Consider the following 62,851-nt stretch of genomic DNA (forward strand, 5'->3'; position numbering starts at 1 on the left):
TTTTCTCCACCCCTGAGAAGAGTGGAGCATTGAGACGCTCCTTTCCATGCTCACTTTACAAACTATTTACATGAAAAGTTTCTTTGACCCCACACCTGTCTTGTAGAAACCACTGTAACAGTGTTGACGGGTGAGGAAGATACTTGAGCTGACGATGCAGTTTCCACAAGATTTGTCATTTTATCAGGCCTTCGCTGATTTAGTCCCCACCTCAATTCCCAAGAATGTCGCTCCTCCAGAAATGAGCCACTCACAGCCACACAAAACTGGACGTTGCAAATGGAACCATTCCCACTCCTAGGTTCCCCTTCACCCCAGGCCCACGCCGGTCAACACCAAAGTGGTCCTTTCTCCGGGGGCTGGAGTTCTGTATGGGATGATGCTGGAGACGGGACCAGGGACTCTGGGAGTTTGACCCGTCTATAGATTTAAGGGCCCCGGATCTTCTCGGTCCCACGGTCGAGTCCACGGTATCAATTCCCGGCAGAGTACTCTGATCCCCGGAACGAGAGCCGACCTTGGTGCTGAGAGTGCTGAGGCCTCCTCTACTGAATTCATGCCCCAAAAGCCATACCCATAATGCACACCACACACACAGACTTTTTGGAGAAAACACCAGACAGCCTCTGGCAAAACAATCAATCGTATTTATTGAGCGCTTACTGTGTGCAGAGCACTGTACTAAGCACTTGGGAAGTACAAGATGGCAACATATAGAGACAGTCCCTACCCAACAGCGGGCTCACAGTCTAGAAGGGGGAGACAGAGAACAAAACCAAACATATTAACAAAATAAAATAGAATAGATATGTACAAGTAAAATAAATAGAGCAATAAATATGTACAAACATATATACATATATACAGGTGCTGTGGGGAAGGGAAGGAGGTAAGTCGGTGGGGATGGAGAGGTTAACAGTATTTAACCTTAAGGAAACTGCATTGCTAATTTTGGAGGATGCACATGGTTCTTAACTCTGTCTCTAGGGACACCTAGAGAACGATCTGGTTTTTATCCCAGCTGCACGGTGATGATCCTTACCGCCATGGATACTCCCAAACAGTCCGTGTCCGACACGAAGGTCGACGAGAGGTCGGTCGTCACCCGGTCCGTTCTTTTGGCATCTTTCCCCTGTTGACACGAGTGATGGCTGGTGGAGAAAGAGGACCAAAGCTCTTCAACCTGTTGGGCCTCAAACGTGGCTCAGTTTTCAAAACCTAAGGGTAGAGTCACATTAAGGGGAAAGTGATGAAGCCAAACCCATCTTCACTCTCCCCTAAGCCCTGTTCAAGAAGACCCAATTGTGAGAATCAAGTCCCAAGGTTCATGGCATGAAGCCAGGCCTTATGTTTGCCAGCACCCCTGTTCTTATTGTTATTCTGGGTGCCTGGGCCATGAAGACTCAAAGCAGCAGAGTCAAATGCAAGATTTGTGGCATGAAGCTAGTCCCACCCCTTTGGCGGCAGCCATATTTTAATTTTTCTTGCCAGCACTTTGGCAGTGAATGCCCATCTGGGAAGACTTCAATATGGGGTTTGATGGTTGAGACCTGCCCCACTTTTGTCAGAAACCATATTTTTATTATTCTTTCCCTAATACTGAGCCATGCAAACCCAAATACAAAGACTCAAATCTGGGGTCAAGGTGTGAAATCAGCCCAACATGTTGCTGGCATACTTATTTTTACCACTCTCCTGGCACCTGGACCATGAAGACCCTAAAGGGGAGTCTAATTTGGTGTTAATGGCTTGAGGCAGTCACCCATTTGCCAATACCCATATTTTTAGTCTTCTTTCTAGTGACTGGGCCATGAGGATCCCAAAATAATAATTATGGAATTTGTTAAATGCTTACTATGTTCTAGGCACTGTACTAAGTGCTGGGGTGGAAACAAGCAAATTGAGTTGGACACAGTACCTGTCCCACATGGGGCTCACAGTCTCAATCCTCCTTTTACAGACGAGGGAACTGAGGCCCAGAGAAGCAAAGCAACTTGCCTAAGGTCACCCAGAAGACAAATGGCAATGACGGGATTAGAACCCATGACCTTCTAACTGCCAGGCCCATGCTCTATCCGCTAAGCCATGCCATTTCTCTGAAGGGGAAGGGGCAAAACTCCTCAAAACTCTCAAACTCCCAAAAGGGAGTTTAATCTGGGGTTAAAGTCACATAGCAGGTAAGGAACAGCTGGGATTAAAACGCAGGTCCTCGGACTCCCAGGGTTAGGGTTAGGATTACGATATACGTACATCATAAATGTTGGGGTGAGGAGGGGGTGAATAAAGCATCCAAAACCAAGTGCAAAGGTTAGGGTTGGAGTTAGTTCACACAGCAGACAAGTGACAGACCTGGGATTCAGGTCCTCTGATTTCCAGGCCTGGACTCTTCCCACTTGGTCATACTGCCAAAACCAAAGTTTTAGGAAAAGAGCAAATGTGCTCTGCCCCTAGATTATGCTCCTTATGACGTGTTCCAGAAGCCCAGGGTCTGAGGACCTTGGTCCAGCTCTTTTGAATACCTGTTTAGCCAATTGTGCATTGAGCAGTTTAGCTCCATAACTTGTAAATATTTTTATGCCAGTCTCCCCCATCAGCATGGAAGCTCTTTTGATCCTAGGAACGTGTCACTTCTTTGTTTTTACTTCAGATGCTCAGTTCCGTACATCGCACCCCATGGGTGCACAGCAAAATACTCTTGCAGATTTATGTGTGGTGCACGCACCTGAAGGCCATTTAAGTTATATAAACATTTAAAAGAGCATAAAAGTATTTCCGCCTAATCTAGACCCCCTTTTGCTGGCACCCAAATTTTCAAATTATTCTCCCCAGTGCGCAGGCCATGAAGACCCAAATGGGAAGGCTCAAATCTGGGGTTCATGGCATGAAGCCACTACCCCCTTTTGCCGGCACTCAAAATTTTTAAATTATTTTCTCTGGTGCCCAGGCCACGAAGATCCAAACGAGAAGACTCAAATCTGGGATTTGTAGCCTGAGGCCAGTCCCCGCTTTCTTTATTGTTGTTCCCAGTGCCTGGGCCATGAAGACCCAAGTGGGAAGGTTCATATCTGGGGTTCATGGCATGAAGGCAAGACCCTTTTGTCAGCATCCATGTTTTCTCTGTCCCCCTGGTACCTGGGCCATGAAGACCCAATAGGGGAATAAAATCTGGGATGCATGGCATGAAGCCACACCCTCTTTTGCCAGCACTCATTTTCTTTGTTCTTCCCAGTGCTCGGGCCATGAAGACTCAAATTGGAAGACTTTAATGTGGGATTCATGGCATGAAGCCAGTCGCCCTTTACAGGCAGCCATATTTTTATTATTGTTCCCAGCACATGGGCCACGGAGACCCAAATGGGAAAACTCAAATTGGGGGTTCGTGGCATGAAGCCAGTTACCCCTTTTGCTGGCATCCATATTTTCACTGTTTTTCCTGGCACCAGGGTCATGAAGACCCAAATGGGAAGACTTAAATTGGGGGTTTGTGGCATAAAGACAGCACCCGCTTTGGCCAGGATTCGTCATTATTGTTCTTCCCAGCACCTGGGCCATAAAGACCCAAATGGGAAGACTCAAATATAAAATAGGATTTGTGGCATGAAGCCAGTTTCCCCTTTTACCACCTATAATTGTAATTACTCTTCCCAACACCTGGGCCGTAAAGACCTAAATGGGAAAACTCAAATATGGGATACGCAACATGAAGCCAGTACCCCTTTGGCTGGCATCTATATTTTTAGTGTTCCTCCTTGCACCTGGGCCATGAAGACCCAATAGGGAAATAAAATCTGGGATGCATGGCATGAAGCCACACCCTCTTCTGCCAGCACTCATTTTCTTTGTTCTTCCCAGTGCCCGGGCCATGAAGACTCAAATTGGAAGACTTTAATCTGGGATTCATGGCATGAAGCCAGTCCCCCTTTGCAGGCAGCCATATTTTTATTATTGTTCCCAGCACATGGGCCACGGAGACCCAAATTTGAAAACTCAAATTGGGGGTTCGTGGCATGAAGCCAGTTACCCCTTTTGCTGGCATCCATGTTTTCACTGTTTTTCCTGGCACCAGGGTCATGAAGACCCAAATGGGAAGACTCAAATTGGGGGTTTGTGGCATAAGGCCAGCACCCGCTTTGGCCAGGATACGTCATTATTGTTCTTCCCAGCACCTGGGCCATGAAGACCCAAATGGGAAGACTCAAATATAAAATGGGATTTGTGGCATGAAGCCAGTTTCCCCTTTTGCCACCTACATTTGCAATTACTCTTCCCAACACCTGGGCCATAAAGACCTAAATGGGAAAACTCAAATGTGGGATACGCAACATGAAGCCAGTACCCCTTTGGCTGGCATCTATATTTTTAGTGTTCCTCCTTGCACCTTGGCCATGAAGACCCAATAGGGAAATAAAATCTGGGATGCATGGCATGAAGCCACACCCTCTTCTGCCAGTACTCATTTTCTTTATCATTCCCAGTGCCCGGGCCATGAAGACTCAAATTGGAAGACTTTAATCTGGGATTCACGGCATGAAGCCAGTCCCCCTTTGCAGGCAGCCATATTTTTATTATTGTTCCCAGCAAATGGGCCACAGAGACCCAAATGGGAAAACTCAAATTGGGGGTTCGTGGCATGAAGCCAGTTACCCCTTTTGCTGGCATCCATATTTTCACTGTTTTTCCTGGCACCAGGGTCATGAAGACCCAAATGGGAAGACTCAAATTGGGGGTTTTTGGCATAAGGCCAGCACCCGCTTTGGCCAGGATACGTCATTATTGTTCTTCCCAGCACCTGGGCAATGAAGACCCAAATGGGAAGACTCAAATATAAAATGGGATTTGTGGCATGAAGCCAGTTTCCCCTTTTGCCACCTATATTTGCAATTACTCTTCCCAACACCTGGGCCATTAAGACCTAAATGGGAAAACTCAAATGTGGGATACGCAACATGAAGCCAGTACCCCTTTGGCTGGCATCTATATTTTTAGTGTTCCTCCTTGCACCTGGGCCATGAAGACCCAAATGAAAAGACTCAAATCTGGGGTTCGTGGCATGAAGCCAACACCCTTTTCCCAGTACTCACAACTTTTTCCACTCTTCCCAGAGCCTGGGCCATGAAGACCCAAAAGGGGAAATCAAATCTAGGATTTGTGGCATGAAGCCAGCTGTCCCTTTTTCCAGCCACCAGATTTTAATTGTTCTTGCACGCAGCAGGCCACAAAGACCCAAATGGGAAAACGAATCTGGGGCTTGTGGCATAAAGCCAGCCCCCATTTTTCAGTCGTTCCGCCCGATGACCAGACCCTGAAGTCTCACAGGTTCAGACAGGCTCATTGCCCGTCACGGCGACCCTGCCCCTCTGTGCAGAATGGGGACTTAAGGCACAACATTAGGCGGCCCTACCCCAGAGGGGCACTCACAGTGTCACACAGGCACAACATCACAGTGGCCCTGTCCCCAGTGGGCTCAGAGGGTCAGAAAGGCCCTTTGTCAGTCATGACAGCCCTGCCCCTCAGTGCGGTGTTGTGAGGGGGTCACAGTGTCACACAGGCACATCATTGTGAAGGCCCTGCCCCAGGGGGGTGTTCAGACAGGCACAACATCATGGCAGCCCTGTCCCCAAGGAGCTCAGAGTGTCAGACAAGCCCATTGTCAGTTGCGGTAGCCCTGTCCCTCGGTGCGGTGTGAGGGAATCACAGTATCTAACAAGCACAACATTGCGGCGGCCCTGCCCCGGGGGGCACTCAGAGTGTCAGATGGGCACAGCATCATGGCAGCCCTTTCCCCAGGGAGCTCAGAGTGTCAGACAAGCCCATCATCAGTTGCGGTGGCCCTGGCCCTTGGTGCGGTGCACTCACAATGCCAAAGAGGCACAACATTGCAGTGGCCCTGCCCCAGGGGAGCACTCACGTTGTCACACAGGCACATCATCATGGCAGCCCTTGCCTCCAGGGAGCTCAGTGTGTCGGACAAGCCCATCGTCAAGTGCAGTGGCCCTGCCCCTTGGTGCGGTGCCGGGGGCTCACAGCGCCAAAGAGGCACAACATTGTGGTGGCCCTGCCCCAGGGGGTCACTCAGAGTGTCAGATGGGCACAACATCATGACAGCCCTGCCCCCAGGGAGCTCAGAGTGTCAGACAAGCCCATCATCGGTTGCAGTGGCCCTGCCCCTCGGTGTGGTGTGAGGGTGTCACAGTGTTACACAAGCACAACACTGTGGTGGTCCTGTCCCAGGGGTTGCTCAGAGTGTCACACAGGCACATCATCATGGCAGCCCTGCCCCCAGGGAGCTCAGAGTGTCAGACAAGCCCATCTTCAGTTGTGGTGGCCCTGCTCCTCGGTGCGGTGCGAGGAGGTCAGAGTGTCACACAGGCACAACATTGCAAAGACACTGCCCCAGGGGGGTGCTCAGAGTGTCACACAGGCACAACATCATGGCAGCCCTGCCCCCGGGGAGCTCAGAGTGTCAGACAAGCCCATCTGCAGTTGCGGTGGCCCTGCCATTTGCTGCGGTGCAAGGTGTTCACAGTGTTACACAAGCACAACATTGCGGTGGCCCTGCCCCAGGAGGGTGCTCAGAGTGTCACCCAGGCACATCATCATGGCAGCCTTGCCCCCAGGGAGCTGAGAGTGTCGGGCAAGCCCATCGGCAGTTGCAGTGGCCCTGCCCCTTGGTGTGGTGCCGGGGGCTCACAGCGCCAAAGAGGCACAACATTGCGGTGGCCCTGCCCCAGGGGGGCACTCACAGTGTCAGATGGGCACAACATCATGGCAGCCCTGCCTCCAGGGAGCTCAGAATGTCAGACAAGCTCATTGTCAGTTGCGGTGGCCCTGACCCTCAGTGGGGTGCAGGGTGTCACAGTGTCACACAGGCACAACATTGCGGTGGCCCTGCCCCAGGGGGGTGCTCAGAGTGTCACATAGGCACATCATCATGGCAACCCTGCCCCCAGGGAGCTCAGAGTGTCAGACAAGCCCACTGTCAGTTGCAGTGGCCCTGCCCCTCGGTGCGGTGCGAGGGGCTCACAGTGTCACACAGGCACAACATTGTGGTGGCCCTGTCCCAGGGGTTGCTCAGAGTTTCACACAGGCACATCATCATGGCAGCCCTGCCCCCGGGGAGCTCAGAGTGTCAGACAAGCCCATTGTCAGTTGCAGTGGCCCTGCCCCTCGGTGCGGTGCAAGGGGTTCACAGTGCTACACAAGCACAACATTGCGGTGGCCCTGCCCCAGGGGGGGTGCTCAGATTGTCACACAGGTACATCATGGCAGCCATGCCCCTGGGGAGCTCACAGTGTCAGACAAGCCCATCGGCAGTTGTGGTGGCCCTGCCCCTCGGTGTGGTGCAAGGGGCTCACAGTGTCACACAGGCACAACATTGCGGTGGCCCTGCCCCAGGGGGGCACTCACAGTGTCAGACGGGCACAACATCATGGCAGCCCTGCCCCCAGGGAGCTCAGAGTATCAGACAAGCCCATCCTCAGCTGTGGTGGCCCTGCCCCTTGGTGTGGTGCGAGGAGGTCAGAGTGTCACACAGGCACAACATTGCAGTGACCCTGCCCCAGGGGGGTGCTCAGAGTGTCACACCGGCACAACATCATGGCAGCCCTGCCCCTGGGGTGCTCAGAGTGTCAGATAAGCCCATTGTCAGTTGCGATGGCCCTGCCCCTCGATGCGGTGTGAGGGGGTCACAGTGTCACACAGGCACATCATCATGGCAGCCCTGCCTCCAGGGAGCTCAGTGTGTCAGACAAGCCCATCTTCAGTTACAGTGGCCCCACCCCTCATTGTGGTGTGAGGGGGTCACAGTGTCACACAGGCACAACATTGCGAAGGCCTTGCCCCAGGGGGGTGCTCAGAGTGTCAGGCAGGCACAACATCATGGCAGCCCTGCCCCCAGGGAGCTCAGAGTATCAGACAAGCCCATCCATCCTCAGCTGTGGTGGCCCTGCCCCTCGGTGCAGTGCGAGGAGGTCAGAGTGCCACACAGGCACAACACTGCAAAGACCCTGCCCCAGGGGGGTGCGCAGAGTGTCACAATGGCACAACATCATGGCAGCCCTGCCCCTGGGGAGCTCAGAGTGTTAGACAAGCCCATAGTCAGTTGCGGTGGCCCTGCCCCTCGGTGCTGTGAAAGGGGCTCACAGAGTCACACAAGCACAACATTGTGGTGGCCCTGCCCCAGGGGGGCATTCAAAGTGTCACAGAGGCACCTCATCATGGCAGCCCTGCCTCCAGGGAGCTCAGAGTGTCGGACAAGCCCATCGGCAGTTGCAGTGGCCCTGCCCCTTGGTGCGGTGCCAGGGTCACACAGTGTCACACAGGCACAACATTGTGGTGGCCCTGCCCCAGGGGGCACTCACAGTGTCACACAGGCACATCATCATAGCAGCCCTGCCCCCAGGGAGCTCAGAGTGTCAGACAAGCCCATCAGCAGTTGCGGTGGCCCTGCCCCTCAGTGCAGTGTGAGGGGCTCACCGTGTCACACAGGCACAACATTGCAGTGGCCCTGTCCCAGGGGTTGCTCAGAGTGTCACACAGGCACATCATCATGGCAGCCCTGCCCCCGGGGAGCTCAGAGTGTCAGACAAGCCCATCTGCAGATGCGGTGGCCCTGCCCCTTGGTGCAGTGCAAGGGGTTCACAGTGTTACACAAGCACAACGTTGCAGTGGCCCTGCCCCAGGAGGGTGCTCAGAGTGTCACACAGGCACATCCTCATGGCAGCCTTGCCCCCAGGGAGCTCAGAGTGTCGGGCAAGCCCATCGGCAGTTGCAGTGGCCCTGCCCCTCAGTGCAAGGGGCTCACAGTGTCACACAGGCACAGCATTGTAGTGACCCTGCCCCAGGGGGGTGCTCAGAGTGTCACAGAGGCACATCATCATGGCAGCCCTGCCTCCAGGGAGCTCAGAGTGTCAGACAAGCCCATCGGCAGTTGCGGTGGCCCTGCCCCTCGGTGCGAGGGGTTCACAGTGTCACACAGGCACAAATTGTGGTGGCCCTGTCCCAGGGGTTGCTCAGAGTGTCACACAGGCACAACATCATGGCAGCCCTGCCCCTGGGGAGCTCAGAGTGTCAGACAAGCCCATCTTCAGTTGTGGTGACCCTGCCCCTTGGTGCGGTGCAAGGGGCTCACTGTCACACAGGCACAACATTGCAGTGGCCCTGCCCCAGGGGGGCACTCACAGTGTCACACAGGCACATCATCATAGCAGCCCTGCCCCCAGGGAGCTCAGAATGTCAGACAAGCCCATCGGCAGTTGCGGTGGCCCTGCCCCTCGGTGCGGTGCAAGGGGCTCACTGTGTCACACAGGCACAACATTGCGGTGGCCCTGTTCCAGGGGTTGCTCAGAGTGTCACACAGGCACATCATCATGGCAGCCCTGCCCCCGGGGAGCTCAGAGTGTCTGACAAGCCCATTGTCAGTTGCAGTGGCCCTGCCCCTCGGTGTGGTGCAAGGGGTTCACAGTGTTACACAAGCACAACACTGTTGTGACCCTGCCCAGGGGGGTGCTCAGATTGTCACACAGGCACATCATGGCAGCCCTGCCCCTGGGGAGCTCAGAGTGTCAGACAAGCCCATCTGCAGTTGCGGTGGCCCTGCCCCTCGGTGCTGTGCAAGGGGCTCACAGGGTCACACAAGCACAACATTGCGGTGGCCCTGCCCCAGGGGGGCACTCAGAGTGTAACACAGGCACATCATCATGGCAGCCCTGCCTCCAGGGAGCTCAGAGTGTCGGACAAGCCCATCGGCAGTTGCAGTGGCCCTGCCCGTTGGTGCGGTGCCAGGGTCACACAGTGTCACACAGGCACAACATTGTGGTGGCCCTGCCCCAGGGGGGTGCTCAGAGTGTCACACAGGCACATCATCACAGCAGCCCTGCCTCCAGGGAGCTCAGAGTGTCAGACAAGCCCATCGGCAGTTGCAGTGGCCCTGCCCCTCGGTGTGAGGGGCTCACAGTGTCGCACAGGCACAAATTGTGGTGGCCCTGTCCCAGGGGTTGCTCAGAGTGTCACACAGGCACAACATCATGGCAGCCTTGCCCCTGGGGAGCTCAGAGTGTCAGACAAGCCCATCTTCAGTTGTGGTGACCCTGCCCCTTGGTGCGGTGCAAGGGGCTCACAGTGTCACACAGGCACAACATTGCAGTGGCCCTGCCCCAGGGGGGCACTCAGAGTGTCACAGAGGCACATCATCATGGCAGCCCTGCCTCCAGGGAGCTCAGAGTGTCGGACAAGCCCATCGGCTGTTGCGATGGGCCTGCCCCTTGGTGCGGTGCCAGGGGCTCACAGCGCCAAAGAGGCACAACATTGTGGTGGCCCTGCCCCAGGGGGGCACTCACAGTGTCACACAGGCGCATCATCATAGCAGCCCTGCCCCCAGGGAGCTTAGAATGCAGAATGTCAGACAAGCCCATCATCAGTTGCAGCGGCCCTGCCCCTCGGTGCGGTGCGAGGGGTTCACAGTGTTACACAAGCACAACATTGCTGTGGCCCTGCCCCAAGGGGGTGCTCAGAGTGTCGCACAGGCACATCATCATGGCAGCCCTACCCCCAGGGAGCTCAGAGTGTCGGACAAGCCCATAGGCAGTTGCAGTGGCCCTGCCCGTCGGTGCAATGCAAGGGGCTCACAGTGTCACACAGGCACAACATTGCGGTGGCCCTGTCCCAGGGGGCACTCAGAGTGTCAGGCGGGCACAACATCATGGCAGCCCTGCCCCCAGTGAGCTCAGAGTATCAGACAAGCCCATCCATCCTCAGCTGTGGTGGCCCTGCCCCTCGGTGCAGTGCGAGGAGGTCAGAGTGTCACACAGGCACAACATTGCAAAGACCCTGCCCCAGGAGGCACTCAGAGTGTCAGGCGGGCACAACATCATGGCAGCCCTGCCCCCAGTGAGCTCAGAGTATCAGACAAGCCCATCCATCCTCAGCTGTGGTGGCCCTGCCCCTCGGTGCAGTGCGAGGAGGTCAGAGTGTCACACAGGCACAACATTGCAAAGACCCTGCCCCAGGAGGGTGCTCAGAGTGTCACACAGGCACAACATCATGGCAGCCCTGCCTCTGGGGAGCTCAGAGTGTCAGATAAGCCCATTGTCAGTTGTGATGGCCCTACCCCTCGATGAGGTGTGAGGGGTTCACAGTGTCACACAGGCACAACATCATGGCAGCCCTGCCCCTGGGGAGCTCAGTGTGTCAGACAAGCCCAACCTCAGTTGCAGTGGCCCCACCCCTCGTTGCGGTTCGAGGGGGTCACAGTGTCACACAGGCACAACATTGGGAAGGCCTTGCCCCAGGGGGGTGCTCAGAGTGTCAGAAGGGCACAACATCATGGCAGCCCTGCCCCCGGGGAGCTCCAGGTGTCAGACAAGCCCATTGTCAGTTGCGGTGGCCCTGCCCCTAGGTGCGGTGCAAGGGGCTCACAGTGTCACACAGGCACATCATCATGGCAGCCCTTGCCTCCAGGGAGCTCAGAGTGTCGGACAAGCCCATCAGCAGTTGCGGTGGCCCTGCCCCTTGGTGCGGTGCCGGGGGCTCACAGCGCCAGAGGCACAACATTGTGGTGGCCCTGCCCCAGGGGGGCACTCAGAGTGTCAGATGGGCACAACATCATGGCAACCCTGCCCCCAGGGAGCTCAGAATGTCAGACAAGCCCATCGTCAGTTGCGGTGGCCCTGCCCCTCAGTGCGGTGCGAGGGGGTCACAGTGTCACACAGGCACAACGTTGTGGCAGCCTAACCCTAGCCTTGCCCCTAAGGGGCTCACAATGTCAGACATTCATTCATTCAATCGTATTTATTGGGCGCTTATTGTGTGCAGATCACTGTACTAAGTACTTAGGAGAATACAATATAACAATAAGCACATTCCCTGCCCACAGTGGGTTTACAGTCTACAGATAAGCTTACAGTGCCATTGCCAGACAGGTCAAGTACCGGGCAGCCCTGCTCCAGGGGGGCGCTCAGAGTGTCAGAGGGGCACAACATCATGGCAGCCCTGACCCCAGGGAGCTCAGAGTGTCAGATAAGCCCACTGTCAGTCATTCATTCAATCAATCAATCGTATTTATTGAGCGCTTACTAAGCGCTTGGGAAGTACAAGTTGTCAGTCGTAGCAGCCCTGCCCCCCGGTGCGGTGCAAGGGGGTCACGGTGTCACACAGGCACAACGTTGCGGCGATGCTCACCATGTCAGAGAGGCGCACGGGTCCAAGGTATGAAGCCAGCCCCCTTTTGCTGACTCTAGTATTTTTAGCGTGCTTCCTGGGTCAGGAAGATCCAAATGGGTACCGTCAAAACTTGGGTATATGGCATGGAGGTAGTCTTGCCTTTTGCCAGCAATTATGTTATTATTGTTCTCCCTGATGCCTGGGCCATGAAGACCCAAATGGTGAGACTCAAATCTGGGGTTCAGGGCATGAAGCCACTACCCCCTTTTGCCAATTAATAATAATTTTAAAATGATTATCCCTGGTGCCCGGGTCATAAAGGCCCAAATGGGAAGACTCAAATCTGGGGTTCATAGCATGAAGCCATTCCCCCTTTTTGCCAGCACCCTTTTCTTTATTGTTGTTCCCAGTGCCTGGGCCATGAAGACCCAAATGGGAAGACTCAAATCTGGGGTCCATGGCATAAAGCCAATACCCCCTGTTGCCGGCACCCATATCTTTATTTTGGTTCCCAGTGCCTGGGCCATGAAGACCCAAATGGGGAGATTCAAGTCTGGGGTCCATGGCTTGAAGCCAGTACCCCCTTTTGCTGGCACCCATGTCATTATTGCTCTTCCCTGAAAACCCAAATGGAAAGATTAAAATTGGGGGGTTTGTGGCATGAAGCCACTACCCCTTTTGCTGGCACCCAAATTTTTAAGTTATTCTCCCCAGTGCCCAGGCCATGAAGACCCAAATGGGAAGACTCAAATCAGGGGTCCATGGCATGAAGCCGCTACCCCTTTTTGCCGGAACCAAAATTTTTAAATTATTTTCCCTGGTGCCCAGGCCGTGAAGACCCAAATGGGAAGACTCACCTGGGGTTTGTAGCATGAAGCCAGTCCCCTCATTTGCCGGCATCTCTATCTTTATTGCTGTTCCCAGTGCCTGGGTCATGAAGACCCAAATGAGAAGACTCAAAACTGGGGTTCTTGGCTTGAAGCAACTTTTGCTGGCATCCATATTTTCACTGTTCTTCCAAACATCTGGGCCATGAAGACCCACATGGGAAGACACAAATCTGGGTGGTTTGGCATGAAGCCAGTCCCTTCTTTTGTAGGCATCCATATTTTCAATGTTCTTTCCTGCACCTGGGCCATGAAGACCCAAATGGGAAGACACAAATCTGGGATTCTTGGCAGTCCTCATCATTTTTGCCGGCATTCATATTTTCATTGTTTTTCCCAACACTTAGGCCATGAAGACAAATTTGGAGACACAAATCTGGGGGGTTTGGCATGAAGCCAGACCCCCTTTGCTGGCACCCATATTTTTCATTACTCTCCCCAGCACTGAGGCCATGAAGACCCAAATGGGAACATTGAAATCTGGGGTTCTTGGCATAAAGCCAGTCCCCCGCTTTGGCCGGCACCCATATTTTCGTTGTTCTTCCCGGCACCTGGGCCATGAAGACCCAAATGGGAACACTGAAGTGTGGGTTTCTTGGCATGAAGCCAGTCCCCCCATTTTTGCCAGTAAGCATATTTTCATTGTTCTTCCCAATGCCTAGGCCATGAAGACCCAAATGGGAACATTGAAATCTGGGGTTTCTGGCATGAAGCCATTCCCCCCTTGAGCCAGCACCCATATTTTTATTATTCTTCCCGAAACCTGGGACATGAAGACCTAAATGGGAACATTGAAATCTGGGGTTCACGGCATAAAGCCACTCCCCACTTTTGCCAGCACCCACATTTCCATCTTTCTTCCTAGCTCCTGGGCTGTGAAGACCCCAAATGGGAAGACTTCAGTGTGGGGTTTAGGACATGAAGCCAGTCCCCATTTTTGAGGGCACCCAAGTTGTTGTTCTTCCCGGATCCTGGGCTGGGAAGACCCAAATCTGGGGTTCATGACATCAAGCCAACCCCCTTTTTCTAGCATCCAGATTTCTGTTTGTTCTTCCCAGTGCTCGGGACATGAAGATCCAAATGGGAAGACTTATCTGGGTTTTTTTATTTTTAGTTTTCCCCCATTTTTTTCAATATTTTAAATCATTTTTAATCAATCATTCTTCCCAGGACCCAGGCCCTAAAGGCTTACAGTGTTACATAGGCTCAACATTGCTATGGCCCTGCCCTTGAGGGCTCACAGTGTCACCCAGGTACAACATCACAGTGGCTCTGCTTTGGAGGAGCTCACAGTATCAAACTGGTATAACGTTTTTGTGGCCCTACCCTCAGGAGGGACTCACAGTATCCGCTACCCTTCGGGGGGGGAAAAACTCACAGTGTCCGACGGGTCCAATGTTGCAGCGGCCCTGCCCTCGAGGGTTCATAGTGTCACACAGATACAAAGTCACTGCAGCCCTGCTTTGGATGGGCTCACAGCATCACACGGGCAGAACATTTTTCTGCCTCTGCCCTCGGAGGGGGACTCACAGTATCCGACGGGTCCAATGTTGCGGTGGTCCTGCCCTCAAGGGCACACAGTGTCACACAGGCACAACATCACAGTGGCTCTGCCCTGGGTGGGCTCCCAGTTTCAGACCACTCCACAGTTGTGGAAGCCTTGCCCTCAGTAGCGGCGGGTGGGGAGGGGGCTGACGGCCACAGATCACGGCCGGCCACCTTACCCTCAGTGGCCCTTCCCCAAGGGGTTCACCTTGTCCGACGGGTCCCAGGTTGTAGTGGTCCACCCTTAATGGGGCTCACTGTGTGCGAAGGAGAGCCCAGAACACTATAGAGTGAGCAGAATTTTGCATTAAGAGCATTTAATAAATGCAGTTGTGTGCTAAACCTTTGGGAGGATTCAGCACAAACACACACTATCACTGTGCTTCAGGAGTTTACAAGTATTCTGCACACAGAAAGTGTGCAGTAAATACCAGGGATTCATTGTATTGTACTCTCCCACATGCTTAGTTCAGTGCCCTGCACATATTAAGTGCTTAATAAATACCACTGACTGATTTGAAGGGACACAAGCATTACAATTTTTTTTACAGCATTTGTTAAGCACTTATTTGCCAGTAACTGTACTAAGCACTGGAATAAGCACAATTTAACAGTTTGGATGCAATGTCCCACATGGGGCTCACAGCATTAATCCCGGTTTTACAGGTGACACAACTGAGGCAGAGAGCAGTGGAGTGCCTTGCCCAAGGTAACGCAGTAAACACATGGCAGAGCTGGGATTAGAACTCAGGTCTTTCTGACTTCCAGGTTGAAGTTCTATCCACTAGACCACACTCTGTTGTCTGTAATTCCTTACAACTGGTGGGAAGAGAAAAAAGAATAAGAACAGAGATAGAGCAGGAAGCAGCCACCCACACTTTAACCCCCAACTCCCAGCCCCAAGGAAGCGACACAGTCTCTCGCCCACAACCCTGCAGGGGTGGGACCACCGAGGCCCGTACCGAGCCATGACAGGGGAAGCCCCTCTTTGCCCTTGACCAGTACTTAATGGGCATTGGGCACCACTCAGTTCTAGGTTCTTTGTTTATGGTGTCTGTTAAATGTTTCCCGTGAAGCTTATTGGACTTTGTCCAACCTAATTACCTTGTATCAACCCGGGAGTTTAGAACAGTGCTTGATACATACTATTATTATTAGATCATGTCCCACATGGGACTCCCAATCTTAATCCCCATTTTACAAATGAGGTGACAGGCACAGAGAAGTGAAGTGACTTGCCCATGTTCACAACTGCCAAGTGGCAAATTTGGGATTAGAATGGAAGTTTTTCTAATTCCCAGGCCTGTGTTCTACCCCCTAGGCAATGCTGCTTCTCATGGATGGAGTGGACAGTGTCCCAGCCCTCTTACTAGAGAAGCAGCGTGGCTTAGTGGGAAGAGCCCGGGCTTGGGAGTCAGAGGTTGTGGGTTCCAATCCCGGCTCTACCCCTTATCATTCATTCAATCGTATTTTGAAAGAATGATAAGGGGCAGAGCCGGGATTAGAACCCACAACTTCTGACTCCTAAGCCTGGGCTCTTTCCACTAAGCCATACTTACCAGTTGTGTGATTTTAGGCAAGTCACTTCACTTTTCTGTGACTCAGTTACTTCATCTGGAAAATGAGGATAAAGATTATGAGCCCCATGTGGGGCAACTTGATTATCTTGGATCTACCCTAGCACTTAGAACAGTGCTTGGCACATAGTAAGAGCTTAACAAATACCATCATTATTATTATTATTATTAGAGGGAGTGGGGCAGACAGACCAACGTTCAGACACACAGAGGTGTAGACAAACAGACAGACATACAAACAGACAGTGAGCATGCTTCACCTGACACTCAGCCCACATGCCCCATGTGTCCGTCAGTAAGGCATCCTCTGTTCCAGCCCCTCTGTCCAGCAGTCACCCCCAAACCAGGCCAGACTCGCCCCAAGCCCAAGGCTATATGCTCCCCAAACCACCACCCCGCAACCAAGGGCAGCCCTCAGCCTCCAGCCCCTCCCTCCGGCCCCAAACAAAAACAATCATCCCCCCATACTCCCTCCCCAATTTCATAAATCCTCCCCCACCCTAGGCAATACGCAACATATGCGCATCATTGGCAATGTCACAACCCATTAGGCACCCAACAGTATTCCCTTGCCCGCCCCAACATGTGTATTTAAGTCATTTTGGAAACCCTAGAATCAACCACTCATGCATTCATTCATTCAATCATATTAATTGAGCGCTTACTGTGTGCAGAACACTGTACTAAGCGCTTGGGAAGTACAAGTTAACAACATATAGAGATGGTCCCTACCCAACAGTCACAGACGTGACACCTGTCCACCTGTTTTGTTTCATTGTCTGTTTCCCCCTTCTAGACCGTGAGCCCCCGTGACACCTGTCCACCTGTTTTGTTTCATTGTCTGTTTCCCCCTTCTAGACCGTGAGCCCGTGTTGGGTAAGGACCGTCTCTATATGTTGCCAACTTGTACTTCCCAAGCACTTAGTACAGTGCTCTGCACACAATAAGCACTCAATAAATACAATTGAATGAATCCCCCCCACCCCACTTCCAACCCACCAGCCCAACCCTAATAGCCCTCCCCAACCTTCATTATCATCATCATCATCAATGCAATAGTCATCAGCAATCCCAGCAATTTCAGTCCCTCCCCAACCTTCATTATCATCAATGCAATAGTCATCAGCAATCCCAGCAATTTCAGTCCCACACCCACCCTAAAAAAAGGGGGGGGGTGTAGCTGGAACAGCCAGAGCCCCCCTCCTTACCTGGGCCTAGGGCAGGCCTTGCTCTGTCTCCTATCCTCTTGCAAAGTGAGGCAGGCCACCATCAGGAGCCTTATATAGGGCAGAGAAAGACGCAACACTCTGAGGCCATAAAGGGCCAGTGCCTCCTCCCCTCATTTAGAAGCACCTGGGTTGATTGGGGCTGCCCTTCAACACTTAAAACACCTGATCTCAGTTCTGTCCTTTAATTCCAGGCTAACAGAGGGCTCTGCCCGAAGGGAGCTCTTTGTGGAGGTGGGGTGGATCAGTCAGTTAGTCAATCAGTCACTCAAACATATTTAGTAAGCACTTACTGCGAGCAGAGTGCTGTACTAAGCGCTTGGGAAAGTATGATGTAACAGAGCTGGTAGACACCTTCCCTGCTGCAAACCAAGCCTAGAGGCTAAAGTGGGAGAGAGGCAATATTCATTCAATCCTGTTTATTGAGTGCTTATTGTGTGCAGAGCAATGTACTTGGGAAAATACAATACAGCAATAAAGAGAGACAATCCCCGCCCAAATTAAGCTCACAGTCTAATGAATTAATCAGTGGTATTTATTTTTGTGCTTACTGGGTGCAGAGCATTGTACTATAAGTGTTTGAAGGAGTTCAATACAATAGCTTGAGAAGCAGCTTCTCAGTCTCTTTTGCAGGCTCCTCTCCCCCCCCTCCTATCCCCTTACTGTGGGGGTTCCTCAAGGTTCAGTTCTTGGTCCCCTTCTTTTCTCGATCTACACTCGCTCCCTTGGTGACCTCATTTGCTCCCACGACTTCAACTATCATCTCTACGCTGATGACCCCCAAATCTACAACTCTGCCCCTGCTCTCTCCCCCTCCCTCCAGGCTCGTATCTCCTCCTGCCTTCAGGACATCTCCATCTGGATGTCTGCCCGCCACCTAAAACTCAACATGTCCAAGACTGAACTCCTTGTCTTCCCTCCCAAACACCTGCCCTCTCCCTGAGTTTCCCATCACTGTTGATGGCACTACCATCCTTCCAGTCTCACAGGCCCGCAACATTGGTGTCATCCTCGACTCCGCTCTCTCGTTCACCCCCACATCCAAGCCGTCACCAAAACCTGCCGGTCTCAGCTCCACAACATTTCCAAGATCAGCCCTTTCCTCTCCATCCAAACTGCTACCCTGCTCGTTCAAGCTCTCATCCTATCCCGTCTGGACTACTGTATCAGCCTGCTCTCCAATCTCCCATCCTCTTGTCTCTCACCACTTCAATCCATACTTCATGCCGCTGCCCGGATTGTCTTTGTCCAGAAACGCTCTGGGCATGTTACTCCCCTCCTCAAAAATCTCCAGTGGCTACCAATCAACCTCCGCATCAGGCAGAAACTCCTCACCCTGGGCTTCAAGGCTGTCCATCACCTCACCCCCTCCTCCCTTACCTCCCTTCTGTCCTTCTCCAGTCCAGCCCACACCCTCCACTCCTCTGCTGCTAATCTCCTCACCGTGCCTTGTTCTCGCCTGTCCCGCCATCGACCCCCGGCCCACGTCTTCCCCCGGGCCTGGAATGTCCTCCCTCTGCCAATCTGCCAAGCTAGCTCTCTTCCTCCCTTCAAGGCCCTACTGAGAGCTCACCTCCTCCAGGAGGCCTTCCCAGACTGAGCCCCCTCCTTCCTCTCCCCCTCCTCCCCCTCTCCATCCCCCTGCCTTACCTCCTTCCCTTCCCCACAGCACCTGTATATATGTATATATGTTTGTACATATTTATTACTCTATTTATTTTACTTGTACATATCTATTCTATTTATTTTATATTGTTAATATGTTTGGTTTTGCTCTCTGTCTCCTCCTTCTAGACTGTGAGCCCACTGTTGGGTAGGGACCATCTCTATATGTTGCCAACTTGTACTTCCCAAGTGCTTAGTACAGTGCTCTGCACACAGTAAGCACTCAATAAATATGATTGATTGATTGAGAAGCAGCGTGGCAAAGCTGCTAGAGCTTGGGCCTGGGAGTTAAAAGGTCATGGATTCTAATCCTTGGGCAAGTCACTTTACTTCTCTGTGCCTCAGTTACCTCATCTGTAAAATGGGGATTGAGGCTGCGAGCTCCACATGGTATAGGGACTGTGTCCAAGACTATTTACTTGCATCTACCCCATGCTTAATATAGTGCCTGGCACATAGTAAATGTTTAAAAAAATACAATAATAATCACCATCATCACTATAATAATAATAATATAATAGTAATTAAAAATGATGGCATTTGTTAAGTGCTTACTATGTGCAAAGCACTGTTCTAAGCGTTGGGGGGATACAATGTGATCAAGTTGTCCCAAGTGGGGCTCACAGTCTTAATCCCCATTTTTACAGATGAGGGAACTGAGGCTCAGAGAAGTTAAGTGACTTGCCCAAGGTCACAGAGCAGACATGTGATGGAGCTGGGATTGAAACCCATGACCTCTGACTCCAAAGCCCGTGCTCTTTCCACTGAGCCATGCTGCTTCTCTGATAATTATGCTTCTCTGATAATTATGCTTCTCTGATAATTATGCTTCCCGATGCTTCTCTGATAATAATGATGATAATTATTATCATTATCATTAACAGAGTTGGTAGGCACGTTCCCTGTCCATTATGAGCCCACAATATAGAGGGGGAGACAGACTCTAATATAAATTATGGGTATAGATGTATATATGATATGTATATAGGGATTGTGGGGTTGAAAGTGACGGGAATAAAAACGATGCTAATCCAAAGGGAATAAAAAGGATGCTAATCCGAAGGGAATAAAAACAATGCTAATCCAAGTACAAGGGTGGGGCAGAAGGGAGTGGGAGAAAAGGAAATGAGGTTTTGGTCCGGGAGGCCTCTTGGAGATGGCTGTAAAACACTCAATCACCTTGCTCCCTCTTAACTCAGCTGGCTACTTTCCTATTACAACCAAGCTTGCACAATTGGCTCCTCTAATGCTTACCATCTCAACTGCTTCTTGATCTCTTCTATCTTGCCGCCAGCCCTTGCCCACATCCTGCCTCTGATCTGGAACCCCCTCCCTCCTCAAATCTGACAGACAATGACTCTCCCCTCCTTCAAAGCCTTCTTAAATCAATCAATCAATCATATTTATTGAGCGCTTACTGTGTGCAGAACACTGTACTAAGCGCTTGGGAAGTACAAGCTGGCAACATATAGAGACAGTCCCTACCCAACAGTGGGCTCACAGTGTAGAAGGGGGAGACAGAGAACAAAACCAAACATAGTAACAAAATAAAATAAATAGGATAGGTACAAGTAAAATAAATAAATAGAGTAATAAATATGTACAAACATATATACATATATGCAGGTGCTGTGGGGAAGGGAAGGAGGTAATATGTGGGGGATGGAGAGGGTTACAAGGGGGAGAGGATACAAGGGGCTCAGTCTGGGAAGGCCTCCTGGAGGAGGAGAGCACATCTCCTTCAAGAGACCTTCCCTGACTAAGCTTTCCTCTTTTCCCACTCCTTTCTGCCCTGACTAGCTCCCTTTATTCAGCCCCCCTCCCAACCCCACAACACTTTTGTACATAGCTGTCATTTAGTTATTTATTATTATTATTATTATTTATTTTTATTATTATATATTTACTTATTAATGCCTAGCTCCCCCTCTAGCCTGTAAATTCGATGTGGGCCTGGACTATGTCTGCTTATTGTTACATTGTACTCTCCCAAGCGCTGAGTACAGTGCTCTGCACAGTCAGTGCTCAATAAATACGATTGAATGAATGAATGTGCTTCTCATAAGGCTTTGAAGGTGAGGAGCTGGGTTATACTAGAGAAGCAGCGTGGCTCAGTGGGAAGAGCCCGGGCTTTGGAGTCAGAGGTCGTGGGTTCAAATCCTGGCTCCACCAGTTGTCAGCTGTGTGACTTTGGGCAAGTCACTTCACTTCTCTGGGCCTCAGTTCCCTCATCTGTAAAATGGGGATTAAGACTGGGAGCCCCCCCCGTGGGACAACCTGATCACCTTGTAACCTCCCCGGCACTTAGAACAGTACTTTGCACATAGTAAGCACTTACTAAATGCTATCATCATTACTGTTATTATTAGGAGGTCAGTGAGTGCATAATAAATGATATTATTATTATTATTAGGAGGTCAGTGAGGCAAGGAAGGAGGGGGCAAGCCAAATGAGTGGCTAAAAGCCAGTGATAAGAAGTTTCTGTTTGATGTAGACTATAAACTCACTGTGGGAAGGGACTATCTCTACGAATTCTGTTGCATTGTACCCTCTTAAACATGGAGTAATAATAATAATAATAATAATGATATTTGTTAAGCGCTTACTATGTGCCAAGCACAGTTCTAAGTGCTGGGGTAGATACAAAGTAATCAGGTTATCCCACGTGGGGCTCACAGTCTTAATCTCCATTTTACGGATGAGGGAGCTGAGGCACAGAGAAGTTAAGTGAGTTGCCGAAAGTCACACAGCTAATATGTGGAAGAGCCAGGATTAGAAATGCTCTTTCCACTAAGCCATGCTGCTTCTCCGAGTACAGTGCTCGGAACGCAGTAATTGCTCAATAGATTGATTGATAAATGCAGAGGTGGATGGGCAACCCCTGGAGGAGTGGGGAGACTGGACTGAATGCTTATTTTAGAACAATGATCCCGGCAGCAGAGTGAAGTATGGACTGGAGTGGGGAAAGGCAGGAGATGGGGGGGTCAGCAAGGAGATTAAAACAGTAGTCAAAGTGGGCTAGGCTAAGGGGTTCGATAATCACATGAGCCCACTGTTGGGTAGGGACTGTCTCTATATGTTGCCAACTTGTACTTCCCAAGCGCTTAGTACAGTGCTTTGCACACAGTAAGCGCTCAATAAATACGATTGATTGATTAAGCATGTTGGATAGAGAAAGAAGGGTGGATTTTAGCCATGCTGTGAAGATTGAACTGACAGGATTTGTTGACATTGAACAGGTGCGTTAAATTATAAATGATTTATTTATATTAATGTCCGTCTCCCCCTCTGGACTGTAAATTCACTGCGGGTAGGGTTCTTGTCTACCAATTCTGTTGTATTATACTCTCTCGAGCGCCTAGTATAGTGCTCTGCACACAGTCAGGGTTCAGCGTGACTCAGTGGAAAGAGCACGGGCTTGGGAGTCAGAGGTCATGGGTTCTAATCCCAGCTCCACCAACTGTCAGCTGTGTGACTTTGGGCAAGGCACTTAACTTCTCTGTGCCTCAGGTACCTCATCTGTAAAATGGGGATTAAGATTGTGAGGCCCACGTGGGACAACCTGATCACCTTGCATCCTCCGCAGCACTTCGAAGAGTGCTTTGCACATAGGAAGTGCTTAACAAACACCAAAATTATTATTATTAATAAATACCACTCTTGGTGATGATGATGACAATAATGATGACTAAACGAATGAGAGGAGTTGAAGGCAATGCCAAGGTTATGGGCTTGAGGAGCAGCATGGCTCAGTGGAAAGAGCACGGGCTTTGGCGTCAGAGGTCATGGGTTCAAGACCCGGCTCTGCCAATTGTCAGCTGTGTGACTTTGGGCAAGTCTCTTAACTTCTCTGTGCCTTAGTTACCTCATCTGTAAAATGGGAATTAAGACTGTGAGTACCCTGTGGGACAACCTGATCACCTGGTACCCTCCCCAGTACTTGTACATAACTATTCTATTTATTTTATTTTGTTAATATGTTTGGTTTTGTTCTCTGTCTCCCCCTTCTAGACTGTGAGCCCACTGTTGGGTAGGGACCCTCTCTATATGTTGCCAACTTGTACTTCCCAAGCGCTTAGTACAGTGCTCTGCAATCAATCAATCAATCATATTTATTGAGCACTTACTGTGTGCAGAGCACTGTACTAAGCGCTTGGGAAGTACAAGTTGGCAATATATATAGACAGTCCCTACCCAACAGTGGGCTCACACAGTAAGCACTCAATAAATACAATTGATTGATTGATTGATTAATTACAACAGTGTTTTGCACTTATTAAGCACTTAATAAATGCCATTATTATTATTATTATTATTGAGGGACAGGTGCCATAGACAACATAATCATTTTCACCATCCCACAAAACCACAAGCTTGGCTTTATCCTTTACTCCTCTTTCTCTTTCAACCCTCATGTTTAGTTTGTCAGTTCTTGCTATCCAGTATTTCCAGAATCCAACCCTTCCTCTCTAACTGAGGCACAGTTTGGCCTAATGGAAGGAGCCCAGTACCGGCAGTCTGAGGACCTGGGTTCTAATCCCAGGTCAGCCAATTGTCTGCCATGTGACCCTGGGCAAGTCACTTCACAGCTCGTAGAGAAGCAGCAAATCCTAGTGGAAAGAGCCCAGGGATGGGAATCAGAGGACCTGAATTCTTGTCCCGGCTCCGCCACTTGCCTGCTGTGTGATCTTGAGTCAGTCACTTCATTTCTCTGTGCCTCGGTTTCCTCCTCTGTAAATGACGATATAAAGGATGAAAAATGGGAATTCTCCCTCCCACTTAGACTTTAAGCCCCATGTGGAATGAAGCTGTGTCCTAGCTAATTATCTAAATACCTCAGTCATTACAATTAAATGGATGGCACATAGGTGCTTGATACATAGTAAAGCAGCAGCGTGGCTCAGTGGAAAAGAGCCCGGGCTTTGGAGTCAGAGGTCATGGGTTCAAATCCCGCCTCCGCCACTTGTCAGCTGTGCGACTTTGGGCAAGTCACTTCACTTCTCTGGGCCTCAGTTCCCTCATCTGTAAAATGGGGATGAAGACTGTGAGCCCCACGTGGGACAACCTCATGACCTTGCATCCCCCCAGCGCTTAGAACAGTACTTTGCACATAGTAAGCGCTTAATAAATGCCATCATTATTATTATTATTATTATTAAACACTTAACAAATACCATAAAAAAGGAGGAGTAGACAGTTCCACTGTGGGGAGAGGAAGCAGAAGATTCCATTGTGGCTTTCATTGAGAAGCAGCATGTCCTAGAGGAAAGAGGCCGTGGCTGGGAGTCAGAGGACCTGAGTTCTAATCCCACCCCCTCCCCTTAATAATAATAATAATAATAATAATAATAATAATAATAATAATAATAATAATGTTGATGGCATTTATTAAGTGCTTACTCTTTGCAAAGCACTGTTCTAAGTGCTAGGGAGGCTACAGAGTGATCAGGTTGTCCCATGGAGGGCTCACAGTCTTAATCCCCATTTTACAGATGAGGCAACTGAGGCACAGAGAAGTGAAGTGACTAGCTCAAAGTCACACAGCTGACAATCGGCGGAGCCGGGATATGAACCCATGACCGCTGACTCCAAAGCCCATGCTCTTTCCACTGAGCCAAGCTGCCCTTGTCTGCTGGGTGGCATTGGGCAAGTCCCTTCACTTCTCTTAGAGAAGCTGCGTGGCCTAACGGAAAGAGCCCAGACTGGGAGACAGAGGACCTGGGTTCTAGTTGCAGCTCCAACACTTGTCTGCTATATGACCTTGGGCAAATCATTTCACTTTCTGGGCCTCAGTTTCCTAATCTGCAAAATGGGATCTCGGTCCCTGTTCTTCCTCCCGTTTAGACTATGAACCCCCTGCGGGACCACGAGAAGCAGTGTGGCTCAGTAGGAAAAGCCCAGGCTTGGGAGTCAGAGGTCTTGGGTTCTAATCCCGGCTCCGCCACTTGTCTGCTGTGTGACTTTGGGCAAGTTACTTCACTTCTCTGGGCCTCAGTTCCCTCATCTGTAAAATGGGGATTATTCATTCATTCATTCAATCTTATTTATTGAGCGCTTACTATGTGCAGAGCACTGTACTAAGCGCTTGGGAAGTTCAAGTCGGCACCATATAGAGACGGTCCCTACGCAACAACGGGCTCACAGTCTAGAAGGGGGAGACAGACAACAAAACAAAACATGTAGACAGGTGTGAAAATCATCAGAATAAATAAATAGAATTATAGCTATTAAGACTGTGAGCCCCACGTGGGACAACCTGCTTACCTTGTACCTACCCCAGTGCTTAGAACAGTGCTTGGCACATAGTAAGAGCTTCAAAAATACCATCATTTTTATTATTATTATTATTAACCTAGTATCTACCTCAGCCCTTTGTACATAGCAAGCACTTAACAAATACCACACTATTAGTAGTAATGGTAGCGTAGCTCAGTGGAAAGAGCACGGGCTAGGGAGCCAGAGGTCATGGGTTCTAATCCTGGCTCCCCCACATGTCTGCTGTGTGACCTCGGGCAAGTCACTTAACTTCTCTGAGCCTCAGTGACCTCATCTGTAAAATGGGGATGAAGACTGTGAGCCCCACGTGGGACAACCTGATCACCTTGTATCCCCCCAGAGCTTAGAACAGTGTTTTGCACATAGTAAGTGCTTAATAAATGTTATTATTATTATTATTATTATTATTATTACGGTTTGAACAGGTGGTAGGTGGGGCCGAGGGAAACTGCTGGGAATGCTGAGGGAGCGGGAAAGGATGAGGTAAGAATGAGGCGGGGCTGGGAATGGTGGCCTGTTTGGATGGGTGGGGAGGGACAGCTAAAAATGGCTGGGTGGCCTTTAGTGACTGGAGAGGGCAGATGGGGGTGTCCTGTGGTAGATTGGGAAGATCAGAAATTAGAGAAGCAGCATGGCTCAGTGGAAAGAGCCCAGGCTTTGGAGTCAGAGGTCACGGGTTCAAATCCCAGCTCCACCCATTGTCATGACTTTGGCCAGGTCACTTAACTTCTCTGTTCCTCAGTTACCTCATCTTTAAAATGGGGATTAAGACTGTGAGCCCCACGTGGGACAACCTGATCACCTTGTACACCCCCAGTGCTTAGAACAGTGCTTTGCACGTAGTAAGTGCTTAACAAATACCATTATTATTATTATTATTATTATTATTATTATTATTATTATTATCAGAGGTGCAGCCTTCAGTGATTGCATGGAGCAGTCCAGGTGGCCCAAATGTCCAGGGGGCCTGGGGTGGACTAAGGGCTCGCGGGAGTACGATACCAGGGTTATCCTGGGCCGGATGAAGTCAGGGGCTCAGTGGGAAAGAGCCCGGGCTTTGGAGTCAGAGGTCGTGTGTTCGAATCCCGGCTCCGCCACAGGTTTGCTGTGTGACCTTGGGCTAGTCACTTCACTTCTCTGAGCCTCAGTTACCTCATCTGTAAAAATGGGGATTAAGACTGTGAGCCCTACGTGGGACAACTTGATCACATTGTATCCCCCCAGCGCTTAGAACAGTGCTTTGCACATAGTAAGCGCTTAACAAAGGCCATTGAGAAGCAGCGTGGCTCAGTGGAAAGAGCACGGGCTTTGGAGTCAGAGGTCATGGGTTCGAATCCCGACTCCACCACATGTCTGCTGTGTGACCTTGGGCAAGTCACTTAACTTCTCTGAGCCTCAGTTCCCTCCTCTGTAAAATGGGGAATAAGACTGTGAGCCCCACGTGGGGCAACTTGATCACCTTGTATCCCCCCCAGCGCTTAGAACAGTGCTCTGCACATAGTAAGCGCTAAACAAATGTCATTATTATTATTATTATTATTATTATTATTATCATTATGTGGCCTTGCAGCGTGGTGACTTCCTGGTTCTCCCGGCTGGTGGGCACGGGTCTGCTGGATCTGGGGGTCCTGGGAACCACTAGGGATTGTCTCCAACTTCTAACTGGCAGGGGATGAGAAGAGGGGAAGGCACCCTATCTAGCTTTCAGTGGAGTGTTTACTGAGTGCTTACTGCATGTGGAACACTGTATTGAATGCTCTGGAAAATACAGTACACAAAGGAGGTAGACACATTCCCTGCCCCCAAAATAAATGAACTGATCAATCAATGGTATTTATTGATCTCTTACTGTGTGCAGAGCACTGTACTAGGCATTTGAGACAGTACAATAAAACAGAATCGATAGGCTTGTTCCCTGCCCACAGAATCAATCAATACATCAATCAATATAATTTATTGTGCGGAGCACTGTACTAAGTGCTTGGGACAGTACAGCCCAACAGAGTCGGTAGACCTGTTCTCTACCCGCAAGGAGCTGACAATCAATCAGTCGTATTGATTGCACACTTACTGGGTGCAGAGCACTGTAAGAAGCACTTGGGAAAAGACAACAATATAACAGACACATTCCCTGCCCACAGTGCAAAGCACTGAACTACTACAGAGAGCACAAAAGAGTCAGTCAGTCAATCATATTTATTAAATGCTTACTGTGTGCAGAGCACCATACTAAGCGCTGGAGAACCAGCATAACTCAGTGGAAAGAGCCCGGGCTTTGGAATCAGAGGTCATGGGTTCAAATCCCAGCTCTGCCAATTGTCAGCTGTGTCAGAAGTCACTTTTCACTTCTCTGGGCCTAAGTTACCTCATAGGTAAAATGGGGATGAAGACTGTGAGCCCCCCGTGGGACAATCTGATCACCTTGTATCCTCCCCAGTGCTTAGAACAGTGCTTTGCATAGTAAGCACTTAATAAATGCCATCATTATTATTACAATACAACAATAAACTGACGCATTCCCTGCCCTCAACAAGCTTGCAGTCTTGGGGGAAGAGACAAGATCCCTGCCCTTAGGGAGTTGACAATCTTCCATGGGCTGAGCTCTCAGGAAAGGACAATAGAGTTAGTACGTAGGATTCCTGCCCTCATGGAGTTAACAGTCTAGAAGGGAAGACAGAAATTAAAAATGGATATGTAGCTAAGTGCTGTGGGGCTGAGGGTGGGGTGAATAAACAGAGTGTAAATCTACGTGCAAGGGTGACACAGAATTGAGTAGGAGAAGAGGAAATCAATCCATCAGTCATATTTATTAAGTGCTTCAGTAGAACACAACAGTATAACAGACACATTCCCTGACCACAGTGAGCTTATGGTCTAGAGCGAGAGACAGACAAGGATGTAAATAAAGAGAAGCAGCATGGCTCAGTGGAAAGAGCACGGGCTTGGGAGTCAGAGGTCATGGGTTCGAATCCCAGCTCTACCGCTTGTCAGCTGTGTGACCTTGGGCAAGCCACTTAACTTCTCTGGGCCTCAGTTCCTTCATCTATAAAATGGGGATTAAGACTGTAAGCCCCATGTGGGACAACCTGATTACTCTGTATTCTCCAAGTGCTTAAAACAATGCTTTGTACATAGTAAGCGCTTAACAAATACCATCGTTATTATTAAATAAATAAATTTCGGATATGTGCATAAGTGCTGTGGCACTGGGACGGGGGACAAATAAAGGAGCAAGTCAGGGCGACCCAGAATGGAGTGAAAGAAAAGGTAAAGAAGGCTTAGTCAGGGAAGGCCTTCTGGAGGAGATGTGCCTTCAATAAAGCTCTGTAGAGGGGAACATAATTGTCTGTTGGACATGGAGAGGGAGGACGTTGCAGCTCAAAGGCAGGATGTGGCCAAGAGGTCGGAGGCAAGATAGACAAAATCAAGGTCCGGTGAGTAGGGTAGCAATAAGGGCGTGAAGTATATAGGCTGGGCTGCAGAAGGAGAGTAGTGAGGTGAGGTAGACGTGGCAGTGATGATGATGATGGCATTTATTAATCACTTACTATGTGCAAAGCACTGTTCTAAGCGCTGGGGAGGTTACAAGGTGATCAGGTTGTCCCATGGGGGGCTCACAGTCTTCATCCCCATTTTACAGATGAGAAGTTAAGTGACTTGCCCAAAGTCACACAGTTGACAATTGGCCGAGGCGGGATTTGAACCCATGACCATTGACTCCAAAGCCCGAGCTCTTTCCACTGAGCCATGCTGCTTCTCGTGATGGGAGATCACGATGGTGGGAGATCATCATCAGTGATGATGGTAAGGAGTTTCCATCTGATGCGGAGGTGGATAAATGATGGTATTTGTCAAGCACTTACTGAGTGTCGGGCACTGTACTAAGCGCTGAAGTGGATACAAGCAAGTCAATTTGTACACAGTCCCTGTCTGATGTGGGGCTCACAGTCCTCAATCCCCATTTTACAGATGAGAAGTTAAGTGACTTGCCCAAAGTCACACAGTTGACAATTGGCCGAGGCGGGATTTGAACCCATGACCATTGACTCCAAAGCCCGAGCTCTTTCCACTGAGCCATGCTGCTTCTCGTGATGGGAGATCACGATGGTGGGAGATCATCATCAGTGATGATGGTAAGGAGTTTCCATCTGATGCGGAGGTAGATAAATGATGGTATTTGTCAAGCACTTACTGAGTGTCGGGCACTGTACTAAGCGCTGAAGTGGATACAAGCAAGTCAAGTTGTACACAGTCCCTGTCTGATGTGGGGCTCACAGTCTCAATCCCCATTTTACAGATGAGGTAACTGAAGCACAGAGAAATGAAGAGACTTGTCCAGGGTCACACAGCAGACAAGTGGCGGAGCCAGGATTAGAACCTATGACCTTCTCACTTCCAGGCCCGTGCTCTATACACTACGCCACACTGGGCAACCTCTGGAGGTTCTTGAGGAGTGGGGAGACATGGACTGAACGTTTCTTTAGAAAAATGGATCCAGGCACCTGAGTGAATTATTAGCTGGAGTGGGGAGAGACAGGAGGCAGGGAGGTCAGCAAGGAGGCTGATACAGTAATCAAGGAACATCTTACTCTGCTCTGATGGGAAAATCTGAGATGAAAGGTACTGCAAAAACATTCTTAGGACAAACTTCAGTTTTTGGGTAGGTCTGGATTATTTTAAGCAATAATAATAATCAGTTCATAATGATGGTGTCAGTTCAAATAAAACCTGCATCATAATGTTGGTTGTTAAAACATCATCCTGCCCTTCAAGAGCAGTTCGGATCCACACTACTTCAAAACACACACTTTCTTTCATACCTCTTTTGCTGGCCCGGAGGCCCTTTGCTTTAGCCCACCACCAGTAGAATAAAAATAATGATGGTATTTGTTAGGCACTTACTATGTGCAAAGCACTGTTCTAAGCGCTTGGGGGATACAAAGTAATCAGGTTGTCCCAGAATGAGAGGATAAAGATGAAAAGTCTTGCAGAAATTAATTGTACGGGGAATTTGCATGAAGACTTTACATGTGCATGTTCTCAAACTCACTTGAGTAGGCTGGCTTTGAAGACCCAGTAAAATTAAAATAGGAAATACTGCACGCAGCAAATTTATCCTTTTCCACCTCAAATACTCTTTATTTACTCAGGAAAAAGTGGAAGACATTGCATGAAGCAAATTCCTCCCTTTTTTCTCTGCTTTCTCAAAGAGTCAGGAGGCCTTGAAGATCCATGAAAGTACAAAGCAAATCGCTCCTTTTCCGCCGCAAATATTTCTTCCCCTCACTTGAGGTGTTAGGACGTAAAGACCCGGAAGAGAATTAAGTTCATTCAATTCATTCATTCAATCATATTTACTGAGCGCTTACCATGTGCAGAGTACTGCACTAAGCACTTGGAAAGCACAATTCGGCAACTAATAGAGACAATCCCTACCCAACAACGGGCTCACAGTCTAGAAGCGGGGAGAGACAACAAAACAAAGCAAGTAGACAGGCATCAGTAGCATCAATAGAAATAAATAGAATTATAGATGTGTACACATCATTAATAAAAATAAATAGAATAATAAATATGTACATATATATACAAGTGCTGTGGGGCGGGGAGGGGGGTAGAGCAGAGAGAGGGAGTCGAGGTGATGGGGAGGGAAGGAAATGTGAGGTATTGCATGAAGCAAAACTCCCTTTTCCCCTTCTAACATTTTCTCTGCTCTCTTGAGTTAGGCTGTGAAGACCTAGGAGGAGAATTATTCATTCATTTGTTCATTCAATCGTATTTATTTAGCACTTACTGTGTGCAGAGCACTGTACCAAGCGCTTGGGAAGTACAAGTTGGCAACATATAGAGATGGTCCCTACCCAACAGTGGCTCACAGTCTAGAATTACCGGGGAGATAGTGTAAAAAGCAAAAAATCTCTCCTTTTTCTCTTCTAAACAGTCTCTGCTTCCTTGAGGTGTTAGGTGTTGAGAAGCACCAGTGGAAAGAGCCCAGGCTTGGGAATCAGAGGTCACGGGTTCTAATCCCGTCTCCGTCACTTTCATTCATTCAATCATATTTATTGAGCACTTACTGTGTGCAGAGCACTGTACTAAGCACTTGGGAAGTACAAGTTGGCAACATATAGAGACAGTCCCTACCCAACAACGGGCTCACAGTCTAGAAGGGGGCTCACAGTCTGTGACTTTAGGCAAGTCACTTCATTTCTCTGTGCCTCAGTTTCCTCCTCTGTAAAATGGGGATTAAGACTGTGAGCCCCACATAGGACAACCTGATCTCCTTGTATCCCCACCCAGCTCTTAGAACAGTGCTTTGCACATAGTAAGCATTTAACAAATGCCATTATTACTATTATTATTTTGAGGACCCAGGAGACAAGTTAGGGGAAGTTATCACATGAAGCAAATATGCCACCTTTTCCACATAGAAAATTCTTTGCTCATTTGAGGAGTTAGGAAAACATTAAGAAGTAAGTATTGTGAAAAGGGCAACTCTTTTTCCTCCCCAAATATTTTCTCTACTCTCTAGGAGATAGGCCCTAAAGACCAAGAGAGAATTAAGATAGATATTGCGTAAAGCAAATCTCTCATTTTCCCCCTCAACTATTCTCTCTGTTCTCTTGAGAAGCAGCGTGGCCTAGTGGAAAGAGCAAGGGCTTGGGAGTTAGAGGTCATGGGTTCTAATCCCGGCTCCACCACTTGTCAGTTGTGTGACTTTGGGAGAAGTCACTTCACTTATCTATGCCTCAGTTACCTCATCTGGAAAATGGAGATTAAGACTGTGAGCCCGACATTGGACAACCTGATTACCTTGTATCTACCCCAGTGCTTAGAACAGTGCTTGGCACATTGAAAGCGCTTAACAAGTACCATCATCATTATTATTGAAGAGTTTGGCTTTATAGACCCAGTACAGAATTCAGGGTTAGATATGGCATGGAATGAATCTCTCCTTTTCCTCAAATATTCTCACTGCTTGCTCCAGCCTAAAAGAACCAGAGGAGAACTGGAAACACTGAACAAAACAACCTCTACCTTTATACCTCAAATATTCTCTCTGCTCACATTTGGCCCTAAAGAACCAGCAGAAAATTTAGTAGATGGCATTGCATGAAGCAAACGTCTTCTTTTCCTCCTCAAATATTCTTTGCTCCCTTGAGGAGTTAGGTCTTAAAAACACAACGCGAGAACTAAGTTGGAGATGGAGCAAATGTCTCCTTTTCCTTCTCTAACATACTCTCTGCTTGTTCAGCTATAAAACTCGAGAGAATTAAATGGGAAACATTGCATAAAGCAAATCTCTCCTTGTCCACCGCAAATATTCTCCATGCTCTGGAGAAGTTAGGCTTTAAAAACCAAAGAGAACATTAAGAAGTTAATATTGCACAAAGCAAATCCCACACTTGAAAGGAATTTAAATACTTTCCGATCATTGAAAACCAGAACATGGATCAGTTTTAAAGCATTTGTTTTAATAATGTGAGTTGTAATATTAATGAATATTATGGCATTTTTAAGTGTTTACTAAGTTTTAAGCACTCGCGTGGATACAGTGTAATCAGTTCAGATGCAGTCCATGTCCAACATGGGGTTCAAAGTCTAAAGAAGGGAAAGAATAGGTATTTAATTCTCATTTTACAAATGAGAAAACTGAGTCACAGAGATGTTAAGTGACTGGCCCAATGTCACACAGCAGATACGTGGTGGCACTGAGATTAGAACTCAGGTCTCCTGACTCCAAATTCTGTGTTAGAGTCATAGCCCTGTAAGGAATCTATTGTTCCTTATATGTTTCATCACTGAAAATGTTTCTCTAAAACTTTTTTAAAAGCATCCTTCACATCCTTGTTCCTTAGACTGTAAATTACTGGATTCAACATGGGAATCACAATGGTATAAAATAGAGACACCACCATGCCATGCTCCAGAGAGTAACTTGAATTGGGTCTGACGTACGCGGCGAGTATTGTACTGTGATATATGGTCACTCCTGCCAGGTGGGAGGCGCAGGTTGAAAAAGCCTTGTGTCTCCCTTGAGCGGAGCGGATCCTCAGAATGGCAGCCAGGATGTAGCCGTAGGAGACGAGCACAATCAGGACGGTGACCACCTCGATAGAGCTCACAAAATTGAAGAGTAACAGTTCGTTGATGTGCGTATCGGAGCAGGAGAGGGATAAGAGTGGAGGGATATCACAGAAAAAATGCCTGATTTCATTGGAGCCGCAGAAGGATAAACTGAAGGTGGCAGTTGTATGTAAGATGCCATGCAGGAGGCCACCAGTATAGGAGCCAATGATGAGCGACACATAGATTCTGGGTGACATAACGGCCGTGTAGAGCAGAGGATTAGAAATGGCCACATAGCGATCATAAGCCATGGCAGCCAGAAGAAAACTCTCAGTGGTTCCAAAGGTTACCAAGGAAAGCATTTGTGTGGCACAGCCAGAAAAAGAGATGGATTTATTCCCCACTAAAAAATTCACCAACATCTTGGGGGTGACCACTGAGGAGTAGCAGGCATCCAGAAAAGATAGGACACTTAAGAAATAGTACATGGGATTGTGAAGCCGGGAGTCCATTCTAATCAGTCCAACTATGCCTAGGTTCCCCACCAAAGTGAAAAGATAGATGGCTAGAAACACCAAGAACAGGATGATCTGTATCTCCCCAGGAACCTGGAATCCCATCAGAACAAACTCAGTTACAGTAGAGTTATTATGCATGTTCACTGCCACCATGTCCAATCTGTAAATTATGCAGAGTATGGAAATTAAGAACTGAGCTGAAATTATCCTTTTATCATTTGTAAAATGATTTAGCCTTACATAGACATTTATCAGATATTGATCGATGAAGTCAGTGTATTTATTCAGTGTCAGAGCTCTATTTTCTTCATTCTCCTTAAATGAAAATGACCCAATTCAGTAGACTGCTTTAGAGTGAAATATGGACTGGATTCCCTTGAAAGCATCATACTGTATAATTTCAAGATGTTTTGCAAATTTCACCTCGACTTCAAACTTTCTTTGCTTTAAACATTCCTTCTTCTTATCGATCTCCACAAGCCCAGAGAAATGGAAGCATGAGTAACCTGGGTGAGTTTGAGTCCTAGACAATTTAGATAAATGAGAATTAAAAAAAAAAACACACACACAATTCCATTCCTTTCGTAATTGATTTTGCACACAAATGTTGCTTCTCTCCCTTAGGCCTCTCTAATTTTTCCTTTATACAGTTGACATGTCACCTTTTCTAAGTGGTATATGTAAGATATCATTCTCATCTTTCCAAAACTCCAATAACTACCTATTCCTTCTTTTGTGATGGAAGCCCACAACATTTTCCTTCAAGGTTCTCCATCTGTTGCTTCAGTCTTAGCTACTGCGGTGGGACAGGTGAGAACGAGGCACAATGAGGAGGTGAGCAGCAGAGGAGTGGAGTGTGCGGGCTGGGCTGTAGAAAGAGAGAAAGGAGGTGAGGTAGGAGGGTCAAGGTGATGGAGAGCTTTGAAATCAATAGTGAGGAGATTGTAATGTACTCTCTCAACTGCTTAGTATAGTGCTGTGCACACAATAAGTGCTCAGTAAATATCACTGATTGATTATGACCTCTCATTCCACATCTGAGTGGTGAAGTTACCCATGAGGGTTTGTTTGTGAAATACAAGAGGCTGAGCTTATACTATACAGTGCTGGAAAGGGAAATGCAGAGTATGTGACCTCTCAATAGCTCTCTAATCTTATAATTCCAATCTTATGATTCCACTTTGACCTGTACTACAGCTAATAATGTGAATCTGGGACCCCAAATCCACTATTTCCAAAGGAAAAATTGGTTTTCCCAAAATTATCAAAATATTTCCCTCAACTTTCCATTTCCTTTTGTTCATTCAAACACAATCAAAGCTCAGTCCTGGTGAGGATCACACTTCTTACGGAGAAACAAACTAGTGCATATAGATGCAGACAGTCTAGATTTCAGTACATCTCGGGGAAGTATTTTATTGATTCATTGAATGGAGAGGACTCTAACTGATCTATTGGCCAATTCTTTGGTTCTTGTCCTGTAAACAATGAAATCAGCTTAAGAAATCTGCCCTGTTTTCTAATTCAGAAGCCAAACCTGCCCCGTGGCTACAAGGCATGGCCAGGTCTAACAACTGACTTCAGTTGTCACTACCGAGTGACTGGCTTATAGACACACCAAGAGCGACGCGGAAGAGATCAAAATATATCGGGCTAATACATGGTTTGGGATATATAATAATGTCAGTTTGCATGGACTCATCTAAATTATCATTACAATCATCATTACATTTGTTCATCACTTACTTTGTGTCAAGCATGTTCGAAGTGCTGGGGTAGATACAAGTTAATCAGTCACAAATGATTTAAAATAGAGACTACTTTTGATGAATCAGAAATAGAATTAGATTTTTATAGAAAAATCACTCCTGCTCATGGCCAAATAACATATCACTATTTCCCATTATATATGTCATCTTCCCGTTAAAGATAAAGGTGCAGATAACTTAAAATGTTTGGAGCATTGTTTTAAAGTCACATTTCTTAAACCTCTCCAGCATAACCAGTTTCCAAAAGAGTAGAAAATGTCCCAAAATCCATGTGGTGTTTGGAGCCGGAAGAGAACGTCTGTGACACCCCTTCTTTATATTAAGAGGGTCAGTCTCTGTTTCTTTAAACACATTTATGTATAGGAGAGATGATTCAAAGAAAAAGCTCTCTAGTCCTTTGAGGTTGCAAAGATTTTTGACCCCCAATAAGAACAGCTGTTCAGTCATTGTAAACCACTTTGATTTCATAGAGAGCTTTCCAGTCTAGTATCACCAATTATTTCTAAACAAGGAAGGCATCATAATTAAAATTACAATAATGTATGCAATGAAGAACAACAGAAGACAAGCATATCATATCGAGTTATAGCCTTGGGGATTCAATTTATCTGTTCTTAGTTCTTGAGTCTGCTAAGTTATTAAGGAAAAAAAAAAAAGCTACCACCCACTCTGTTCCCAAGTGCATTTTGACGGTGTTCAATGTTTCTCCTCTCGACGTCTCAAATCCTAGTACTTACATAGAGATCGAAGGGGGCATTTCTTCCTTAGTTTCCGAAGCCGCTAATGTGAAGGGTGAGGAGGTTTTTTATCTTGTGTTTGATGACATATGGGACCTGATCTCTGAAGCATTTCATCCTCAGGAGAGCAGAGGAGCTATAATTAATCCTACTGAATAATGGCTGATTTCTTATTTGTGTGTTGAAATTTGTATAGTTGGAGCAGCATGGCTTAGTGGAAAGAGCATGGGCTTGGGAACCAGAGGTCATGGGTTCTAATCCTGACTCTGCTACTTGTCAGCTGTGTGACTTTGGGCAAGTCACTTCACTTCTCTGTGTCTCACTTATCTCATCTGTAAAAGGGGGATTAAGACTGTGAGCTGAGCCCCACGTGGGACAACCTGAATGCCTCGTATTTACCCCAGTGCTTAGAACAGTGCTTGGAATATAGTAAGTGTTTAGCAAATACCATTATTATTATTATTATTAGGAAGCAAGTCAGTGTCGGGCTGTGCAGGGGGTTAAATGAGCTTTTTCCCACTGAGGTTTCCCTTTAGACAGTGATTGAAGTGGCTCTGACAGGAAGCAGTAGAACAGGAGTTTGGGGAAAAAACGCTGAGGGGAAATACCACTTTTCATTTTAGCCTTTAGGTAACATTTTTGTCTATCATCTTGGATTCTTTTCCTTATAGAAGCACTAGTAGTAGTAGTGGAAGTAATAATAAAATGTTGTAGTAAGTATAGTAGTGCTATTTAAATAGAAAAAGCAAACACCTGCTCCTAAATAGCTCGTTGTAATCATGACAAAGAGAGATGAGCTGGAGGTGCTGGGTGGTGGTAGTTGTTTCATCTGGAAGAGTTGGAAAAAAGTGTCCTCTTCCTCAGCATTCAGTTTTTCCCTCTAGACCATTAGCTCCTTGTGGACAGGGAATGCACCCACCAACTCTATTATATTGTACTCTCCCAAGTCCCTAGTACAGTGCTCTGCACATGGTAAGTGCTTGATAAATACCATCGATTGATGTTAGTAATGGCATATCACTGCATGCCCTGCACTGTATTAAGCACTTGGGAGGTAAAAACAGCACACTGCCTCCCCATAAGGACTGTAAGTGCCTTGTGGGTAGGGAATGTGTCTGTTTGGCTCAGTGGAAAAGAGCACAGGCTTTGGAGTCAGAGGTCAGGAGTTCAAATCCTGGCTCCACCAATTGTCAGCTGTGTGACCTTGGACAAGTCACTTAACTTTTCTGTGCCTCAGTTCCCTCATCTGTAAAATGGGGATTAAGACTGTGAGCCTCAGGTGGGACAACCTGATCACCTTGTAACCTCCCCAGTGCTTAGAACAGTGCTTGGTGCATAGTAAGCACTTAATAAATGCCATTATTATTATTATTATTATCATCATACTGAGATCTCCCAAGTACTTGACACAGTGCTCTGCATGCAGTAAGTGCTCAATAAATATAACTGAATGAACTAATACGGAGCTTACACTTTCTAGTGGAGTAGACTGGCATAATAGTACTTAGAAGCGGCGGATCAAAATTGAATATATAACAATTGAATATATAACTGAATAAATGCATGTACAGAAGTCCTGAGGAGGATATAAATTGGTACTGAAGTGCTAGAAATGGCTGGCAGGTTTACATGACTTGGGGTGCTGGGAATTAATTGGGGAAAGTATGTTGGAAGAGGTGGACCTTTCAGGAAGGTTAGGAATAGGGGGAAATTCTTAGCCTGTCAGATTTGGGGAAATAGGAAGTTCTAGGACAGGAAAATGGTGTGAGCATAAGGGGAGAGGTGGGAGAATTGAAAGCATGTGTGCATAGTCAGAAGATTAGCAGTAGAGGAATGAAGAAACAGGGCTGGAGAGAAGCAAATGAAGACAGCAAATATATAATGTGAAATAATTTGGTGAAGAGCCTTGAAGCAGGTTATTGGGCCTGGAGTAAAGCCCATCACAAACACCATAAAATTCATCCCAGGTGTTTTGTTCTTGCTTTTATGGTATTTGTTTAGTGCAGAGAAGCAGCGTGGCTCAGTGGAAAGAGCACGGGCTTTGGAGTCAGAGGTCATGGGTTTGAATCCCAGCTCCGCCACATGTCTGCTGTGTGACCTTGGGCAAGTCACTTAACTTCTCGGAGCCACAGTGACCTCATCTGTAAAATGGGGATGATGACTGTGAGCCCCACGTGGGACAACCTGATCACCTTGCATCCCCCCAGCACTTAGAACAGTGCTTTGCACATAGTAAGCGCTTAACAAATGCCATCATTATTCATTATCATTATTAGTATGTGTCAAGCACTGTTCTAAGTGCTGGGGTAGATTCAAATTTTAGCAGGTTGGACACAGTCCCCGTCCCACAGAGAGCTCACAGTATAAGTAAGAGGGTGTAGGATTGAATCCCCATTTTACCATTGAAGAAATTGAGCCTAAGAGAAGTTAAGCCACTTGCCCAAGGTCTGGAATTGGAACCCAGGTCCTCAGATGACCAGGCCTAGGCTCTTTCCTCTAGGTCACATTGCTACTTTTCCAAGTTTTCCTTGACACCTGTCACTAGAGTTAGGCTAGCAATTTCCCTCCCCACTCCCCGGATAGGCAGAGTTGGGGGGCGGTGGGGAATCAGTATAGATGAGGCTCTGTACTAAGGGACAATTTGATTGAAGGGTTTCCCTGGTCCCATCAGCAGTCCTTTTCTGGGTTTGGAAAACTTGGCTAAAACAATTTTAAGAGACAGGATTGAGATGGAATGGGGCAAGGACAAGCTGGGTACTGGTCTTTGTAAGTGGGGTTTATGGATTAGGGCCGGACTTTGTTTCACAATCTATTTCACACTATTAGGAGAGGTCACTTGGGAATGTTCAAAGCATTCTAGAAATTTAGTGACATGACACAATAAGTAAACACTGTCTAAATGAAAGCACCAAATATAGTACCTGAATCAAGTTCTCAGTCTATACTAGATAACTATTTATATATTTATTTATGTGTAAATAAATATATATATATACATAAATATATTTATTTAAATATATTTACATATTTACTATTCTGTTTATTTTGTTAATGATGTGCATGTACCTTTAATTCTATTTGTTCTGATGACTTTGACACCTGTCTACATGTTTTGTTTTGTTGTCTGTCTCCCCCTTCTAGACTGTGAGCCCATTGTTGGGTAGGGACCATCTCAATATGTTGCCAACTTGTACTCCCCAAGAGCTTACTACAGTGCTCTGCACACAGTAAGTGGTCAATAAATATGATTGAATGAATGAATGAACTAGGTAAATTAAATTGTGACAGGAGGTGATGATTCTGGTAATTCAGGAAAAACAAAAAATTCTTTCACATGAAATTCTCAAACTGAAGAAAATGTATTTTCTTTCTTGAAGTAGTCATTCCTTCATTCAATTGCATTTATTGAGCACTTATTGTGTGCAGAGCACTGTAATAAGCACTTGGGAAGTACAAATTGTCAACATATAGAGATGATCCCTACCCAACAACAGGCTCACAGTCTAGAAGCATCTGGATAATTACTTCAATTACTTCACTTATTATTATTATTATTATTAATAATAATAATAATTGTGGTCTTTGTTAAGCTCTTACTATGTGCCAAGCACTGTTCTAAGCACTGGGGTAGATGCAGGGTGATCAGGCTGTCCCACATGGGGCTCACAGTCTTAATCCCCATTTTACAGATGAGGTAACAGAAGCCCAGAGAAGTTAAGTGACTTGCCCAGAGTCACACAGCTGACAAGTGGCAGAGGCAGGATTAGAACCCATGACCTCTGACTCCCAAGCCCGGGCTCTTGCCAATAAGCCACGCTGCTTATTACTGAACCTGGCTGAGAACTGTCATTTTTCAAACATCTCATCTAAGTGTTAAACAAAATTTAATCAAAAATAATATGAATCCTGAACCTGGCTCGGAATTGTCATTTCTTGACATCTCATCTAGGTGTTAAACAAAATTTAATCAAAAATAATATGAATCCTGCCTATCAAGAGCATATAGTCTATCACAGAAAACAAAAATAATATAATGTAGATGCAAAGGCCTGGACAGATGAACATAAACATTCATCATCATCAACAACAACAATAACATTTTTTTAAATGATAAGTTTTGAGGACATAGCCACACATGCAGGGCACAAAGGACAAAGCGATTGTTTAAGGGGCAGGGTAAGAAATCATAGGCAGAGCACAGGCCTGGGAGTCAGAAGGACCTGGGTTCTAATCCAGACTCTGCCACGTGTCTGCTGAGTGACCTTGGCCAAGTCATTTAACTTCTTTGGGCCTCAGTTACTTCATCTGAAAAATGGGAATTAAGCCCTATGTGTGACAGGGACAGTGACCAACCTGTTAAGCTTGTATTTACCCCAGTGCTTAATACAGTGTCTGGCACATTACAAGTGCTTAAAAATACTATTAAAATACAGCAACAAAATAATAGACAAAGTAGAATAGGGACAAGGGAATAACTAGGGGAAGGGGAGGAATGAAGAGGGAAAGTAGTGTCTCTGAAAAGCAGGAACAATAGGTGGGAAACTTTCTTCTGTAAAAGAAAGATCCCAAAACCGTTTACGTCTGGGCCTAAGTCTGGTCGTGAAATAAATAATAATTGTGGTATTTGTTAAGCACTTACTGTATGCCAAACACTGGACTAAGCACCGGGGTGGATACGAGCAAATCAGTTTGAACATTATCCCTGTCCCACATGGGGCTCACGGTCTCAATCCCAATTTTACGGATGAAGTCACTGAGGTACGGAGAAGTAAGGTGACTTGCTCAAGGTCATACAGCAGACAGGTGGCAGAGCCAAGATTAGAACCCAGGTTCATGCTCTATCCACTACACCATGCTGCTTCTCAAATGAAGCAGCGAAATGACTGGCCTTCTTATTTGGGTGGTGGTCACGCTAAGCTCACAGCAAAAGTCACTGGCTGAAAGTCTGGGGACCTCACTATGCTGCGGACCATGGGCTTGCAGATGGTTGAGAGCAATCAAACCCCCCATTTTGGCCAGCAGGACGACTTCTGCGAGTGAAAAACCGAGCACGAAAATGTGTCACTCATCCTGAAACTGAAAACATTTTTCATTCATTCAGTCTTTCACTCATTCAGTTGTATTTATTGAGCACTTTCTGTGAGCAGAGCACTGTACTAAGCACTTGGAAAGTACAATTCAGCAATAAAGAGAGACAATCCCTGTCCATAACAGGCTCCCAGTCTAGACCATGGGCTTGCAGATGATTGAGAGCAATCAAACCCCCCATTTTGGCCAGCAGGAAGACATCTGCGGGCACAAAACCAAGCACGAAAATGTGTCACTCATCCTGAGATTGAAAATGTTTTTCATTCATTCAGTCTTTCACTCATTCAATCATATTATTGAGCACTTTCTGTGTGCAGAGCACTGTACTAAGCACTTGGAAAGTACAATTCAGCAGTAAAGAGAGACAATCCCTGTCCATAACAGGCTCCCAGTCTAGACCATGGGCTTGCAGATGGTTGAGAGCAATCAAACCCCCCATTTTGGCCATCAGGACAACTTCTGCGGACACAAAACCGAGCACGAAAATGTGTCACTCATCCTGAGATTGAAAATGTTTTTCATTCATTCAGTCTTTCATTCATTCAATCATATTATTGAGCACTTTCTGTGTGCAGAATACTGTACTGTGCACTTGGAAAGTACAATTCAGCAATAAAGAGAGACAATCCCTGCCCACAACAGGCTCACAGTCTAGAACGGGGGAGGCAGACATCAAAACAAGTAAACAGGCATCAGTAGCACCAATATAAATAAATAGTATTATAGATATATAGACATCGAAACAAGTAAACAGGCATTAATATAAGTGGCTTTGGAATTCTTCAGCATCTCTACAGGGATCGAGGAGGAACATCAAAGATCTGTGCATGACAAATTACCAAGGAAGAAATATATGGGGAAATGAAGTAGGGAAATAATCCTAATTAGCACGAGCAACCCAAGGTTTCCCACTACGATGGCAATATAGAAGCTACTCAAGTGATATGTGTGGGAATGTGTCTACCAATCCTGTTGTATTGTACTCTCCCAAGCCCTTAAGTGCTCTGCCACATTAAAGGCTCAATCAATACCACTGATAATTATACTACTGTCTCCAGGCATTGAGAAGCAGCGTGACTCAAAGAGAAGCAGTGTGGCTCAGTCGAAAGAGCCCGGGCTTTGGAGTCAGAGGTCGTGGGTTCAAATCTCGGCTCCGCCACTTGTCAGCTGTGTAACTCTGCTCAAAGTCACTTCACTTCTCTGTGCCTCAGTTCCCTCATCTGTAAAATGGGGATGAAGACTGTGGGCCCCCCCGTGGGATGACCTGATCACCTTGTAACCTCCCCAGCGCTTAGAACAGTGCTTGGCACATAGTAAACGCTTGATAAATGCCATCATTATTATTATTATTATCACTATTATTATTGAATGACTAAACCATTCAGTTGTGTGATTCTTCTCCCAGTTTAGTTCTTGGTTATATAATAATCATAACAATAATGTCATTTATTAAATGATTACTGCATGCCAAAGCACCTTGGCAGACATAAAATAACCAGGAAGAACTGTCTCTGCCTATTCTAGGCTCACAATCTAAATACAGAGGATAGATATCAATGTGCAGATGAGGAAACTAAATCACAGGGAGGTTTATTGATTGACCAAGGTCTCACATAGAGACCAGATAGAGAAGCAGTGTTGCCTAGTGGAAAGAGTACAGGCCTGGGAATCTTTCATTCCTTCAATCGTATTTATTGAGCGCTTACTGTGTGCAGAGCACAGTACTAAGCACTTGGAAAGTACAATACAGCAATAAAGAGAGATAATCCCTGCCCACAATGAATTTACAGTCTGGAGTCAGAGGATCTGGTTTCTATTCCAGTTCTGCCACGTACCTTCTGGGTGATCTTGAAAAAGTCACTTCATTTCTCTGTGTCTCAGTTCCCTCATTTGCAAAATGGAAATTCAGTGCCTTTTCTCCCTCCCACTCAGATTGTGAGCCCCATGTAGGGCCTGAGTATATCATATCTACCCCACTGCTGAGTACAGTGCTTGGCACAGAGTGTTTAACAAAGAACACAAATATTGTTATTATCATTATTATTGTTACTGGTTGAATTATTGGGACTAGGATCTAGGTCTCTCGACATTCTAACTGATACTCTTTCTAATATTTACTATTGTAATAATAGATATGTCGATTTTATTCACGACATAATGTACAACTCAAGACCCTTAAAGAAAAGAAATTTGCCCTCGATAGTTAAAATTTTCCTTGTTTCCTTGCTGCATACATGTGGGCCTCATGAAATTATTATTGTTTGGAAAGAGTCCCAGGTGAATGGAATGTAGGGATATGGATTACCTTTATATAGCCATCCAAGCATATATATGGGTGTGGGCTATAAAGATGAGTGAAAATAGTCCATTCCAAATGGTGCTCATGTAAAGTTGTCCTCTGCAGTGCGGTGGCATTTGCCACATTTAGCACCTTTTCATGGTCCCTCAGACTTCATGACAGTCCATAGTTCCATGCTGTCTCCGAAGCAGTTCACAATCACCTGCATATCTTCTTCCAGACTTTCTTCAAGTTTTAAAAGTTCCTGAAGGATTATCGCAAATGATTTTGACCATTGTCTGAAGTCTGTTGAGTTGGAGGTTTCCCAGTGGAACAGAGGCTGTCCGAAGAACTTTCAGTTCTTGTATCATCCTCAAGCCCAGCAGAATGAAACAGATTGCTTTACTCCCTCTGATGATTAGGAAAGGATCTTAAAGTGTACTTCTAAATCCAGCTCAATAATTACACTGCTGAGGAGCAGAGCTTCTGTTGTCCACCCAACTTAATTAATAATAATGATGTCACTTATTAAATAATAATAATAATCATAATAATGGCATTTGTTAAGCACTTACTATGTGCAAAGCACTGTTCTAAGCACTGGGGAGGTTACAAGGTGATCAGGTTGTCCCACGGGGGGCTCACAGTCTTAATCCCCATTTTACAGATGAAGTAACTGAGGCACAGAGAGACACAAGTGTGCTGATGATATCAACTAGTTTTATAAAGCTTATATCTACAACATAGATGTTCTTGTGTTACTTTTATGCTCATATTATCTTTTCAACTGATCATGCCATCTGCTTTTCCACATTTTATTCTGAAGCTACATGGTGATTTGGGAACTACGTGGTTTACTATATTCTTCAGTAGTCAGCCTAGGAGGATTCTGGCTGGTTTCTATCCCTCCCTGGAAAACAATAAGGGACCGTTTGTGTTGTTTTCTTGTTTTTGTTTTTGTTTTCATTTGCTTTCTTAATATTAGTTGTTAAGTACTTACTACATGCCAGGCATTGTACTAAGCACTGGAGTAGATACAAGCTAATCAGGTTGGGCACAGTCCCGATCCCACATGGAGATCACAGTCTTAATCCCTATTTTACAGATGAGGTAACTGAGGCCCAGAGAAGTTAAGTAACTTAACATAAGAATAATAATAATAATAATAATAAAGAATTCCAAAGACCACAATAATGTACTAATAGCCGTCATCTAAGGCCAGTTCTCTCTATTTTCTGGGTTAGAAGTTATCATTTAATTCATAAGGTTGAGGGCAAGCCTCTGATCCTAAACTCAGTTCACAATCCTTCCTTGCTAAATTACCCAAACCACCTAAATGATCACGGGAATTCTGTTTCTCAAAATCAGTTTCTTTAGAGCTTCCTTCACCTCCTTGTTTCTCAAGCTGTAGATCAGGGGGTTTAGCATGGGGATCACCACCGTGTAGAAGACTGACACCACACGATCTTCATTCAGTGAATAGCTGGAACTAGGTCGTAGATACGTAAAGATTAACGTCCCATAGAATATGATGACGGCCGTCAGGTGGGAAGCACAGGTAGAGAAGGCTTTGTGCCTACCCTCGGCTGAGGGCATACGCAAGATGGAGGCGAGGATATATGTATAAGAACTCAGAATGATCAATAACGTGCCTAACATATTCAATCCTGCACACGTGAAAATGATATTTTCATTCACGTGGGTGTCTGAGCAGGAGAGTTTGAGGAGTGGAGGGCTATCACAGAAAAAATGTTGGATGACATTAGAGTCACAGAAAGACAGGCTACTTATGTAACTTGTATGAATCACTGAATTCAAGAAGCCTGCAACATATGCCCCCATGATCATTTTAAGGCAGATTGCCCTGGACATGATAACTGTATAGAGCAGAGGATTGCAGATGGCAGTGTAACGGTCATAAGCCATCAACCCAAAAAGGATACATTCAGCTGTGGCCAAGGCAATGAAAACATACATCTGCAGAAAGCACCCCACAAAAGAGATGGTTTTCCTCTCAGATAATAAATCCACCAGCATCTTGGGGGTGACGGTGGATGAATAGCAAACATCAGCAAAGGACAAGCTGATGAGAAAAAAATACATGGGGGTATGGAGTCGTGAATCCAACCAGATCAACAACATCATCCCCAGGTTCCCTAGCACGGTGACCACATAGACAGCTAAAAACAGGATGAAAAGAATGAGCTGGAGCTCCTTGGAGTCCACAATCCCCAGGAAGACGAACTCAGTCACGGTTGTGCGATTTAGGTCAGGCATTTATTTATTCCTTACGATGTTCACATCCGGGTACACGTGGGACACGTTTTCTTGGATTCCCCATCAAACATTTAGAGAGGAGGCAGTATATCCACACACCAGAGAAACCTAGAAGAAAAGCAACTCAGTAAGTGACAGGGCAAAACCATGAAGAGTTCTAGAGGGAAGGTGTAAGAGCAGTTCGCTGAGAAAGGAGGCAAACAGAATGGTTTCCAATTTCAATTTGATAAACATGAAGGATTATCACTCAACTAAGATCAGGTACATTCAGCTCATCGGTCAATTTAGAGTATTCATTTGTGGCTTATCTCTGCAGATTTCTCAGCGCTCATCAGCTGCAACCCTACCAGCTGTCAGAATCTTCTCTTAGGCACTTTCTCCAGAGTATTGCAGAAAGAGAATGATTCTGGGAGTCATGAGGCCCAAATTTTGGTCTCAACTCCACTGTTGGCCTGCTGATTGACCTAAGGCAAGTCACGACTTCTCAACATCAATTTCCTCTTCCTGGAATGGGGAATTAATCTCTGCCTCTTCCTACCTCCCGGAGATATGGTGAGAATTGATTGAAATTGTTGATGTGCAAATTCATTAATTCATTCAACGGTATTTATTGAGCACCTACTGTTTGCAGAGCACTGTACTAAGCTCTTGGGAGAGTACCATACAACAATAAACAAACACATTCCTTGCCCACAACGAGTTTATGGTCTAGGATATTATTGGAAATAAAAAACGGTATAGAAATTCACTCTACAGTCAGGTTTTCCACTGCCCAAGTGTTCACCTTCTGTTTTGAAGAGAACACAATGTATTCTTCTGACAACATGCTTCTAACTGGAAAGTGCCTAAAGAAATGATTGTGTGTAGGTGTGTAGCATTAGACTGTGAGTTCACTGTGGGCAGGAATGTGTCTGTTGTTATATTGTACTCTCCCAAGTGCTTTGCACACAGTAAGTGCTCAATAAATACGATTGAATGAATGAATCAGACACAGAGTGTTTCACCATAAGTTTTCCTTAATGCAGGTTCTGCGTTCCCCCTGCCTTTTCCATTAAGTACTCTCTCCAGGTATAATAGTGATGGCATTTGTTAAGCATTTACTACGTGCGAAGCACTGTTCTAAGCGCCAGGTATGCATGGGACTCGTTTTTTGGTTTCCCCATCAAATGTTTAGAGAGTAGAAAAGAGGGTGAGTCATTTCCACTGCCTTCTCACATCATCTGATGGGCCAAAGAAGCACTCTTCCTTTCCAGACGAGGTCTACCCTTTTTGGCTCTATCTGTGGTTCTGTATTGTCCGCATTATTGCTCCCCTCCATTGGATGAAGATTACTGATAGCTGAGAGTACTTAATTCCTTTCTACCTCCAAGAGATGAGAAAATGAACAAGATCACCAGCGTGGCTCAGTGGAAAGAGCCCGGGCTTGGGAGTCAGAGATCCTGGGTTCTAATCCTGGCTCTGCCACTTATCGCCTGTGTGACCTTGGGCAAGTCACTTAACTTCTCTGGGCCTCAGTTACCTCATCTGTAAAATGGGGATTAAGATTGTGAGCCCCACGTGGGACAACCTGATCATCTTGTATCTCCCCAGTGTTTTGCACATAGTAAGCACTTAACAAATCAATCAATCAATCAATCATATTTATTGAGCGCTTACTGTGTGCAGAGCACTGTACTAAGAGCTTGGGAAGTACAAGTTGGCAAATACCATTATTATTATTATTATTATTATTATTATTATTGTTATCATTATTACTATTATTATCACCTCTGTTTTAGATTTTCCTCAAACATACATTAGCTTGCAAGTTTATTATTTTAGGTGAAATGTGACTTTGGGCACGTGACTCTGTACAGAGTACAGTTTCTATGTACCCTGGCCTGGCTGAAAGATCTACTGCCCTGAATCCTGGATCATGGTGTTGCTTTTATTTCCTACCATCCTACTTCCACTATCCAAATCCCCAACATGCCTCTCAATGCCAGCATCTTTAGCCAAGGGTGTCAAATTAAAGGGTGGGTTAGGAGCACTCCAGAGCTCTCTGCCCCACGTCTCTCTTTTTTTGGCAATAAAATGGGTTATTTCCTAGAATTGCTCATCTGATACAAGGTTGTAGCAGGTTGTTGCCCCTACACTCCAGGGGAAACGTGCTAATCTGCTGCATTTCTCATTGATGAACTGACTTTAGTGTGTTCTAAGCAGTGCTACCCCTCTCAGGGTCACACCTGGAGAGTTTCCAGTACTCTACCACTCACTACACCAGGAGGGAGAGTCAAGCAGAGGCATACCCATTCCATTCCTAGCTTGGGCAGTGGCTAGTGAGTGGAAGGAAATCTGTCAGAAGTCAAACCTCACCTGTGCTGGGTAGCAGCAGCATGGGAGAGAGTCGAGTGCAGAGACTCATTTAGTGTGCAGATGGAGGCAGTGGTAAACAAATTCCCTATTTTTACCAAGATAACTCTATGGATAAATTACCAGAATGATTGCAGGTGGAAGTGGGACGTTCTGGGAGAGATTTGTCTACGGCGTCACTTTGGGTTGGACACTACTCAACAGAATAGGACAACAGGCAGTGCTAACACCTCATCACTTGCCTGATGCGTAACCTTGGGCAAGTCACTTAACTTCTCTGTGCCTCAGTTTCCTCATCTGTAAAATGGGGATTCAATACCCACCTTCCCTCTTACTTAGACTGTGAGCCCACTGTGGGCCAGGGACTCTATATGACCTGATTATCTTGTATCTATCCTAGCACCTACTATACTACTTGGCACACAGTAAGCACTTCATTATGGTTCGGGGTAGATACAAGCTAATCAGGTTGGACACAGTCCCTGTCCCATTTGAGACTCACAATATCCATTTTAGAAATGATAAAACTGAGGCATAGAGAAGTTAAGCGACTTGCCAGAGGCTACATAGCAGACAAACAGCAGAGCCAGAATTAGAATTCAGATCCTTCTGATTCCCAGGCCCATGCTCTATCCACTGTGCCAGGTTACTTCATTTAAAAAAGCCCACACAGTTTTAATTATCATTAAAATTCAGCAAGCCATAGTGGATAGGGCATGGGCCTGAGAGTCTAAGTTATGGGTTATTATCCCAGGTCCACCATTTGCCTGTAGTTTGACCTTGGGCAAGTCACTTCACTTCTCTAGGCCTCAGTTACCTCATCTGTTAAATGGGGATTGAAAATATGAGCCCCATGTGGGACAGAGACTGTTGCCAACCCAATTTGCTTGTACTCACTCCTGTGCTTAATTCAATGCCTGGCACATAGTAAGTGCTTAACAAATATCATAATTATTATTATTATTATTATCTAAATACTCATCAGCTACAAAGTTTGTGGAGATTGGAGGGCTATAGGAGGTAATAATAATAATAATGATGGCATTTTTTAAGCGCTTACTATGTGCAAAGCACTGTTCTAAGCACTGGGGGGGGGACACAAGGTGATCAGTTTGTCCCACGTGGGGCTCACAGTCTTCATCCCCATTTTACAGATAAGGTAACTGAGGCTCTGAGAAATTAAGTGACTTGCCCAAGGTCATACAGCAGACATGTGCTCTGCACATAGTAAGCGCTCAATAAATACGATTGATGATGATGTGGTAGAGCTGGGATTCAAACCCATGACCTCTAACTCCAAAGCCCGTGCTCTTTCCAAAGGGAAAACTCATCATTCTAGGAACAGACTGTTTAGGAATCTCTTGCCTTGTCTTATTCTGTCGAGCCGTCTCTGAGCCATAGTGACACCATGGACGTGTCTCTCCCAGAACATCCCACCTCCGTCTGCATTTGTTCTGGTAGTGTATCCATAGAGTTTTCTTGGTGAAAATACAGAGGTGTTTACCATTGCTTTCTTCCGTGCAGTAAACCTGAGTCTCAACCCTCGACTCTTTCCCATGTCACTGCTGCCCAGTACAGGTGAGTTTCATTTGTAGCAGAATTGTCTTCCACTCGCTAGCCATTGCCCAAGTTAGGAATGGAATGGGTTTGCCTCTGCTTGACTCTCTCTCCCATAGCCGAGACTGGTAGAGTACTGGAAACTCCCCAGGTGCGATCCTGGGAGGGTCTTAGGAATCTCTAGTAAAGTTTATTTATAAAATCCCCGAGTGAGAATTGCTTCTGGGTAATCTCAGCCCCAGACTGATTAACTGGTAGTGCTATCTCCTACCCCAGTGCCCCGGATTATGCCAAGTGATGACACTTTTCCTCTTTCCACTTTTCCCCTTTTCCTCTATTCCTCCTCCCCTCCCCATCACTCTGACTCCCTCCCTCTGCTCTACCCCCCTCCCCATCCCACAGTGCTTGTATATCTACGTACATATTTGTTATTCTATATATTTTATTAATCATGTGAATATATCTATAACTCTATTTATATTAATGCTATTGATGCCTGTCTACTTGCTTAGTTTTGTTTTGTTGTCTGTCTTCCCCCCTTCTAGACTATGAGCCCGCTGTTGGGTAGGGATTGTCTCTATCTGTTGCCAAATTTTACTTTCCAAGTGCTTAGTATAGTGCACTGCACACAGTAAGCGCTCAATAAATATGATTGAATGAATAAATGAATGACATTCCAGAGGCAGCGACTAGGGCAGGCAAACCATGCAAAATATGGTATCACAATGGAGCCATATAAGGTTGACTACAATCGACTGACCGAATAATAAATTGCTATCGGGTTAAACCGCAGTAGGTTACCTTCTGAGTCTGCTCTCTTTGTAATTTCATTAGGGTCTTCAGTTGGACGCCGAATAGTAAATGAAAATAATCCACTTATTCTTCACGATTGACTGTTAAATGGATCTAGGCATTTAAATAGGCATCGCAGGATGACACTTAATTCCTTGGGCTATCAACCTTCCTAGGAGGATTGGGTAGGACAAGGGAGTTAAATAATTTGCTTTTCATTGACTTTACAGGTCTGTTCTGGGATCCAATTGGGAAGTGTTCGTCTTGGGTCTCAAGACTTTTGAGATACGTTTCCCCAAATGATTTCAAGGATGACAAAATATGAAAGCATAAGGATTGGGCAGTTCAAAACAATTAGTCAATCAGTAGTATTTATTGTGCCCTTACTGTGTGCAGAGCACTGTACTAAGCACTTAGGAGAGTACTTTACAATAGAATTAGTAAACACGTTCCCTGCCCACAATGAGCTTACAGCCTAAAGGGGGAAACAGACATTAATACAGATATATAATTTACAATATAACTTTATCATGCTTTCTTCCAGGTTGATTCACAGATCACGTTTTGGAGATAGAATATACTCGGCTCTAAGGGGACCAGATAGGTTGTATCAACATTCCTCTGTTGATAGCAAAGGTGGGACACACACTATCAATCAATCAATCATATTCATTGAGTGCTTACTATGTGCAGAGCACTTTACTAAGCACTTGGGAGAGCACAATACAACAGAATTAGCAGACACTTTCCCTGCCCACAATGAGTTTACAGTCTTGAAGGGGAGACAGGCATTAATATGAATAGACAATTTGGAACTAGATGTTCCAAATATATTAATGATGGCATTTATTAAGCGCTTACTATGTGCAAAACACTGTTCTAAGTGCTGGGGAGGTTACAAGGTGATCAGGTTGTCCCATTGGGGGCTCACAGTCTTAATCCCCATTTTACAGATGAGGTAACTGAGGCTCAGAGAATTGAAGTGCCTTGCCCAAGGTCACACAGCAGACAAGTGGTGGTGGCGGAATTAGAACCCATGACCTCTGACTCCCAAGCCCGGGCTCTGTCAAGTGAGCCACGCTGTTTCCCCAAATAGCAGGAGTAGTTATCAATAGTCAATTTCAGGAGAGGAAGCATTTTGGCTACCTCACTTAAATATCAAGGTTAGCAAGCAGGCTGTCCCCTTGAGTAAGGGTGCTATCTGAAAGTGCTTTCCCAGAAGGCAGGTGGCATTGAGAGAAAACTTGGAGCTGCCCCCCTGCCTGCCTATTTACTTGTTGCATCTGTGCTCCAGAGGGAACATGGTAGAGTGTAAGTGGTCCTAGGCAAGCGCTTAATAAATGCCATCATTATTATTACTAGGATTAGCATTAACTCCTCTGCACCGGTTCTCAGTTCTGAAGTCTTCTAGACTGTGAGCCCGCTGTTGAGTAGGGACTGTCTCTATATGTTGCCAACTTGGACTTCCCAAGCGCTTAGTACAGTGCTCTGCACAAAGTAAGCACTCAATAAATACGATTGAATGAATGAATGAATGAAGTCCAAAGACTGCAGCTCATCTACTGTCCTCTATGGTAGACTCCATTCATTCATTCATGCAATCATATTTATCGAGTGCTCACTATGTGCAGAGCACTGTACTAAGAGCTAGACCATCCACTGTCCTCTATGGTAGACTCCACTCATTCATTCATTCAGACGTATTTATTGAGTGCTCACTGTGTGCAGAGCACTGGACTAAGAGCTAGACTTAGACTCCATCATGACCTGAGTGGTCTGAAACAGAAAAACTGAATCTCTAATTTTTTTAGAAATGTTTATTGCCTCTAAATTAGCAACTTTCAACAATGTGCCATGACAGCGTGACTCAGTGGAAAGAGCACGGGCTTTGGAGTCATAAGTCATGGGTTCAAATCCTGACTCCACCTCTTGTCAGCTGTGTGACTTTGGGCAAGTCGCTTCACATCTCTGTGCCTAAGTACCTCATCTGTAAAATGGGTGTTAAGACTGTGAGCCCCCCGGGGGACAACCTGATCACCTTGTAACCTCCCCAGTGCTTAGAACAGTGCTTTGCACATAATAAGTGCTTAATATCAATCAATCAATCAATCAATCGTATTTATTGAGCGCTTACTATGTGCAGAGCACTGTACTAAGCGCTTGGGAAGTACAAATTGGCATCACATAGAGACAGTCCCTACCCAACAGTGGGCTCACAGTCTAAAAGTCTAAATGGCATTAATAAATGCCATTATTATTATTGTTATTATTATGACACTCTGGTGTGACATTAGTATCTACTGAGAGATCAAGATGGCCAGCATTTACTGCCTCAATCTCTTTGCTTTTCTGTCTGCCTAACTAATCTCCCTTAAAGACCAATAAGCTTAGGTTTCTCATTAATATGATTATCAGTTAAGAATGGTCCTTTTATTTTGATTTCACATTTTGAAGATGATGAATATTTGCTTTAAATTTATATCACTTAGACAAATGGCCCCTCAATCTGTCATTCTCAGCCTCTCGGGGCATCTCTACTGCTCCTCTCTCAGTCTTTTCTTGGAGAGGGCTTTCCTAATAAAAATTGTGATATTCGTTAACTGCTTAATAATAATAATAATAATGATGGTCTTTGTTAAGGGCTTATTAGGTGCCAGGCACTGGGGTGGATACAAGTAAATTGAATTGGACACAGTCCCTGTCCCATATGGGGCTCACAGTCTCAATACTATAATAATAATAATAATGGCATTTATTTAGTGCTTACTATGTGCAAAGCACTCTTCTAAGCGCTGAGGAGGTGACAAGGTGATCAGGTTGTCCCACGGAAGGGGTCACAGTCTTAATCCCCATTTTACAGATGAGGTAACTGAGGCACAGAGAAGTGAAGTGACTTGCCCAAAGTCATATAGCTGACAATTGGCGGAGCTGAGATTTGAATCCATGACCTCTGAGATCAAAGCCTGGGCTCTTTCCACTGAGCCACGCTGCTTCTCATATGTGCCAAGCGCTGGGGTTGTTGTTGTCTTCCGCTGTCAAGTCATGTCCAACCCATAGCAACTCCATAGACGCATCTCTCCCAAAACACCCCACTTCCACCTGCAATCATTCTGGTAGCATATCCGTAGAGTTTTCTCAATAAAAATAAGGAAGTGTTTTACCATGAAGCGCTGGGATAGATACAAGATAATCAGTTTCCACAGTCTAAGTAGGAGGGAGAACAGATGTGGAAATTCAGGCACAAAGAAGTTAAGTGATTTACCCAAGGTCCCATGGCAGGTAAATGAGGGAGATGGGATTAGATTAGATGGGATTAGATGGGGGAGTCCCGTGACTTTCGGGCCTGTGCTCTTGGCACTAGGCCCAAGTGATTCTCCATCCTCAGGCCATTGCACAAAGGTTGTTACTGTGGAAAGCTTCTGAGCAGTCCATAGAAAACTTTAATAACTATTATCAGTGCTGTATTAATACAGTCGAGAAATGTAATGCTAAATGTGACACTGTTCATGGGAGTAGCTTGAGGGGGAAAATGGATAGAGAAGCGTTTCTATCAGAGAAGCACATCTGTAAATTTCAGTTCTCAAAATAATCAGTTCTATCCTCGCTACCTCATGCAGGTAGCCAATCAAGGAAATGTTCTAGACTATAATGTGCAGTGAGCCAGATTTCCCCTAAGGCTTAGTCCTTCCTTGGGATTTGAAGAAGCTCTAGCTGAGGCACGTTAACTCTTTAGGGAAACTAGAACATTTAAATGCACAAATGTTGCAGGACTGGAGTTCAGTGACATCTCATGGTGAGAGTTTTAGTATTCTTGTTTTACCTCGCCTTTAACCATTGGAGCTTTACACGGCTATTAAAACTCAGGATGCTTTAGGAAAAAAAAATTTCAACGGCACATCCCTTTTTTGGTATTTGGTTGGTGGCACAGTGTAACACCATTTTCTTTGAGCAGTGTAAATTGTTCAAGAATGTATTATTGTGGGCTGTATAGGTTGGCTATATGCATCCAGATAGCTCACTCGCCTGACTTGTTTCCATTGCTTTGAGTTCTACTTGATATGTAATCTAAAGAAGGAATGTTACTAATTTTCAATCAACAAATAGTATTTACTGAACACTTACTGTGTGCAGAGCACTATACTATGCATCTATGTCATGTAGATTTGAGCAATGGCCTCCAGTCGCCTCTGGGTATCTTGGTGAGCACTCACATGAATCTAACTCTAGATTCTAAATTCATTGTGGGCAGGGAATGTACCTGTTATATTGTCTCCCAAGAGCTTAGTACAGTGCTCTGCTCACAGTAAGTGCTCAATAAATATGATTGACTGACTAACTGAAGGTAGATTTGATCATTGAAGAGAAAAAGAGGACAGTAGTTCCCTTAAGGGATCCCGCCTCTGCCACTTGTCTGCTGTGTGTAAGCGCTTAGTACACTTGGAAGTGCTTAGTACACTTGTAAGCGCTTAGTACAGTGCTCTGCACACAGTAAGTGCTCAATAAATATGATTGAATGAATGAATGTGTGACCTTGGACAAGTCACTTAACTTCTCTGTGCCTCGGTTACCTCAATTGTAAAATGGGGATTGAGACTGTGAGCCCCACGTGCGACAACCTGATTACCTTGTATTCACCCCAGCGCTTAGAACAGTGTTTGGAACATAGTAAGCGCTTAACAAACACTATTATTATTATTATAATTTTTATTCTCTATTCCAACCTCAGTGTGCATATAGGATTGTTCCTTATTATTGATGAACCTCTTAAAGAGTTCTGTCAGTGAAAACTTTGGTAGCTACTGAGCTCCCTCAAGAGACAATGGGAAAGTAAAGACAAAGCTTTTATCCCAGAGCACCATTATTCCAAATACGAAAATACTGCAGCGTGGCCTCTTGGAATGAGCCCGGGCCTGGGAGACATGGGTTCTAATTCTGACTCTGCCACTTGTCTGTTGTGTGACCTTGGGAAAGTCACTTCACTTCTCTGTGCCTCAGTTCCTTCATCTGGAAAATTACTGTGAGCCCCATGCAGGACAGGGCCTGGGTCCAAAGTGATTAACTTGAATCTATCCTAGCCCTTGGAACAATGCTTGGCACATAGTAAGCCCTTAACAAATACCATAAGTATTATTATTATTGTCTCTACTTCAGTTCTTAGTACAGAATTTAGCACACAGTAAGCACTTAACGTGACATTATTATTATTTTTAAATGTGTGGGTGTGGAATTTAAATGGACAAATTATGTCTTTACAAAATAGGAAAAAAAGAACTAAGGGAGCTCCACCCCGTGAACTACACACTGTGATTAGATGAAGAAGTAGAGAGAAAAGTTATGATACTGGGCAATTCAGGCCTCCCCCCAAAAATACTCTGCTAAGGTAGAATAAAGATTTTATATTTTGTACTTCAGAATTCAAACTAGCTGTCTAAAATTGACTTGACAGACCCAATAATGGAGAGAACAGTTGCCTCAAAAAGGTGTTGCATTTTTCACTTTGAGAAGCTGCTCTTAGAAAGTTGGAAATATCATAGTCAACACAACAGAGTACACTGAATCGGGCAGTCGGTTGCATAGTATATACCTGTATATATGTATATATGGTTGTACATATTTATTACTCTATTTATTTATTTATTTATTTATTTTACTTGTACATTTCTATCCTATTTATTTAATTTTGTTGGTGTGTTTGGTTCTGTTCTCTGTCTCCCCCTTTTAGACTGTGAGCCCACTGTTGGGTAGGGACTGTCTCTATGTGTTGCCAATTTGTACTTCCCAAGCGCTTAGTACAGTGCTCTGCACATAGTAAGCGCTCAATAAATACGATTGATTGATTGATTGATAGTATATAGATGTTATTGTCCATAACTCACCTCTAGTGCTTCTCTAGTCCCACTTCTCCATACTTTTGTCTAGGTTAGCCATATGGCTTCCTGAATTCCACAGGAAGCATAATGGGCAACATAGTTGAGCCACTGAAGAAATCAATCTGCTCCCCCTAGAAATGATCTTATCTACCATTTCTATTGTTGGTACTTTCCCAAGTGCTTAAAATAACTACCACTGATTGATGGAATGATTTGTCTTTGTACAAAGAGTGTGTGAGCTATGTTCAGTTGCAAGTTATGGAGTCTAGTGAAGGTACCTTTATATAAGATATGCTAACTTGTGAAGTAAAACAAATTACTGCAGAACCTAAGAACAATGTTAGCCAAACAGCGTTGAAAAATAAAGATACCCTGATTTTTCGGGGGTTCACGGTTCAACACAGAGATCGGCCATCGTCCTCAGAAATCTGATGTTAAACTGAAGAATCTCCAGGGGAGAGAGTTCCACAGCCTGATGGGCTCGATCCTGATTTTTTTATAAGTTTTGCAGGTTACTCCTTTTCTTAATTCCAGTTTATTCCTATGCTCAGGGTGTTTCAAGAGGATGATTGCTCTCTCGAAGGTCAAGATGTAGTTTAGGAGCACTAAAACAAAAGCACATTTTAAAATAGCCAATGAAGCAAAATTTCCCTATTCCTTCTCCCCTGTCTCCTTCATGCTCGAAGAAGTGGGAGAACTTGTGATGGAAAAAATAATGAAAAAGCTTACACCAATTTTGTGTAGGCCTTCACAGTATTTTTGTCTCCTTCTCTATTTGTGTTTCAGGTTCTTAGCTCAGATGAGGCTCTACATGCCTTTCACTCCAAATCGTGTCAACATTAGTTGGAAAAGAGGATGAAAGATTTCACATTTTTTAAAAAAGGAAATGAATAGAGAGGAATGGACAGTGAGGTGATTTATGGAGACATGAGGCAAAAGACAGACCAGACAGGGAGTTAAGGGGGTGAGGTTTTTTTTCCTCACTCTGAAGCATGAAATTTATTTTAAGAGGTGTCAGGGGCAAGGTTGTCAGCAAGAATGGGAGGTCCACTCTTCACTCAGAAACTAGTAGGAGGCCCTCCCAACTCTAACTCTGAGGCCCAGCCTCTTTCCCCTAGGCCACATTGCAGAACCTGCAAATACTATCAAAAAAGTGTGAGAAACAGTGTTTAGGATGTACCAGTATAACGGCTCTTGGTATATGAAGGTGAGAGAAGCAGCGTGGTTCAGTGGAAAGAGCCCGGGCTTGGGAGTCAGAGGTCGTGGGATCTAGTCTCGGCTCTGCCACTTATCAGCCGTGTGACTTTGGGCAAGTCACTTCAGTTCTCTGTGCCTCAGTTACCTCATCAGGAAAATGGGGATGAAGACAGTGAGCCCCGTGTGGGACAACCTGATTACCTTGTATCTACCCTAGCACTTAGAACAGTGCTCGGCACATAGTAAGCGCTTAACAAATGCCATTATTATTATTATTAAATAGAAATGCAAATCTGCATTATAGCATATGATGACCTATAGACAATGTACAGTAACCAAGAAGACTTCAAAAAAAGGAAAAAACAATGCCACCATGCAACTTCTGCAAATTAAAACTGGATAGGTGACAAGGATTTCGTACATTCATTCATTCAATCATATCAGAGGCCATAGGGAAGAACAAGATTCATCTACCTGCCATTTTTCTCAGATGCTTCCTGGGCATTGATAAAAGACATTAGCAGTGAGAGCGTGATTTTCTCCCTATTACTTTCCTCATGGCATCTTTCATTTCCTTGTTCCTCGCACTATAGATCAGGGGATTCAGCATGGGGATCACAAAAGTGTAAAACACCGATGTTCTTTTATCTCTCTCCAGGGAGTAGCTGGACATTGGCCGTAAGTACATAAAGCAGGTGGTGCCATAGAATATGGCGACCACCGTGATGTGTGAAGCGCAAGTGGAGAAGGCTTTGTGTTTGCCTTCAGAAGAGCGTATCTTCAGGATGGTGAACAGGATGTAAGCATAGGAAACCCCAATGATCCCTGTCGTGCTGAGTCCGTTCAAGCTAGTGAACACGAAAAGCAGCTTCTGATTGACAGATGTGTTGGAACAGGAGATAGATAAGAGGGGTGGGACGTCACAGAAATAGTGATTAATTGTACGATGTCCACAAAAGGATAAACTAAAAGTGAAAACCGTGTGGATCACGGAATTCAAGAATCCGTACACATAAGACCCAACTACAAGGGAGACAGATACCCTGTGGGATATCATGACAGAATAATGCAGCGGGTGACAGATGGCAATAAAGCGATCATAGGCCATGGCAGCCAGCAAAAAGCACTCTGTCGTCCCGAGAGCAGCAAAGACGTACATCTGAGCGACACAGCCAGCAAAGGAAATGGTTTTCCTCTCCACCAAGAAATTGATCAGTGTCCTGGGAGCAATGACACAGGAAAAGCAGGCATCTAGGAAAGCTAAGTTGCTGAGGAAAAAGTACATGGAGGTATGAAGCTGAGCATCGATCTTGATTAATAGTATAATTCCCAGATTCCCCAGTAGAGTGATCGTGTAGAATATCAGAAAGACCACAAAAAGTGTGATCTGCAAATCTGGATCACTACTGAACCCCAAGAAAATGAACTCAGCAATGGTACTGCAATTTCTCTCATCCATCTTGGGTTTTCCTTGGTATCTATATGGGGAAAAAGTCAATATTAGCAATAGAATCCACATAAAATAGGTAATTAGATTAGCATATTTTGGACACAGAATCAGGAGGACTAATTCTCTGGAGAAGGCACTAATGCTAGAAAAAGTCCAGAGAAAACGTGGAAGAGGCAGACCAGCAGCTAGATAATAATAATAATAATAATAATAATAATAATAATAATAATAATAATGGCATTTATTAAGCACTTACTATGTGCAAAGTACTGTTCCAAGCACTGGGGAGGTTACAAGGTGAACAGGTTGTCCCACGGGGGGCTCACAGTCTTAATCCCCATTTTACAGATGAGGTAACTGAGGCACAGAGAAGTTAAGTGACTTTCCCAAAGCCACACAGCTGCCAACTGGCGGAGCTGGGATGGATAAGAGGCCGTAACAACGATAACAGAAGAACCTTTATAAAGGTTACGGATTTTGGTAGAAGACAGGATGTTCTGGGGAAAATATATCCGTAGAGTTGCTATGAATCAGAAATGACTTGATAGCACTTGGTAATAATAATAAACATAGATAATACAATTTAACTCTATTTCACCTTGCCACATTCTGTTGATTCTAGATGGATTTTTTATTGGTATTTTGATATAAGCATAGCCCCTGACAATCTTTACTTCTAATCTCTGGGCCTGGAATGCCCTCCCTCTGCCCATCCGCCAAACTAGCTCTCTTCCTCCCTTCAAGGCCCTACTGAGAGCTCACCTCCTCCAGGAGGCCTTCCCAGACTGAGCCCCTTCCTTCCTCTCCCCCTCGCCCCCCCTCCATCCCCCCATCTTACCTCCTTCCCTTCCCCACAGCACCTGTATATATGTATATATGTTTGTACATATTTATTACTCTATTTATTTATTTATTTATTCATTTTACCTGTACATATCTATTCTATTTATTTTATTTTGTTAGTATGTTTGGTTTTGTTCTCTGTCTCCCCCTTTCAGACTGTGAGGCCACTGCTGGGTTGGGACTGTCTCTATATGTTGCCAACTTGTACTTCCCAAGCGCTTAGTACAGTGCTCTGCACACAGTAAGCGCTCAATAAATACGATTGATTGATTGATTGATCTCTGGGGAATCCAGTCTCAAAGAAAGCAGCTCCAACAACTTACGGTAGCCAAGTTTATTATAGTGCAGTGAGCGAGAGAGCGAATCAACTTGTCTTATGCCTTCGAGTCGTCTCTGACTCACAGCGACACCACGGACCCGTCTCTCCCAGAACGCCCTGCCTCCATCTGCAATCGTTCTGGTAGTGGATCCATAGAGTTTTCTCAGTAAAAATACAGAATTGGTTTACCATTGCCTCCTTCCATGTAGTAAACTTGAGTCTCCCCCCCTTGACTCTCTCCCATGTTACTGCTGCCCAGCACAGGTGAGTTTTGACTTGTAGCAGATTGCCTTCCACACACTAGCCACTGCCCAAGCTAGGAATGGAATGGATAGGCCTCTGTGAGACTCTCCCTTCCATAGTCGATACGGCAGAGTACTGGAAACTCTCCAGTTGCGACCCTGAAAGAGGAAGAATCAACTAGGAGAAGTTAAAATTGGCTGTAAGCTTTCCCTATCTAGGGAATGCACTGAAGAGGTCAAACCCTCCTAAGAGAATTGTCATTTTGATGCACTGTGTCCAGGCTGAAAGAGCACAAGCCTGGAAGTAAGAGGACGTAGGTTCTTATCTTACTCTGCCAATGAACAACTATAATAATAATAATAGTAACAAACAGTGGTATTTGTTCAGTACTTTGTGTCAAGCCCCGTACCAAGCACTGCGGTAGATTCAGAGTAGTCAGGTCAGACACAAGTCCCAGTCCCACAGGCAATCCCTCGGCTGCTTTGCGACCTTGGGCAAATCAATTAACTAGTTAAATTATCTGTGCCTCAGTTTCCTCATCTGTAAAATGGGGATTCAATACTTGTTCTCCCTCCCACTAAAACTGGGAGTTCCATGTGAATCAGGGTCTGTGTCTGACCTGATTATCTGGTATCTGTCCCGGTACTTAGTACAGTGTTTGACACAGAGTAAGCACATGATAAATACCATAGTAATAGTAAAAATAATAATTCGTGTTCTCCTCCTGTCAATTCATTCATTCATTCAATTGTATTCATGGAGCACTGCCCACCTCTTCATCTAATTCATCTGAAATCATAACCCTTTGAGGGGTTGGAGATCTGGGGCTGGCCCAATTCTAGCAGAGTCCGACATAGGGAAGCATATAGAACAGCAGAGGCCTGGGAATCAGAAGGTCATGGGTTCTAATCCCTGCTCCACCACTTGTCTGCTGGGTGGCCTTGGCAAGTCACTTCACTTCTCTGTGCCTCAGTTACCACATCTGTAAAATGGGGATTGAGACTGTGAGCCCCACATGGGACAGGGACTATGTTCAACCCGATTTGCTTTAATCCAAACTAGCACTTAGTAGATATAGTACTGGCATATAGTAAGCACTTAACAAATACTGTCATTATTATATCCCTCTCCACTATGAAAGCTTCTGGAGTTGGCCTTCCGTGGTCTTACTTCATTTTGTGATCTCCAATGCAGTGATTTGGGAAAAGTTGTGGTGGGATGATCCGTTTTGATGAAATAGACCTGGACAGGAAAACTTGGTTCAGAAGTCATTATAAAAGTCAAAGGCCTGGAAAAAAGCAACAGAGAAAATTATGGGCTGAGGGAAACTAACATTTCATTAATTTGAGCACACAAAGCACTTCAGTGAGATCACAGGGTCATGATGTAATCAATCAAACAATGGGATTCATTGAGCATTTACTATGTGGAGAGCATTGCCTGGGAGAGTACAGTACATTAGAATTAGCAGACACATTCCCTGCGTAAAACAAGCTTACGGTCTAGAGGGGAACAGGTGAAGGTGTAAAATACAAAAATTGGGACAAAATTGGGTCGGTCTCACCACTCCTGGAAAACCTCTAGTAGTTGCCATCTCCACTCCTGCATCCAACAAAAACTCCTCACCAGTGGCTTTAAGACACTTACCTCTCTCCATCCTATCTTATCTCACTGATCTTCTACTACAACCCAGCCTTCACACTTCACTCCTCACACCAATTTACTTTCTATACTTTTATCTCATCTATCTCAATGCCAACCCCTTGCCCATGTTCTCCCTCTGACTTGGAACTCCCTCCCCTTCATATCTGACAGAATACCACTCTCTTGATCTTTCAACCTCTACTAAATTCAGATCTCCTCCAAGAGCACTTCCCTGATTCAGCCCTCCCCTCCCCTCAGCATCACCTATGCACTTAAATCTGTATGCCTTAAGAACTTTGATATTTATCCCCCCCCCAGCCCCACATAGCCTTATACTCTATTCCTTCCCTTATCTGTAATTTACTTTAAAGTCTGTCTCCCCCACTATACTGTAAGCTCATACTTACTATGAGCTTATATAGCATCCCCTGTTCTCCCTCCCCTCAGCATCACCTATGCACTTGAATCTGTATGCCTTAAGAACTTTGATATTTACCCCCACCCAGCCCCACATA

The 62,851-nt window shown here is 45.8% G+C and overlaps 4 protein-coding genes and 2 non-coding genes across 6 annotated transcripts in view; 1 reads left to right on the top strand and 5 right to left on the bottom strand.

Annotated features, from left to right (window-relative positions):
• LOC119944055 (olfactory receptor 1102-like) overlaps window positions 1–179 on the bottom strand; it is a 10,262-nt gene extending 10,083 nt beyond the window's left edge. Inside the window, exon 1 of the mRNA XM_038765281.1 lies at window positions 96–179. Coding sequence (XP_038621209.1) covers window positions 96–179 — 84 coding nt within the window. The remainder of the gene's footprint in view (window positions 1–95) is intronic.
• Window positions 180–33,131: 32,952 nt separating this feature from the next.
• Window positions 33,132–34,073, bottom strand: LOC119943760 (olfactory receptor 1102-like). The gene has a single exon (XM_038764921.1). The coding sequence runs from the start codon at window positions 34,071–34,073 to the stop codon at window positions 33,132–33,134; it is 942 nt and encodes a 313-aa protein (XP_038620849.1).
• A 9,876-nt stretch (window positions 34,074–43,949) lies between these two features.
• LOC119944056 (olfactory receptor 5F1-like) lies at window positions 43,950–46,081 on the bottom strand. The gene is made up of 2 exons (XM_038765282.1): window positions 45,137–46,081; window positions 43,950–44,057 (listed from the first exon to the last, which is right to left on the bottom strand). Exons 1-2 carry the CDS (start codon window positions 46,067–46,069, stop codon window positions 43,950–43,952), a joined length of 1,041 nt encoding a protein of 346 aa, XP_038621210.1. The 5' UTR covers window positions 46,070–46,081.
• Window positions 46,082–48,276: 2,195 nt separating this feature from the next.
• On the top strand, window positions 48,277–48,414 carry LOC119944391. Its single transcript, XR_005455874.1, has one exon. It is a non-coding gene; the product is annotated as a small nucleolar RNA SNORA7 (small nucleolar RNA).
• A 1,594-nt stretch (window positions 48,415–50,008) lies between these two features.
• On the bottom strand, window positions 50,009–50,147 carry LOC119944238. Its single transcript, XR_005455735.1, has one exon. It is a non-coding gene; the product is annotated as a small nucleolar RNA SNORA7 (small nucleolar RNA).
• Window positions 50,148–58,354: 8,207 nt separating this feature from the next.
• On the bottom strand, window positions 58,355–59,296 carry LOC119944057 (olfactory receptor 1019-like). Its single transcript, XM_038765283.1, has one exon. The coding sequence runs from the start codon at window positions 59,294–59,296 to the stop codon at window positions 58,355–58,357; it is 942 nt and encodes a 313-aa protein (XP_038621211.1).
• Window positions 59,297–62,851: the final 3,555 nt, after the last annotated feature.

The sequence above is a fragment of the Tachyglossus aculeatus genome, chromosome 22 (genome assembly GCF_015852505.1).
Source record: "Tachyglossus aculeatus isolate mTacAcu1 chromosome 22, mTacAcu1.pri, whole genome shotgun sequence".
Taxonomy (NCBI): Eukaryota; Metazoa; Chordata; class Mammalia; order Monotremata; family Tachyglossidae; genus Tachyglossus; species Tachyglossus aculeatus.

Coding starts and splice junctions, on each gene's coding strand:
- LOC119943760 (XM_038764921.1), bottom strand. CDS start 34,073: ATGGTGGCAGTGAACATGCATAATAACTCTACTGTAACTGAGTTTGTT.
- LOC119944056 (XM_038765282.1), bottom strand. CDS start 46,069: ATGCCTGACCTAAATCGCACAACCGTGACTGAGTTCGTCTTCCTGGGG. Junction 44,058..45,136: donor TTTTGAGAAACAGAATTCCC/GTGATCATTTAG, acceptor ATAATCCTTCAG/GAACTTTTAAAACTTGAAGA.
- LOC119944057 (XM_038765283.1), bottom strand. CDS start 59,296: ATGGATGAGAGAAATTGCAGTACCATTGCTGAGTTCATTTTCTTGGGG.